Below are 72,089 nucleotides of genomic sequence, written 5' to 3' on the forward strand. Positions count from 1 at the left end.
TGACATAATACTTATGCACAACCACTTTTGATACCCATCTCCCATACTCTCTGCTTCTCTAGTATTGCGTTGTCTTACATAATCGTGTTCGACACAATAAATATGCATCGACATGTTAATCATATATGTTTTCTTTCCACTGGAGTCAAGCCTGTGACTACGCTGGTCTCGGTACACCAAGGAAGAAGCAAGTGTTTCCTTTTCTAACTTTTCGATGTGCATGACCCGGTTATTATTTCAATTGTATGGGGCTCATTTTCGAGTCGGAATTTTGAGTTTTCGTGGTGATTTGAATCACCCAGGGCTGGCGTTTTACTCACTGTATATGCAAAGGCATGTTCGAATTTAATTTAATAGATACGAAAGATATATAAGTTCCGAGACATTTGAAACATACTTCCCATCTTATTCCTGAGAATTTTCCACACGTTTTTTAAAATGTTTTTCTAACATTGCCATCAGGTTTCAGCTGGAGCAGTAAATTCACCGAGTGTTTAGTAACCCTCCGGCCCGCCCCATTTTTTACACTTTCCTTTTTGGATGTCCCACCAATTCTTTACATTTGAAAAACACTTACTCAAAACTAGTCAATGGGTCCCATCACTCTTCAACTTTTAGTTTCTTTTCACACTACTTGTTTACTTCCACTATCTCGTTTTTATACATGAAAAATCAATGGGTCCCACCACTTCATCCCTTTTCTTCTTTTCTTTCCAACGACTTTATACATATTTCTTAACTCCGTGCTCAACACAACCATAAGGAAATGGGTAGGGACAGAGGGGAGTACCATTTTTCGGAGTAGTCTCTCAGGTAGACAGCATAGGGATATTTTGCTCGCTCCTGAAGACTTGATCTGTATTTTTTTATTAGACATAGTCTGGTCGGACTTCCGTCGTTATATGCCTTGTTTAAACTAACCTGCTCAAATCAGTTTCCATTGGGTGTTTCGGGACAGTTTTTAACTTTCCTCTAAAGATTAGCGGACATAATTGGAAATATGCAAAATTCACAAATAAGTCCATTACAAATTTAACTAGTATTGCTCTATTAGTCGAAGTGGCCCCTGCGGGGGTTCTCATTCATTATATTAAGGACTTTTTCACCCAGACATTTATAGCCCACGATGTTTAAGAATTCTTTCACTGGAAGGTTGGAAATGAACCACTGAGTTCGCATCAAGTTCCTGGAAGAAAAAGGTCTGATATCTGCCGACACGTCTCAGCGAGAAAGAGAATTTTAAAGCTCGTTTAGACCATGACTTAATATTATTTGGTAAGAGACATGTGGATCCATTAACTCAACCTAAACATCATTGCTGCACCATATAAAAGTGTTAAGCAATGAAATTACCAGAGGTGTTTTATGCCCCTTTTTAAGCTCATTAGGTTGGTTAAATACTTCTTAGAGATGAAAACAATCAGGAAAGTGGATGTGGGAGATTCATCTGTCTATTGTTACGAAATTACAGGATAATGTTTCGTCAAAAGAATCAGAAAACAGATAAGCAGTTCGACGAAGGTAGAGATCCATATCGATGAACACACTTTCTGTCCACAGAGATCATTTTAACTGATTATTTCGTTACAATGCCACGCAAATGATAGTAAACGAAGAAACTTGAAATTCAATAGAAGTTTGGACAATAATAAAACAGAAACTCAAAACTACTAATCTTTTGCTTAGTCTACGATCATTTTAACTCATCTTGAGACTGACAATGACGAAATGAAGAAAAGCACAATAGGCACACTGGTATCGCCAGGCGGTGAAGGTGGAAAACAATACACGACATTGTTCCAGTGATAAATGTCAACTCTTCCAAGCGGAACAAATAATGAGGACAGTTGATGCAGCATTCAGTTTTTTGACACTTGGCAGTGGGATCATCATACTAGTAAAAAATTAAAGAACAAGTTCGAACAACATTGAGTAGCTAAAGCATCTGAGATCATGGTGCCTTAAAAAGCAGTTTGTTCTAGAAAGAAGTACCCAAAACCTTGATCGGTTCTTCCCAACTCTCCTGTAACCTCCTGGCAAAGTAAATCCGCGGTAAAGGTACCGTAGTGTATACGCGCGCGCGGTAAACATGATCTGTGTTGTGGTTCTGTTGACCTTTTTCAAGATCATCTTTACCAGTTAAAAACTCATCTTTCTGTCCTTTTCAATCTCTCCTTCAATAGTATCTCTTAGGGCTTATTTGATAAATGAGGTTCCTTTCCCCTGATTCAAAGGGCACTGGAGCTCGGGTATGTATTGTTAGCAGAATTCAAAACTCTACAAGTAGTAATTATTCACAGCTGGGTTGTATAAATGCCAGTGACATGAAAAAGAAAATAGAGGCAACCCTCCTTAAAATATGGTAGGCTAGTAAAGGTGGCACAAAGGATGGAAGTCAAGATTGCAGCAAGTATAATTTACGTTTAAATACTTGAATTAAGGTTGACGCTGCATGTGAATGAAAATCAGAAAACCAAAAGCTACAGCTGGTGATGAACTGGTAAGTCCAGGAAAGTGTAGGCTGGTTATGAAAAACTCTACTGCTAAGCGGGTGTGAACGGAAGACAAAGCAAATGGGTAGACATCTGCATGTGTGTATGTACTTATGATAAATTGGAGGTCAGGACAACCTGGCTATTAGGTACTGTGCTAGCTCCTCAAATAGGCGGTCCACAGGCAATATTAATAAAGCATATGTAGCAGTGATGCATCTTTTCTATTTGTAGTCTATAAATACGACCTGCTTTGTATTGTAAAAGGGTCCGAGTGAAGTGAAAATAGAAACCCAGCTAGCCAGAGGAAGAAAAAATTTGTAAGGCTCGAAGCTCTAGTTTTTTTAAAGAACGCTGTAGCCTCTTGTGTGTAATAGAAAAAAGCTTAGCTTGTGTTGTATTAAAACAAAACACCAGTTGCATAAACAGTTTTGTGTTGTTTTAAACATTAAGTTTTTTGTTGTATGTTCATAAATGCCCATACACTTTCAAACACAAGGTGGCATCAGAGCGGTTATTTCGGAGAAGACAAAAATGCCAAATATTGATGCGCAACAAAATCCAATGGTTGACGTCAACAAAATACGGAACTGGAGTGCAATCCAAATAAGGTGTTATCGGTTCCTACGGTATAATTGGGATATTGTCGAAAGTGGGTATGAACAAAGCCGAGGGGAATGAAGCCGTTCTTCTTTCTGAAGCGGAAGAAAGGAAAACGGCTCGTTAAAAGATTTCCAAGAAAAAGACCAAGGGCGTTAGATACAATTGTCACGGAGTTGATGAATCAACCTTTGAAAAAAGTCAATGAGGAAAAACGGCGAAAGACGCGTGGGAGCTTCTGAGAAATCATTCATGGGGTGTCGGACTATAAAAAGGTGGGTGGCGGCCTCCAGTTCTAGTGGGGGAGTTCGAAAATTTCAAAATGGAGTTCCGAAAATATTGGTGAGTTGTTACGCGTTTGAAAACCTGGTGAACATGAGAGAAAAGAAATGGAGGAACGAGTCTCGATGATGTTCGGTCCATGGAAGTTGCTCCGTCATATAACAAGAAAATTTGATTGTTGTGACATCATTCGGGAGTCAAAAGGACTTGTTCCACCAATTTCTATGATGAGCTCTAGGTAGGTTCTCTGTCAAGCCCACGAGCACGAAATGAACCAGTATGATGATGCAAGACCATTTGTAAAGTCGTTGCAAAGTAAGGTGTCCATTGGTGACACAAGTAGCAGTTCACGTGTGCAGAGTGGCGTGATGAGGGTGGCTACGTGGTGGCAGGACGAGGAAGGCCAGTCCTTATAATAGAGGCCAGAATCTGAAGGCTATCAGCATCTGTCGTTGGTCAATAATTTAGAGGCCGAGGAAGGCGGATTTTCAACGAAGAGATAAGTCTCATATCAGTGCTTAATTTATAAACAATGGTCATTTCCGTTATGAGTGTAGAGCCCCCAAGGTGAAGAGTGATAGAAGAAGTCATTTTGCTGAAGCACAAAGAAGATAAAGATGTTGCTTGCTAGTTTCTCACTTACAAAGGGATGAAGAGGCAGAAAAATACATGGACTTGACTCGGGAGCAAGGCATCACATGACTGGTCATAGGAATTAATTCATCCGGAAACGACGACACCATACAAGCGGGGAAGAGTACTTTGGTGACTCGTCAACGATTCCGGTCTCAAGGAAAGGTACGTCACAATCATGACAAAGAAAGTGGTGATGAAAAGAAAAGGTAGAAATTAAATGATGTTATTAATTCCATGCCTTTGAAAAATAATATATCAGTCTTGGCCAATCTTGTGGGAGAAGGATCTAATATACAGTGCAGGACCATTCCCCTCATTATCAAAAATAATAGCTCAGGAATTGATTGCAAATGTGGAGATGTAAATAATCGGTTGTTTCCGCGTGAATATGCAAACCGAAGGTGGCAAAAAGTGCTTAAAAGTCGGTCATGATAAAAATGACTCGTGGTTTGTGGACTGAGATATGGTCCTCTTGGATTTTCTGGTTGAACTATGTCAAAGACAAAGATGGTGGACGGCTTCGCCAAAATCACGAATCACAAGAAAATCTGTGTGAAAGCGTGTGTAAAGGGGAAGCAACATCGCAAAGTTTTTCCCGTTGGAAAATCAGGAGAGCCAGGAGGGCCATTGGAGATTGTTATACAGATATTGGCCGGTCCATTATGATATCCATCACTGTAGGGTAAATATAGTACCTAACATTTATTGATGATTTCTGTCAGGCAAAAGTTGGGGTAATCATCAACGACAAAGTCGGAGCTCTTGATAAATTCAGGAGTTCAAAGCACGGCAAAAAGTCAAAGTGGTCATTTTTAAGGTACTCGATCAGACAGAGGAGTCGATATATTCTAATCTGTTCAGAAATGTTTTTTTGCGAGCACGGAATCATCATCAGGTGACAACGGGCTATCCCTCAACAAAATTGGCGTTGCAGAAAGAAAGATCGCATGATTCTTGACATGGCAAGGAAAGCATTGGTGAAACAAAGCATGTGCCGAGAACCTTTTGGGCCGAAGGCCGTTTTGTTTTATGTGCGTTTATTTGTGAATCGTTTGTCCAACAAAAAGCGTCAGAAACAAAACTCCAATGAAGCATGGGAGTGGTAGCAAACCATCAGTGGACATCTCAGAATGTTTGGGGTATTGATTAGTGCCGCATGTTCCTGAACAAAAAGAAGAAGTTGGATGATAAAGAGGCCGATAAGCCTCTTTAACCGGCATATGCTAAAGAGGCAAGGCGTACAGAGACTCTATAATCCCTGGACGAAGAAAATGAAATAATCATTTCGCGGATGTGAGTTCGATGAATCAGAGTTGTTTACTGGAGAATGGAGAGGGAGGAAAGAAAGTTGCTGTGTTATTTTTTCAATGAGTGATATTGAGGCATGAAGATCCCAATATCAGAAGGTGACGAGGATGATGATCAAAACCTCGCCCAAAAGTCCCGAATCACAACAAACTCCCCGCACAACACCATCTGCTTTCAAGTGGAAGCAAGACAGTCAGGGGGAGCAACTAGCAAAAGGGCGTCTGGATGATATCTACGCAGCTTACAAGTCCGGTCACAAACAACCGTTTGATACTTCGTGTTTTGTTAATAATGGTGAATTGATCCAGTTACAATTTGCAGGAAGCTTATGAAGAAGCAAATGAACAAGCCATGGAGCGAAATTGGTGTGCACTAAAGAAAAAATGATACTTGGGAGCTCACGATCTTCCGAAGGGCCACAAAGCCAATTGGTGTCAATGGGTCTTATAAGACAAAGACAATCCAGGATGGAGAAGTGTAAAAAATACAAGGCGAGGTTGGTTGGCTAACTAAAGGCTACAAGCAAAAGATACGGGATGGACTATGATGAGGTGTTGTGCTCAGTTAGCACACGAGTTTGCACACATCAGACTTTCTTCACAGCAATTCGCTCGGCAAGATCAATTGGTGATTTTTCAGAATGGACGGAAGTCAGCAATTTTAAATGTTTCTCGAGAATAGAGTCTACATCGAGCAACCTCCAGGATATGTTCAGAAAGGTCAAAGTAAGAATAAAGTTCTACCGGTTAAGACGCAATTGTACGGTTCTAAACAGGCACGAGAGCATGAACACAGCGGTTGATGAGTACTCCAGAAAAAGTTTTGTGAAGAGTTCCATATGAGCATGCACTCTACCGAAAACAAATTCAGGGCGAGATTATTATGACGTTTGCTTATACGTGGACGCATATATTACCGGAAACATCCTGGTAATGTTGTGATATTTACGGAAAGTTTATGGACTAATGACATTGAGTGCAGATATTGGTTCAAATGTCAACTTTCTTGGAGATGAGGTAAGCAAGCGAAGAACGGAATTTTTTATTGTGTCAAGAAAAATATGCCGTAGCAGATTTTGAAGCAGTTCAGAATGGGGATGTAAGTCATGGAGCACGCCAGCGAAAGCAAGCATAAAGCTCAGAATTGATTTAACAAGGGCGTCGGTAATTCCGACGTTGTTCAAGAGTTTGGTGGAAAGTTTAAGGTAACCCTCAATTTCATCTCGTCCGGATATTATGTATGCAGTGGATGGGGGGTTAGTGGTACATGGAGAAACCGAAGCAAGATCATTCATGGGCGGCTAAAAGAATTTTGAGATATTAAAGATACCTTAATTATGGCGTTGTTTATAATCATTCTCAAAAATTCAAAATGTTAGTTGGCTATCAGATAGTGAATTATGGTGGAGATGGCTTGAACGGGAAAAGCAACATCGGGCATATGCTTTACTATGGCTCGGCGATATTCTCATGGTCATCAAAAGAAGCAACAGACAGTTGCTCTCTCAACATGTGAGGCAAATACTACGCAGCAGCAAGCGTCGCATGTCAGCTATTGGCATAGGCTATGATGTTTGGGCGAGTCTAAATCTTGCAAGGAAGACCCAGTACAATTACGTGGATAATTAAATCTGCATTTCACTTGCGAAAATCCGGTGTCACCTAGTCGAAGCAGCAGCACATCAATATTAATATCATTTCTTCGAGAAACGGTGAACGACAAACTGTTGAACTGGTGCACTTGCAGACGGAAGGACAATACTAGCATCGATATTTTCACGAAACCATTGAGCCGGATTGTTTGAATAAAATGATACAAAGCTCGGAATGCAGAGTCGAGTTTGAGGGAGGGGAGTGTTAGAAATTCAAACTATCAATAGTAATTACTTACGCTGGGTTTATAAATGCAGTGTACATGAAAAGAAAAATACGGCAACCACCTTAAATATGGTAGGTCTAGTAAACGGTGGCACAAAGGCTGGAGTCAAGATTGCTGCAAGTATTAGGCTGTACACGGTTTAAATACGTTAATTAGGTACGCTGCATGTGTGAAATCGAAAACCACAAATCAGTACAGCTGGTGATGAAAATGTTCAATCAGGAAGATGTAAGGTGTTAGAAAAATACTCCGGCACGAGGTGTGGAAAGGAATGACAAAGCAATGTGAAATTCTGCATGTGTTCGTAATTATGATAAATGAGAGTCAAGGAAACCTGGTTATGTACTGCTGCGAGCCTCCACAAATAGGGCGGTCACAGGCTAATCTTATTTTAACGCATCTGAAGCAGATTGATGCATCTATTTCTAGTTGGTAGTCTATACTAAGACTCTTTTGTAATTGTAAAGGTTACCGAGTGAGTGCAAAATAAACCCAGCGCAAGAGACATTCGTCAAGACTGGAAGCTCTAGTGTTTTTTAAAGAGAAGGCTGAGCCTGTGGTTGTAATAGAACAAAACTGTAGCTTTGTGTGTATTAAAAACAAACCCAGTTGCTATTAAACGTTGTGTGTTTATAACTATTAAAGGTTTTGGTGTTTATTGTCATAAAGCCCATAACTGTTTCCAAAGCAGTAATTTGCTGCTTCTGGTCGCAAAAATTTCCACTTGTGTTTAGCTTGGATTATCGATTCTCATTCTAATCTACCTATAAGTGATCAGGAGTAGGGGATTAATTAGATGACTTAACTAACTTGCCTATATAAAATATCTCCAGTGTGATATCAGTTACTAGAGAAAAGTATCAACTCAAATAAAAAATTTTACTATATTTGCAAATTTGACTAGTGATGAACGTACCTGGTCGTCCGTGACGTTCTTACTGAAATATATACCATGTCTACAGGAGTCCACCCATCATTTTTGTTGCACTTTTTTATCAATGCTGACACTTGTATGAATTCAGGTACATAACAACCTCACGGATAATTAGTAATGAAGAGGTTGTATTTCTGGATGTCTTTCTGATTCATATATCGATATTTCACGGAGCTAGTTTCACAGAACCTCAATATCTACTTTACTTCATTGTTTGTTTTTCCAGACGCCATCCCATAAGTGCACTATATTTTGACCATTAAAATTAAATCTGCGCTGACCGATTTTGGACCTATTACAGGCTGACATATCATAGTTGTACCTAGAAAGATGTCCTTGTTCTACTGCCACAAAAAAGGTGGAGGTATGTTTCTCTGGGCACAAAAATGGTATCCTGCTACCTCGTCTTGCTTATCTAGCATCTCAAGGATTATTCTCAATTCCGTAATAAGCGGCGTGTAATGAAGTGGTGGTCCACCCTCTGTGGTCTTCCCATGTTACTAGATGGGGTTACGGCGAGTAAAAGAACAAGTGCAGTGTCTATGAAAAGAAAACACAACGATGAATTGCATATCTTATGTCCCTGATATCCAACAGGTATTCAAGCACATGCATATATACCTGATCCCACGCCTAAATAGCCGCATGCAAAGTGGTCTGACCCCAATGACCAATTTCATTTTGGCTTCATACGTTCACAGACAGTTTGACAATTATTTAACCTCTTTTCGGCCGCTATGTAAGCTAAGACTTGAGATCACTGTTTTTTTGAAACGCTTGTGGTGATATTCGGGATCTTCCTCAGTATCACGCCTCCCCGCATCCTTGTATTTCCCATCACTGCCAGTTGCAGACATTGTGGCCATCCTGGTCAGTGTATAAAACAAGGCTTCAAAGCGTTATAGGGTGATCCTCATGACAAGCTGAACGTTTGGCTGCTTTCCAAGTTCTTGGCAGTGCGAAATGCTTATATTTTTCTGCACATGATTACACAAACTAAAACTAAAACATCTTAACTATTTTATACTATCTATATGTATATAATTATAGTCAATTTCCTAATTTGTAAGAATATAACTTCTGTAAAATATGAATTTCAATCTTCTTAAATTATATTTATTGTTTTCTGATTAAAGAAAAAATTCATCCTAATTAATGTTAGCAATAAATGTAATTATTGTTATATTAGCGGCGAAGATTTACTTAATAATATGTATGCGCTTTTGAATCTGTTTTAAAAAATTTAAGTACTATAAACCTAATATTTTGTTGTAATATCTCAATAAATAAAATACTATTGAACTTGATTTTGTATTATAACTACGACGGAGTACTTAATTTACGATCCGTACAGTTGGATCGCCTAAAAAACAAAATTTATTTTTTTATAAAATAACTCCTACGTCTATATTTCTTGAACATACTATTTCGTTATAATATCTAAAAAATAAAAATCCTATTAACTGCTTTTTGGTATATAACTACGATGAGTACTTATTTACGATCGTACGGTTCGATCACCTAAAAAGCAAATGAATTTGGAAGTATAAACCTAGGATAATTTCTAATAAAATCCAAACCCTGAATCTGACATCACTGCCAATGCATGATTCGTAATAGAATATCCTCTTTATAATTTTTTTTTATTTTCTTCTTTTGCTCTATCCATGAATTAGTACCTTAAATTAGACCATAGCAAAAATATTCTACATTTTTTCTATTGTTTGAATATTTATTTGAATTAGTTAGTTTGTATTTATATTTTGTTATGGAAATAAAATAAATTTAAAAATCAAATATTAAGTGATGAATAATTTTTAAATTTATTAACTAACTAAGCTAGTTTCAATGTTTTAATTTTTTTTACTAGTTTACTTAGCTGAATAATTTTTTTGTTTTTTCTCACAGGTCAACAAACCGACCCAAGGGTTTTAAATGGTCGAAAATGACAGAACGAAATGGTCGGTTTTCTGCACTGAGTATGTGGTCGGAAATAAGTTAAATTTGGTCAGTTTTCTTGTTCGTTAAAATTATGAGTTTGGTCGGAAATGTGTTGCATCTGGTCGGTTTCTGTGTTAAATTTGAGTTTGGTCAGAAATATCTGAATGTGGTCTGGTTTTCTGGATGTACAATGGTTTTCGTTTTTTTTATTGTTTACTTAGTCGATAGAATTTATTGTTTTCAAGATGAGTCAAAACCGACCCGCCCGGGTTTAATTCGGCGGGGAAACGAAAGGTCTTTCCGACCGTCGTGGTCGGAAATATAGCAGGGCTCCACCGCGTCCCCACTCAGCAAAATCACAAGCCGACACAAGTTTAAAGCTGACCAATTATTTTAAACCAGTGTAGGCGATCAGAAATGACCTAGGCGGTCGGAAATGTGGCGGTCGCGTTTTAGCAGACGTGGCGTCCATGTCAGCTGAAGAACGTTGGTGAGCGGGACCCACGCCCCTTATAAACGACCGATTTTGTGCGGTCGTAATGGCGGTCGTAAACTGAATATGGGGTGTAGCCCAGTTTTGCTGCAATGTAGATTGGGTAGTTTCATAGTACAGTTTGAATATGCTCTCCCTCGGATCTGGCTCACTAGCAGCTTAACAATACCCATGTGATGATTGCTCGACTGCAGGTGCAAAGCAGTGCTCATCTTCTCATCAGCTCGCCTAATAAAATCTTCAACTGGATCATGTATATCATCCTCACCAAGCGGGAAGACAAGATCTGGCTGCATCAATCAGGGAGCTCGGACCACTTCAGGTGTCCATGATCTGCGGCCAGGTGAAAGCGCAGTGTGTTTAAACGTATCCAGCTTGACCCAAAAAAAAAAAATATGTTCAACATTTTCCTATGATGCGCACGCGTTCTGGTGACCATACATGGATTCGATGAAGGTAGTTCTATCGTGTTGTTTGCTGAGGTGGGTGTATCAGTTTCTTCTCTAATTCGGCTATGGCGTCGGCACTCCAGCAAGGCCTCGGCATACAAGTATCAAGATCCATAACAATATGATTCTCCTCGGGAACGTTAATGCAAGCAAACAATGCGGCAGCTATTGCTAACTCGAGATACTCTTTTTGTAGTCTGTCTGTGAGGTTTGCTACTCAAGGGACAACACGGCAGGGCTACTAAAAATATATCAGATCCCTTAATACGGTAGTCCGATTGTAAAGTGCAATAGTTTTGGGAGGTTGGGTGAGTTTTTAAATAAGTACTTCTTAATAAAGTAAAAAATTGAAATAGAGTTGGAGCAAGTTAAAAAGATTTAAATTATTTGGAAAAGAAGTGAAAAGAAAGCTAGTATCGTAACTTCAACAATTACTTCTGCTTTTTTTCTTAAGAAAAGTAGCAATATTACCAATGTCGTATATCCAAATGATACTTCTTCTTGTTTTTTTTTTCTGCAAAATGCAAATGGAATTTGATTCAGTTTCACCGTGTACTAGCAGGACCCTCAACACATTAGAGAGAGGATTGTACATGAGGCGGGCGTCGAATAGGATGAAAAATCTTAGCCCCACTTCTCGCAAGCAAGGTCCACTCAAAATCGGAGCTCAAACATGGACTTGCACAATGTAGCGGCTAGTAAAACCACACAATCATAAGTTCCAACACATTAGAGAGGTCCATGCGATATCGGCAGAATTTCATCCCTTTGAGATGTATTGTATCTTCAACCTGCTTATTTTGCTCTGCTTCTTTGAGAAACCAACAAGGACTATATGTTAACGAGTAAGAAACGGCCTATAGCGTCGGTCAAAACATTACTTTAGGTCGAAAGTGGCGCGTAGTCTATGCAGGGACCATAAGGTATGGACCTGTTACCATCGGTTGTGTAGCGACGTTTTTTTAAAATAGTCTATAAGCAATGATGTAGAACATCATTGCGCCTAACAGAACATAATATTGAGCGCAAGTTCTTGATGTTGCATTGAGTTTTGATACTCGGCGTGGATCATCATACATTGCTGCAAATGAAGTAGAAGAAATAATCACAAGTAATTTACCGAAAATGACTAAAATCCATTACGCTAAGACTGACCGCCGATTCCGGTCAAAAATAACTAAATTTGACCGAACCCGGTCAATTTTAACTAAAATTGACCGAAAATGGCAGTCAATTTTACCCGTTTTTCTAGTAGTGTGGGTTGAAATTACGATTATAGAATTTAGATAGCAGGCAAGCTGTCACAAAAAATATAAGGAATCATGTATGTTTGGGTCAAAGCATAGTTTGTATAACGTATTTTTAATTTATTTTTTTAATAAAAATTTAAATGTTAAACTTTTAATTCAGAACTTTTTCTTTAAAAACTATATTATATAAGTACGCAGAAAGTTCAAAATGTGTGCCAAAAAATAATAGAAAAACCTGATGGTGGTGGTGGGACATAGGGAGTAACAATTGCCAGCAACAGCCAACAAGTATATACGGCATACCTTTATTGTTGTTCCAATTCATTATAAGAGGATGCAAAGCACTTGTACCATGCGGACCATCTATAGATGGAGCTGAACAAGCATCACAGATCAACTTGACTATGTGGTGTAGCCCAGTTTTGCTGCAATGTAGATGGGAGTTTCATAGTTACGGTTCTGAATATGTCTATCCCTCGGATCTGCCTCCACTATCAGCTTAACAATACCCATGTGATGATTGCTGACTGCTAGGTGCAAAGCAGTGCTCATCTTCTCATCAGCTCGCCTAATAAAAGCTTCAACTGGATCATGTCATCATCACCAAGCGGAGGAAGACAAAGCTCTGGCTGCATCAATCAGGAGCTCGACCACTTCAGTGTGTCCATGATCTGCGGCCAGGTGAAGCGCAGTTTGTTTAAACGTATCCAGCTTGACCAAAAAAAAAATTTGTTCAAACATTTTCATAATGCTTCGCACGCGTTCTGGATGACCATACATGGATTCGACATGAAGGATAGTTCTATCGTGTTGGCTGAGGCGATCAGCTTTCTTCTCTAATTCGGCTATGGCTTCGGCATCTCCAGCCAAGGCATCGGCATACAAAGTATCAAGATCCATAAACAATATATGATTCTACTCGGGAAACGTAATGCAAGCAAACAATGCGGCAGCTATGCTAACTCGAGATACTTTTTATGTAGTCATGTCTGTGAAGGTTTGCTACTCAAGTGGACAACACGGCAGGGCTACTAAAATAATATCAGATCCCCTTAATACGTAGTCTCGTTGTAACGTGCAAAATAGTTTTGGGAGGTTTGGGTGAGTTTAAAATAAGTACTTAAAAAAAGTGACATAGAAGTTGGAAGCAAGTTAAAAATGACTAAATTATTTGGAAAAGAAATAGAAAAGAAAAGCTAGTATCGTAACTTCTAACAATTACTTCTGCTTTTTATATAAACTGTTTAATAAAAGTAAAAGTCAACTTCTATAAAGAGAAGCATTTCTCCTTGGTTGCCAAACAGTCATTCTGTTAGTTGACTTTAATAGGGTCTAGGGTGGACATCACCTGTTAGAATATAGAAGGCCCCGAAATTAATAATCTCTATATTAAAATATCTTTAAAAGTTGTTAGAGATGATAATTTCTTGTACAATAAATAGTTCAAAATCTTTTCGCACCATATGATAGTATAAAACAAAAAGATGTCAACAAAAGTACTTATAAATTATACGAGGTAAAATATGTTCAGCAGAGTCCTAACACATGTTCCCTAAATATATAATAAAATATTCATTTTTTCAGGGATTACTACATTTTATTGAATGGGAACTCCAACAACATTCTCTATTTCTATTCCCTATTATTATTATAATATCATATCCAACTTGTAAGTAGGATAGAGAAAGGAGGGAAAGAGAGGGGAAAAGGTGAGAAGTGAATATTTTATTCTTCAAAATAGTACGAGGAATGGTTTCACAATCCTTAAAAATGAAGAACGAAGTGGGCATCTTAACTTTTTAAGGGATAGCTAGGACTCTGCTGGAGTTGTGTTTTATGTCGTATTCCTTATATTAATAGCTTAGGACACAAAGCTGCGGGAGATGCTCTAACAACCATATATTAGTTAACTATAGCGTAACAATGTAACACACATATATTACTTAAATATTAATGCACGATCCCATGTTGCTCAAAATTAATTAATAGTTTATTTGGTCACTATATTCTCAGCAATGACATGGTGTTTGATGATGTATTTTGAAACAACTTGTAATACAAGAAATATTACCATGTCGGTATAGCAAATGATACATTCTTCTTGTTTTTTTTTTCTGCAAAATGCAAATGGAATATTGATCAGTTTCACCGTTTACTAGCAGACCCTCAACACCTTAGAGAGAGGATGTACATGAGGGCGGGGTCGAATAGGATGAAAATCTTAGCCCAACTTCTCGCAAGCAAGGTCCACTCAAATCGGAGCTCAAAATGACTTGCCAATGTAGCGCTAGCTAAAACCCACAATATAATATTCCAACAATTAGAGAGGTCATGAGTTATCGGCAGAATTTCATCCCTTTGCATGTATTGGTACTCTTCACCCTGCTTATTTTGCTGCTTCTTTTTGAGAAACCAACAAGACTCATATGTTAACCAGTACAAAAACGGCCTATAGCGTCGGTCAAAACATACTTTTAGCGTCGGTCAAGTGGCGCAGTATATGCAGGCGACACTAAAGGTATGGACCTGTTACATCGGTTGTTTAGGCGACGCCTAAAATAGTCATAAGCAATGATGTAGAACATCATTGCGATAACAGAAATAATATTGAGCGCAGTTGATGTGGCATTGAGTTTTGATACTCGGCGTGGATCATCATACATTGCTGCAATGAAGTAGAGAAATAAATAACAAGTTGAGAGCACCAAAGCTAAAGCATCTGATACCATAAATGCAATAAATTAAACGGTCTTTCTAAAACTGCCAATCCTTGTTCCCGTTCTCCGCTTTAATGGTATCCTCCGGGCATTGTAAATCCTACCGTAAAAGTTAATGTGGCGGTGAGCGCGGGTCCCGATTATCTGGATGTTGGTCCTGTGTCTATAAATTTCTTGATCATCAGTCACCAGTTTAAGATCATCTTTCTTCCGTTTGATTATCTGGAATATGAGGCTTGTTCAAAAAGTTATCCATGTAATGTATGCTTTAGCTAGAAATAGACACTATCTTATTGTGTAACTACTTACTAACTAATTCAAATTTCAGCTATTTAAAGTATCTGAAAAATTATTAATTTCTTAAATATCCTCAGGTAGTATTAAAAAAATTAATCGTACATGTACATCATACTAACAAAAATGGTTCATCTCCATCATATAAAAATGATTATTTAGATACATAGTTAAAGATAATGACAAGTTATTTTCTTTAGAAAGTCTGCAATATCCATAAACCAATAAGAGTACAATCATTTTAAAAGCATAACAGAAGTCTCAGAAATAAAACAGCATAAAAAAAACTAGACATCAAAATTGATTTTAGCAATTCATGCAAAAAGAAATTAGTCAGATTCTTTAGCAGGCTCTTCCTTTTCTCTTCAGCAGGATCAGCACCAGAATCAGCAGTTGCAGCTGGAGCAGCAGCTACTACAAATTAACTTACTAAGATCTGCAAGTACTCCTTCACTTTATCAGCCTGTGGGAATAAGTACTCTGTCTCGAGGGCAATTGCCAATATATTCTTCTAGGCATCCTTGTAAGCTCGACTGGAGTGATAATCTCAATAGTAACCTTATTAATCTTAGTTGGGATATTGAGGACCTGGAAGAAGGATGTCCGAGAGGGATCAAGGCCCGTGTTCCCTGGGAGCACAACAACTTCGACAGGAGCAACCAAACCAACATGAGCAGGAGCTCCGACCTTGTACTAATTAGCAACCTCCTCACTCACTTCCTTCAAATCTCCCTTCGTAAAGATCAGCCCAACGTTTTCAACAAGTAGAGGGATGATATTAAGAATTGTAGTAGACGGATAAACTCTTATTGTCAGATTTCCCCAATATCAACTAGTTCATACGATATAATTTCTTGAAGGGCCTCAATTCCATGTATTCACAGTAACTCTGCCAGAAGGATATTTATCGGCAAGATATCTTGTGCAGTTGTGCTCACACCAACTGAGCATCCAACTAGTGGCATCAAACAAATGCTTCAATGACTCTCGTAGGCTGCAGCTCTCATCTTCGCATCTACAAACATCAAAACATTAATCATGTATACACATTCATCACCATATATACAAGGTCATAATTAAACGATGTGTTGACTTATATGTATGAAAAACCTTTGTGTAGGTAGGCGTAGCAGATATCTAAATTCCTCTTAAGATGCTCATGATCTGCTTGAGCCTCTGAGCAAGTGTGGACAGTTCCCATGACAGCTGAAGTTTCTGCCCCGCCCATAAACTAGTGTGGATTACCTGCATAAAAGTAGTTCATGTGAAAACCATGATTTTAAAACATGACACGAGCTCTTCAAGTACTATGTTACAAGATAATGCACATACCTTTAAAAACAGCAGCTCTGTCCTTGGGTTGAAAATGAATATGGCACCATTAATTGGTTTTGCAAATGCCTTAAACAACTAATTTTGAGATTAAACAACCAGCAGTATGAACAAGAGCAATCATCCAGCAAAGGCCATACAAAGAGGTCTAAATACACATGTGCACCCCACAGTGAGTGAGGGACTATGAATAAGAAACTCATATCTCTACGTTATCTAATAACAATCCAGCACAAGTGATATTAATCAACAACACACATACATAAACATTAACCATAAAAACAAATTGACCAACAGTCAACACACAAATTCCATAACATAAACAATCCACAGACATAATTCAAACCAATCCATAAATAGAAAAATCCGAACCAAGATCAAACGACCCATATCAATTTATTCTAACATTGAACCCAAACAATAGTTCAAAAGATAACAAAGCAAACAATCAGCCTAATGGCCGCCATTGTCATCCTCTGAGTCTTCTCCCCCATCCTCGCATCCACATGCACAGTTTGGTTGATTATCATTTAGAAGTTGTCGTCGGAGTGCATCAATTGTCTCCTGAAAAAGTTAAGAGGTTAGCTAAATGCAAGTATCAACTACATAAACAAGAAGCAACATATATAACTATACACTATCTAAGTTATCTTATTAGTACCTAGACTACATATATATACAAATCAAGACACATTGTACACTTGGTAGGAAAAAGTCGGCAGTGTCATAAAGATGTGAGAATTTTAATACCTTCAGTTTAGTGTTCTCATTCTTCAACCAATGGCCCATGACTTGATCAAGCACATCTGTTCCCAGCAGGTCAAATTGCACAAAGTCCTTGAAGGAGCTAAATTCAAATTAAAAAGAAAAAAGTATCGTCAAGAGAAATTAATCATGGAAACAAGAGAAATTACATATGGAAACAAAATAATTAGCCTAAATTTTGATTAAGGCATTCTGCACCTGTCTCTCCATATTTCATCTCGAAATTTCTGTCTTTTAGCTCGAAGCCTGTCGTTTTCGGCTCGGAGAGCAGCTATTTGGGCTTGGAGAGCAACTTTTTCTGCTCGGATAGCAGCGGTTTCCTCCTGAAAAAGTTGAGAGGTTAATTAATTAAATGCAAAGTATCAAATACATAAACAAAGAATAAGCAGCATAACTCCTAAATCATTCCTTCAACGATAACATAAGATGTGGCTTTAGTGAGTTAATACATTGGAAAAGATGAGAACTCCGATGTTATTCTTTGTACTTAACTCTTTATTCATACTTTATATTTATTTTATAAAAGTGAGAGAGAAAAGTTAATAAAGAGAGAGGGAAGATTGGAGGGGATTTTATAATATATTCATAAATAAAAACTTAAGAATTATTAAATGCTCGTTAAATTTTTAAAGAGTTTTTAAGAGCCTATCAGAGCACTAATTCTTGACTTGCTCCATAAATTAGAGCTAAGAGGTTGTTTAAAGAACTCATTGGAGATGATCTAAGTTATCTTTGTTTACGTTTATTATTTGCACGCATTTTGCGACTCTTATAATGTATAGTTCCATAACGTTGTTTTTCATTAATTTTTTTCTAATAAAAGTTTAAAGCCAAACTTTTATTGAGGAAAAAAAATTAAAAAAATATTATGAAACTCTACTTTATAGTAGGAGTCTCAAAATACGTGTTAAAAAGTAACGCACAAAGAGAGTAGAAATCAAGACACATGGTAGATTGTACACATGATAGGAAAAAGTCGGTAAAATCGTAAAGATATGAAAATTTTAACACCTCATCATCGTTCACCCAACCCTCGACTTGAGTAAGCTCATCTATTTCCGAAAGGTCAAACTGCTCAGAGTAGCTAAATTGAAAGACAAAAAAAAAAGTATCGTCAAGAGAATAGTCAATACAAATAATCAATCTAAATTTTGATTAAGGTTAATAAAACTGGTTTGCAGAGATCAAAACATGACAATATATAAATAATGCATGACTTTCATTTGTTTGGTAAGCGACCAATCAATCTTACGCTTCTGATGCATCAATTTGTTTCTCATTGTTGCTACCAGTAGCAGCAATTCCGCTTCGGCCACCATCAGCAGCAACGGCAGCCATATGGTTATTCCCACCTCCGTTCTGGTCAATTTTGCCGACTCCGCTTAGGCCAGCCTGTTGTCCTTTCACAGAGTTGTTGTTTCGCTCCGATCCATTTCTGTAGATACATTAAGATGACATTAGTTACATGGTGTGTCATTTATGTAACTATGTTAGTATACATTTTATATATACATATGTGTATATATAAGTTTGTATAAAAGAAAGAACAAAATGACTAGTAAAGAATTATGATTTTGTTCATATGGAGGAAGTTTCAGATTTCGTTGGAATTTATGAACCCGTAATATTTGATGAAATAGATAGTATTTATGTTATATATTATTTTAAAAAGATTGTGATATCTTATAATATATATTTTATATATTTGTATATTAAAAGTAAAACTATACTTGTTGGAAAATTTCTCAAAATAATTTATTTAATATTATACCACTGATAACAAAAGTATCTTACTTTTAAAACAAATCCACTTCTTATTATCGTATAATATATATATATATATATATATATAGGCGCGTATATTCATATGTTATTGATATATATTATTTTGAAAAATAGAATTTTTTTTATACATTATATATTAAAAAGTAAAAATACTGTTTGTTAGATATTTCTTAAAATATTATATTTATAAATATATTATTGATGATTTCAAAAATACTATCTTATAAAATAAGTCAATATTTAATTACACCAGCATCTAAACTATATTAATTAATTAATTAAGATAGAAAAAATAAGTTGTTTATATTAAGATATTGTATAGGTAATTTTCTTTTAATAATTTTTTAAATACTAAATGTCGGTACATTTGAAAGAATTATAACCATTATTGACTTTCAAATATTTGTTAATAACAAAATTGTAAATTATATACACAAGATTATTTATTCATATATCTATTATTATCTTTGTAAAAATTAATAACTACGTAACAAGTCTTAGCAATAATAAAAAGCAATCATGTATACTCACATCTGTCATTTATACATGATAAAAAAATTGCAAATAATTATTTCTAACGAAGAGGAAAAACTCATAAAAAATCATTTTTCATTTATTATACATACAAGGTGATTCACAAATAATAAATTATTGGGAAAAATATTATGATAAATTATATAAATATCATCATGTGATCCACAAATAAATTCCATTTCTAATTAAGATAAATTGTTTTTCTATTTATACAAAAAATTGAAAAAAACCATAAATTCTTTCACAAACATACAAACCAGCAAAAGAAAAGAACAAGAGTCACTTGCCTTTAAAATCAAAATAATTTATATTTTATCATAAAATTCAACAATATATATATATAATGAATACGATAAAAATTTATACCTTAAAAGGATGAAATAAAATAAAATTGTGAAAGAAAAGTATAGGGTGTGAGAGATAGAGTATATATTGTGAGAGATAGATGAGAGACAGATCGATGAGGAATACAATGAGGGACGAGTCCTATTTATAGGAGCATAGGAACATTCGGGAAGGGGGGATTGACAATATATTTATTTATATTATTTATTGTATATCTGTTAACCGATATTTTTCAATAAATAGGATACGATATTGATATCGTATCTGCATGATTTGTGATATTTTGTATATCCTTTTGATGGACACCAAGATGACACATGTGCTTACATCATTTTCTAGCATCTCATATTTTGTAATTGTAATTGTCATCGGGTAGTTGATTTCCAATTAAGCCCAAACATTTATTTAATAGACAAAAACTAGCCCATTAAATAATAATTTCACTTAGATGCAGAGGGAATGTTGAAAAGTTATCTTGTCTCTCAACTCAATTTTTTTAAAAAAAATTAGACAAGTCAACAAATGTATTTAATTAAATTGAGTTATGTGTGTATGTGACAACATTTAAAAAATTATTTTGAAAAGAGAAATGAGATAAAAATTTTGTAACAAAATTTTACAGAAAAGATATGTAAAAAGAAAGATATGTAAAAAGACACGAAGTAATAAGATAAGACCTACATTCTCTGGAGCTAATATCTACTTGTGCATGAATAACAAGAACTTGTAAAGGTCCTAAAGGAACATATCATTATACAGACTAGACAACTAAAAATCTATTAGAAGTGAGTCTTCGAACTACAAGAGCTGATGGTCCAGCCAGAATAGTTATCCGGTTTAAATTATGCAGAGATTGAATTACTACTCTCAAATGCATTGTAATAGCATACAATTGGATGATTGGACATACCACATAAGCAATGAAACAATGTCAAATGATTGGGAGGAAAATTTTGTGTCTTCCCTGGAATAAATCAGCGCCCTGAGAACTTTCATGTTATCAATGTGAGTGACATCAAACAAATGCTTCAATGACTCATCGGCTGCAGCTCTCATCTTCTCATCTACAAACATCAAAACATTAATCATGTATACAGATTCATCACCATATATACAAGGTCATAATTAAACGATGTGCTGACTTATATGTATAAAAAACCTTTGTGTAGGTAGTAGATATCTAAATTCCTCTTAAGATGTTCATGATCTGCTTGAGCCTCTGAGCAAGTGTGGACAGTTCCCATGACAGCTGAAGTTTCTGCCCCGCCCATACACTACTGTGTTTTACCTGCATAAAAGTAGTTCATGTGAAAACCATGATTTTAAAACACGACACCTTTAAAAACAGCAGCTCTGTCCTTGGGTTGATATTGAATATGCCACCATTAATTGGTTTTGCAAATGTCTTAAACAACTAATCTTGAGATACATAATCAACTTATAATAGCATGAATTAAGCTTTAATGACCCTACTTCCTAGTGGCATATCTCTATAGTAGGGGTTCTACTTTATCCAATAACAATCCAGCACAGGTGATATTAATCAACAACACACATACATAAACATTAACCATAAAAACAAATTGACCAACAGCCAACACACAAATTCCATAACATAAACAATCCACAGACATAATTCAAACCAATCCATATATATAAAAATCCAAACCAAGATCGATCAAACGACCCATATCAATTTATTCTAACATTCAACCCAAACAATAGTTCAAAAGATAACAAAACAAACAATCAGCCTAATGGCCGCCATTGTCATCCTCTGAGTCTTCTCCCCCATCCTCGCATCCACATGCACAGTTTATTCGATTATCATATATAAGTTGTCGGGGAGCATTGTTTTCATCCTGAAAAAGTTGAGAGGTTAATTAAATGCTAGTATCAAATACATAAACAAGAAGCAACATACATATATATACACAAATCAAGGCACGTTGTACACATGGTAGGAAAAAGTCGGCCGTCTCATAAAGATGTGAAAATTTTAATACCTTCAATCTAGTGATCTCATTTTTCAACCAACTCTCCATGAGTTGATCAAGCTCATCTGTTCCCAGCATGTCAAATCCCACACAGTCCTTGAAGTAGCTAAATTCAAATTAAAAGAAAAAAGTATCGTCAAGAGAAATTAATCATGGGAACAAGAGAAATTACATATGGAAACAAAATATTAGCCTAAATTTTGATTAAGGCATTCTGCACCTCCAAAATTCATCTCGAAATTTCTGTCTTTCAGCTCGAAGCCTGTCATTTTCGGCTTGGAGAGCAGCTATTTGGGCTTGGACAGCAACGTTTTCTGCTCGGATAGCAGCGGTTTCCTTCTGAAAAAGTTGGGAGGTTAATTAAATGCAAGTATCAAATACATAAACAAGAATAAGCAGCATAATTGTATACTGTCTTGCACCATTTCCAATCGTGCTCGTAAAGCATTCCTTCAACGATAACATAAAATGTGGCTTTAGTGAGTTAATACATTGGAAAAGATGAGAACTTCGATATTATTCTTTGTACTTAACTCTTTATTCATATTTTATATTTATTTTATAAAAGTGAAAGAGAGAGGGAGATTGGAGGGGATCGATTTTATAATATATTTATAAATAAAAACTTAAGAATTACTAAATGCTAGTTAAACTTTTAAAGAGTTTTTAAGAGCTTATTAGAGCACTGATTCTTGACTTGCTCCATAAATTTAGAGCTAAGAGGTTGTTTAAAGAACTCATTGGAGATGATCTAAGTTATCTTATCGGTACCTAGACTACATATATATACTCCCTTCGTCCCAGCACGTTGTTTACGTTTTTGCACGCATTTTGAGACTCTTATAATGTATAGTTCCATAACATTTTTTTAATTTATTTTTTTTGTAATAGAAGTTTAAAGGCAAACTTTTATTGAGGAAAAAAAATTAAAAAAATATTATGAAACTCTACTTTATAGTAGTAGTCTCAAAATGCGTGTTAAAAAGTAAGGCACAAGAGTACAAATCAAGACACATCGTAGATTGTACACGTGGTAGGAAAAAGTCGGTAAAGTCGTAAAGAAATGAAAATCTTGACACCTCCAATTGAGTGAGCTCATCGTCCCCCCAACCCTCGACTTGAGTAAGCTCATCTATTCCCGAGAGGTCAAACTGCTCAGAGTAGCTAAATTGGAAGGGAAAAAAAATCGTCAAGAGAATAGTTAATACAAATAATTAATCTAAATTTTGATTAAGGTTAATAAAACTGGTTTGCAGAGATCAAAACATGACAATATATAAATAATGCATGACTTTCATTTGTTTGGTAAGCGACGAATCAATCTTACGCTTCTGATGCATTAATTTGGTTCTCGTTATTGCTACCAGTAGCAGCAATTCCGCTTTGGCGACCATCAGCAGCAACGGCAGCCATATGGTTATTCTCACCTCCGTTCTGGTCAATTTTGTCGACTCCGTTTAGGCCAGCCTGCTGTCCTTTCACAGAGTTGTTGTTTTGCTCCATTTCTGTAGATACATTAAGCTGACATTAGTTACATGCATGTAATTTGTTATGTGCATGTGTGTCATCTATGTAACTATGTTAGTATACATTTTACATATACATATGTATAGATATAAGTTTGTATAAAAGAAAGAACAAAAAGACTAGTAAAGATTAATTATGATTTTATTCAGTATCATAATATGGAAGAAGTTTCAGATTTAGTTGGAATTTATGAACCCGTAATATTTGATGAAATAGATAATATTTATGTTATATATTATTTTAAAAAGATTGTGATATCTTATAATATATATTTTATATATTTGTATATTAAAAGTAAAACTATATATATATAGGCGCACGCGCGTATATTCATACATTGTTGATATATATTATTCTGAAAAATAGAATTTTTTTTTATACATTATATATTAAAAAGTAAAAATACTGTTTGTTAGATATTTCTTAAAATATTATATTTATAAATATTTTATTGATGATTTCACAAAAATACTATCTTATAATATAAGTCAATATTTAATTACACCCGCATCTAAACTATATTAATTATTTAATTAAGATAGAAAAAATAAGTTGTTTGTATTAAGATATTGTATAGATAATTTTCTTTTAATAATTTTTTAAATACTAAATGTCGGTACATTTGAAAGAATTATTTGTTTAACAATTGACTTCCAAATATTTGTTCATTCATGACAAAATTGTAAATTATATACAAAAGATTATTTATTCATATATCTATTATTATCTTTGTAAAAATTAATAACTATGTAACAAGTCTTAGCAATAATAAAAAGCAATCATGTATACTCACATCTGTCATTTGTACATGATGAAAAAATTGCAAATAATTATTTTCTTACGACGAGGGAAAACTCCTAAAAAATCATTTTTCATTTATTATACATACAAGATGATTCACAAATAATAAATTGTGGGGAAAATATTATGATAAATTATATAAATATTATCTTGTGATCTACGAATAAATTCCATTTTCTAATTAAGATAAATTGTTTTTCTATTTATACAAAAAATTGAAAAAAATCATAAATTCTTTCACAAACATACAAACCACCAAAAGAAAAGAACAAGAGTCTCTTGCCTTTAAAATCATAATGATTTATATTTTATCATAAAATTCAACAATAAATATATATATAATGAATAAGATTAAAAATTTATACCTTAAAAGGATAAAATAAAATATAATTGTAAAAGAAAAGTATATGGTGTGAGAGATAGAGTATATATTGTGAGAGTATATATTGTGAGAGATAGATGAGAGATAGATCGATGAGGAATACAATGAGGGACTGGTCCTATTTATAGGAGCATAGGAACATTCGGGAAGGGAGAAATTGACAATATATTTATTTATACTATTTATTGTATATTTGTTAACCGATATTTTTCAATAAATAATATATTTATTTATACTATTTATTGTATATCTGTTAACCGATATTTTTCAATAAATAGGATACGATATCTGTTAACCGATATTTTTCAATAAATAGGATACGATATTGATATCGTATCTGCATGATTTGTGATACGATACACGATTTGTGATATTTTGTATATCTTTTTGATGGACACCAAGATGACACATGTGCTTACATCATTTTCTAGCATATCATATTTTGTAATTGTAATCGGGTAGTTGATTTCAAGACAAATGTAACATTAAGCCCAAACATTTATTTAATAGACAAAAACTAGCCTATTAAATAATAATTTCACTTGGATGCAAAGGGAATGTTGAAAAGTTATCTTGTCTCTCAACTCAATCTCTTTTTAAAAAATTAGACAAGTTAACAAATGTATTTAATTAAATTGAGTTATGTGTGCATGTGATAACATTAAAAAAATTGTTTTAAAAACAGAAATAAGATAAAAATATTCGTAACAAATTTTTACAAAAAATTTTGTAACAAATTTTTACAGAAAAAATATGTAAAAGGACACGGAACAATAACTAATAAGATAAGACGTACATTCTCTGGAGCTCCTGTCTAGCATGGATAACAAGAATCTCATATCATTCCATGTCATTCTAAATACACAAATGTATGTTTAAAATTTCTTATAATTAATAATTAATGTCTATATGCTCATAATTTTACTTTAATATTATTAATATCTTTTCTACTTCTTATAAACCTAGAATTTGTGGTTTTATAAATATGATGGTTTTATGAATTTTACATGTAGACAATTTCATAAATTTAATAAAACATAAATTAACTCTAAAGTCTGAAGGGCATATCGTTTAACAAACACGACACATTAATCTTGCATAAACCTAATATAAATTCCCTTAAAAAACTCTTAATTTATGTGTTTAAATAATTTTTTTGATATATACAACTTATATCATGTATAAAAAAATTTAATATTATAATAAATTATTTTTTAAAGTAGCCTTTTACATATTCTTACAAAATCAAATTTAAGAAATAAAAATATGTCATTAAAAAAGTTAAAATGTTTAACTTCTCACAATTTATAAGTCAAAAGTTGATTTATAAACTCTTTACTAGATCATACAAATAAATTACTTTTAACTTATAAATCAAAAAAATTGGATTTAAAAACACAGTCAAAAACACTTTCTGCATCATATCTGCGAGCCTGGTAACCAACCACCCCAGTTCCCAACCCAGATGTAACGTAGGTGATCAAACTTTAGAGCTGGATGGAGCTGAGTCAAGGACCACATTGACATAATCATTATGCACAACCACTTTTATGATACCATCTCCCATACTCTCTGCTTCTCTAGTCATGGCGGTGTCTCTACATAATGGTGTTCGACACAATAAATATGCATCGACATGTTAATCATATATGTTTTCTTTCCACTGGAGTCAAGCCTGTGACATAGCCTGGTCTCGAGTACACCAAGGAAGAAGCAAAGTGTTCCTTTTCTAACTTTTCGATGTGCATGACTCCGGTTATTATTTCAATTTATGCGGGTCATTTTCGAGTCGAATTTTGAGTTTTCGTGGATTTGAATCACCCAGGGACTTTTACTTCACTGTATATGCCATGGCATGTTCGATTTAATTTAATAGATCGAAAGATATATAAGTTCTCGAGCATTTGAAACATACTTTCCCAATCTTATTCTGAGATTTTCCACACTTTTTTAAATGTTTTTCTAACATTAGCCATCAGGTTTCAGCTGGGCAGTAACTTCACGATTGTCTAGTACTCGCTCCGTCCCTCCCATTTTTTTACACTTTCTTTTTTGGGATGTCCCATCCAATTCTTTACATTTCAAAACTTACTCAAAATAGTCAATGGGTCCCATCACTTCTTCACTTTTATTTCCTTTTCACACTACTTTTACTCCACTATCTTCTTTTTATACATTAAAAATCAATGGGTCCCACCACTTCATCCACTTTTCTTTCTCTTTTCCACTACTTTATACATATTTTTTAACCTCCGTGCTCAACACAAACGATAAGAAATGGGAGGGACGGAGGGAGTACATTTTTCGGAGTAGTCTGCTCAGAGTAGCTAGCAGGGAGATATTTGCTCGCTCCTTGAAGACTTTATCTTGTATTTTTTAATAGACATAGTCTGGTCGAGATTCGTCGTTATGCATTGTTTAAACTACCTGCAAATTCAGTTCCATTGGGTTGTCGGGACAAGTTTTAACTTTCTCTAAAGATAGCCCGGACAATAATTGGAAATATTGCAAATTCACAAATAAGTCCATTACAAATTTAAATAGATATATGCCTCTTATTAGTCGAGTGGCCCCTGCGGGTTCTCATTCATATATAAGACTTTTTCACCAGACATTTATAGCCCAGAGTTTAAGAATCTCTTTCCACTGGAAGGTGTAAATGAACACTGAGTGTCGCATCAAGTTCCTTGGGAAGAAAAAGGCTGACTACATTGCCTACACGTCTCAGCGTAGAAGAATTTTAAGCTCGTTAGACCATGACTTAATATTATTTGGTAAGAGACATGTGGATCCATTAACCTCAACCTAAACATCATTGTATGACCATATAAAAGTGTTAAGCAATGAAATTAACCAGAGGTGTTTATGCCTTTTAAGCTTAATTAGGTTGGTTAAACTTCATTATAGATTGAAACAATCAGGTAAAGTGGATGAGGAAGATTCATCTTGTCTGATTGTACGAAATTACAGGATATGTTTCGTCAAAAAGAAGCAGAAAAATAAGCAGTTCGAAGAGTAGAGATCCATTCGATGAACACATCTTCTGTCCACACAGAAATCATTAAACTGATCTATTTCTTACAATGCCACGAAAATATAGTAAACGAGAAACTGAAATTCAATAGAAGTTGGAAATAATAAAAAAGAAACTCAAACTATATGAATCTTTGTTAGTCTACGATCATAAATCATCTTGATCGACTGAACAATGACGAGAATGAAGAAAAAGCAACAGATTAGGCACACGGTAATCGCCAAGGCTGGTGAGTGGAACAATACAACATATGTTCCAGTGATAAATGTCAACATCATTCCAATGACGGAAACAATAATGAGGACAGTTGATGCAGCATTCAGTTTTGACACTTGGAGTGGATCATCATACATAGTAGAAAAATAAAGAACAAGTCGACAACATTAGAGCTAAAGCATCTGAGATCATGAATGCCTTAAAAGCAGTTTTCCTAGAAAGAAGTACCAAACCTTGATCGGGTTCTCCACTCTCATGGTAACCTCCTGGAAAAGTAAATCCGACGGTAAAGGTTACCGTAGTTATAAGCGCGCGGTAACTATGATTTGTGTGTTGGTTCTTTGCCTATACCTTTCAAGATCATCTTTCACCAGTTTAAACTCATCTTTCTTCCTTTTAATCTCTCCTTCAATCAGTAATCTCTTAGCTTTTATAAATTCAGGTTCCTTTCCGAACCTGATTCCAAAGGGCACTGGACTCGGGTTATGTAATTTGATGCTTCTGTGCCAAAATTTCCACTTGTGTTTAGCTTGGATATTATCGATTTCTATTCTAATTCGTACCTATAATGAATCAGGAGGATATAATTAGATACTTAACTAACTTGCATATAAAAATACTCCATGGTGATATCAGTTACTTAAGAGAAAAGTATCAACTTCAAATAAAAATTTTACTATTATTTGCTAAATTTGACTAGTGATAACGTACCTGGTCGTCCGTGACGTTCTTACTGAAATATAACATGTCTACAGGAGTCCACCCATCATTGTTTGTTGCATTTTTATCAATGCTGACACTTTTAATGAATTCAGGTACATAACAACCCTCACGGATAATTAGTATATGAAGAGGTGTATTTCCATGGATGTCTTTCTGATTCAATATATCGATATTTTCCACGGAGCTAGTTTCACAGAACCTCAATATATACTTTATCATTTGTTTGTTTTTTCCAGACGCCATGCCATAAAGTGCAGTATATTTTGACCATTAAAATTAACATCTGCGCTGACCGATTTTGACCCTATTACATGGCTGAACATATATAGTTGTACCGTAGAAAGATGTCCTTGTTCTACTGCCACAAAAAATGGTGGAGGTATGTTTTCTCTGGGCACAAACTGGTATCCTGCTACCTCGTCTTGCTTATCTAGCATCTCAAGGATTATTTCATCAAATCCGTAATAAGCGGCGTAATGAAGTGGTGTCCACCCTCTGTGGTCTTCCCATGTTACTAGATGGCGGTTACGGCGTAAAAGAACAAGTGCAGTGTCTGAAAAAGAAAACAACGATGAATTGCATATCTTATGTCCCTGATAATCCAACAGGTATTCAAGCACATTGCATATATACCTGCATCACGCCCTATAATAGCAGCATGCAAAGTGGTCTGACCCCAATGACCAATTTCATTTCTGGCTTCATAAGTTTCACAGACTAGTTTGACAATGTCTTTATACCTCTTTTCGGCCGCTATGTAAGCTAAAGACTTGAGATCACTGTTTTTATTTGAACGCTTGTGGTGATATTCCGGATCTTCCTTCAGTATCAGCTCCACCGCATCCTTGTTATTTCCCATCACTGCCAGTTGCAAGACATTGTGGCCATCCTGGTCAGTGATATAAAACAAGGCTTCAAAGCTGTTATATGGTGCATCCTCATGACAAGCTGAACGTTTGGCTGCTTTCCAAAGTTCCTTGGCAGTGGACAGATGCTTATATTTTTCTGCACATGATTACACAAACTAAAACTAAAACATCTATAACTATCATTTATATATATATATTGTATATGAATTATATTCATTTCCTAATTTGTAAAGAATATAACTTCTGTAAAATATGAATTTCAATATTCTAAAATTATATTTATTGTTTTATGATTTAAAGACAAAATCTCATCCTAATAAATGTAGCAATAAATGTAATTTATTGTATATTAGCAGGAAGATTTACTTAATAATATGTATATGCGCTTTTAAATCTGTTTTAAAAAATTTAAGTACTATAACCTAATATTTTTGTTGTAATATCTCAATAAATAAAATACTATTGACTTGATTTTTGGTATATAACTACGACGAGTACTTAATTTACGATCCGTACAGTTGGATCGCCTAAAAAACAAATTTATTTTTTTATAAAAAAATAACCCTACGTCTATATTTATGAATAACATAATATTTTCGTTATAATATCTCAAAAAATAAAATCCTATTAACTTGATTTTTGGTATATAACTACGATGAGTACTTAATTTACGATCCGTACGGTTCGATCACCTAAAAAGCAAATTGATATTTCGGAAGTATAAAACCTAGGATAATTTCTAATAAAATCCAAACCCTGAACTCTCACATTCACTGCAATGCATGATTCGTAATAGAATATCATCTTTATAATTTTTTTTTATTTTTCTTCTTTTGCTATCATGATTAGTACCTTAAATTAGACCATAGCAAAAATATTCTACATTTTTTCTATTGTTTGAATAATTAATTTGAAATTAGTTAGTTGGTATTTATATTTTGTTATGGAAATAAAATAAATTTAAAAATCAAATATTAAGTGATGAATAATTTTTTATTAATTTATTAACTAACTAAAGCTAGTTTCAATGTTTTAATTTTTTTTTAATAGTTTACTTAGCTGAATAATTTTTTTTGTTTTTCTCACAGGTCAAAACCGACCGCAAGGGTTTTAAATTGGTCGAAAATGACAGAACGAAATGGTCGGTTTTCTGCACTTGAGTATGTGGTCGGAAATAAGTTAAATTTGGTCAGTTTTCTTTGTTAAAATTATGAGTTTGGTCGGAAATGTGTTGCATCTGGTCGGTTTTCTGTGTTAAAATTATGAGTTTGGTCAGAAATATCTTGAATGTGGTCGATCGGTTTTCTGGATGTACAATGTTTTTCGTTTTTTTTAATAGTTTACTTAGTCGAATAGAATTTATTGTTTTTCTAAGAAGTCAAAACCGACCGCCCGGGTTTTAATTCGGTCGGAAACGAAGCAGGTCATTTCCGACCGTCGTTGGTCGGAAATAAGCAGGGCTCCACCGCGTCCCCACTCAGCAAATCACAAGCCGACAACAAGTTAAAAGCTGACCAATTATTTTAAACCAGTGTAGGCGATCAGAAATGACCATAGGCGGTCGGAAATGTGGCGGTCGGTTTTAGCGACGTGGCGTCCATGTCAGCTGAAGAACGTTGGTGAGCGGGACCCACGCCCCTTATAACCGACCGATTTTGTGCGGTCGGTAATGGCGGTCGTAAATGACTATGTGGGTGTAGCCCAGTTTTGCTGCAATGTAGATGGGAGTTTCATAGTTACAGTTCTGAATATGTCTATCCCTCGGATCTGGCTCCACTATCAGCTTAACAATACCCATGTGATGATTGCTGACTGCTAGGTGCAAAGCAGTGCTCATCTTCTCATCAGCTCGCCTAATAAAATCTTCAACTGGATCATGTATATCATCATCACCAAGCGGAGAAGACAAAGCTCTGGCTGCATCAATCAGGAGCTCGACCACTTCAGTGTGTCCATGATCTGCGGCCAGGTGAAGCGCAGTTTGTTTAAACGTATCCAGCTTGACCAAAAAAAAAATTTGTTCAAACATTTTCATAATGCTTCGCACGCGTTCTGCATGACCATACATGGATTCGACGTGAAGGATAGTTCTATCGTGTTGGCTGAGGCGATCAGCTTTCTTCTCTAATTCGGCTATGGCTTCGGCATCTCCAGCCAAGGCATCGGCATACAAAGTATCAAGATCCATAACAATATATGATTCTACTCGGGAAACGTAATGCAAGCAAACAATGCGGCAGCTATGCTAACTCGAGATACTTTTTATGTAGTCATGTCTGTGAAGGTTTGCTACTCAAGTGGACAACACGGCAGGGCTACTAAAATAATATCAGATCCCCTTAATACGGTAGTCGCGTTGTAACGTTCAAAATAGTTTTGGGAGGTTTGGGTGAGTTTAAAATAAGTACTTCTTAATTAAAGTAAAAAATTGAAATAGAAGTTGGAAGCAAGTTAAAAATGATTAAATTATTTGGAAAAGAAGTAGAAAAGAAAAGCTAGTATCGTAACTTCTAACAATTACTTCTGCTTTTTTTTCTAAGAAAAGTAGCAATATTACCATGTCGGTATAGCAAATGATACATTCTTCTTGTTTTTTTTTTCTGCAAAATGCAAATGGAATATTGATCAGTTTCACCGTTTACTAGCAGAGACCCTCAACACCTTAGAGAGAGGATGTACATGAGGGCGGCGTCGAATAGGATGAAAATCTTAGCCCAACTTCTCGCAAGCAAGGTCCACTCAAATCGGAGCTCAAAATGACTTGCCAATGTAGCGCTAGCTAAAACCCACAATATAATGTTCCAACAATTAGAGAGGTCATGAGATATCGGCAGAATTTCATCCCTTTGCATGTATTGGTACTCTTCACCCTGCTTATTTTGCTGCTTCTTTTTGAGAAACCAACAAGACTCATATGTTAACCAGTACAGAAACGGCCTATAGCGTCGGTCAAAACATACTTTTAGCGTCGGTCAAGTGGCGTAGTATATGCAGGCGACACTAAAGGTATGGACCTGTTACATCGGTTGTTTAGGCGACGCTTAAAATAGTCATAAGCAATGATGTAGAACATCATTGCGATAACAGAAATAATATTGAGCGCAGTTGATGTGGCATTGAGTTTTGATACTCGGCGTGGATCATCATACATTGCTGCAATGAAGTAGAGAAATAAATAACAAGTTGGGAGCACCAAAGCTAAAGCATCTGATACCATAAATGCAATAAAAACGGTCTTTCTAAAAACTGCCAATCCTTGTTCCCGTTCTCCGCTTTAATGGTATCCTCCGGGCATTGTAAATCCTACCGTAAAAGTTAATGTGGCGGTGAGCGCGGTCCCGATTATCTGGATGTTGGTCCTGTGTCTATACATTTCTTGATCATCTGTCACCAGTTTAAGATCATCTTTCTTCCGTTTGATTATCTGGAATATGAGGCTTGTTCAAAAAGTTATCGATGTATTGTATGCTTTAGCTAGAAATAGACACTATCTTATTGTGTAACTACTTACTAAATAATTCAATTTTCAGCTATTTAAAGTATCAGAAAAATTATTAATTTCTTAAATATCCTCAGGTAGTATTAAAAAAATTAATCGTACATGTACATCATACTAACAAAAATGGTTCATCTCCATCATATAAAAATGATTATTTAGATACATAGTTAAAGATAATGACAAATTATTTTCTTTAGAAAGTCTGCAATATCCATAAACCAATAAGAGTACAATCATTTTAAAAGCATAACAGAAGTCTCAGAAATAAAACAGCATTAAAAAAAACTAGACTTCGAAATTGATTTTAGCAATTCATGCAAAAAGAAATTAGTCAGATTCTTTAGCAGGCTCTTCCTTTTTCTCTTCAGCAGGATCAGCACCAGAATCAGCAGTTGCAGCTGGAGCAGCAGCTACTACAAACTTACTAAGATCTGCAAGCACTCCTTCACTTTATCAGCCTGTGGGAATAAGTACTCTGTCTCGAGGGCAATTGCCAATATATTCTTCTAGGCATCCTTGTAAGCTCGACTGGAGTGATAATCTCAATAGTACCCTTATTAATCTTAGTTGGGATATTGAGGACCTGGAAGAAGGATGTCCGAGAGGGATCAAGGCCCGTCTTCCCTGGGAGCACAACAACATCGACAGGAGCAATCAAACCAACATGAGCAGGAGCTCCGACCTTGTACTAATTAGCAACCTCCTCACTCACTTCCTTCAAATCTCCCTTCGTAAAGATCAGCCCAACGTTTTCAACAAGTAGAGGGATGATATTAAGAATTGTAGTAGACGGATAAACTCTTATTGTCAGATTTCCCCAATATCAACTAGTTCATACGATATAATTTCTTGAAGGGCATCAATTCCATGTATTCACAGTAACTCTGCCAGAAGGATATTTATCGGCAAGATATCTTGTGCTCACACCAACTGAGCATCCAACTAGTGGCATCAAACAAATGCTTCAATGACTCTTGTAGGCTGCAGCTCTCATCTTCGCATCTACAAACATCAAAACATTAATCATGTATACACATTCATCACCATATATACAAGGTGATAATTAAACGATGTGTTGACTTATATGTATGAAAAACCTTTGTGTAGGTAGGCGTAGCAGATATCTAAATTCCTCTTAAGATGCTCATGATCTGCTTGAGCCTCTGAGCAAGTGTGGACAGTTCCCATGACAGCTGAAGTTTCTGCCCCGCCCATAAACTAGTGTGGATTACCTGCATAAAAGTAGTTCATGTGAAAACCATGATTTTAAAACACGACACGAGCTCTTCAAGTACTATGTTACAAGATAATGCACATACCTTTAAAAACAGCAGCTCTGTCCTTGGGTTGAAAATGAATATGGCACCATTTATTGGTTTTGCAAATGCCTTAAACAACTAATTTTGAGATTAAACAACCAGCAGTATGAACAAGAGCAATCATCCAGCAAAGGCCATACAAAGAGGTCTAAATACACATGTGCACCCCACAGTGAGTGAGGGACTATGAATAAGAAACTCATATCTCTATAGTAGGGGTTCTACGTTATCCAATAACAATCCAGCACAGGTGACCAACAGCCAACACACAAATTCCATAACATAAACAATCCACAGACATAATTCAAACCGATCCATATTTAGAAAAATCCAAACCAAGATCAAACGACCCATATCAATTTATTCTAGCATTGAACCCAAACAATAGTTCAAAAGATAACAAAACAAACAATCAGCCTAATGGCCGCCATTGTCATCCTCTGGGTCTTCTCCCCCATCCTCGCATCCACATGCACAGTTTGGTCGATTATCATTTATAAGTTGTCGGAGAGCAGCGTGTTCTTCCTGAAAAAGTTGAGAGGTTAATTAAATGCAAGTATCAACTACATTAACAAGAAGCAGCATACATATATATATATACAAATCAAGGCACATTGTACACATGGTAGGAAAAAGTCGGCCGTGTCATAAAGATGTGAGAATTTTGATACCAAGGGCAGAATTGATCAAACTCATCTGTTCCCAGCATGTCAAGTTGCTCACGGTCCTTGAAGTAGCTAAATTTAAATTAAAAAGAAAAAATATCGTCAGAGAAATTAATTATGGAAACAAAATAATTAGTCTAAATTTTGGTCAAGGCATTTTGCACCCCATGCTCCAAGCTTCATCTAAAATTTTTTGTCTTTTAGCTCGAAGCCTGTCGTTTTCGGCTTGGAGAGCAGCTATTTGGGCTTGGAGAGCAACTTTTTCTGCTCGGATAGCAGCGGTTTCCTCCTGAAAAAGTTGAGAGGTTAATTAAATGCAAGTATCAAATACATAAACAAGAATAAGCAGCATAACTGTACGCTGTCTTGCACCATTTCCATTTTCCAATAGTGCTGTGAGTTAATACATTGGAAAAGATGAGAACTCCGATGTTATTCTTTGTACTTAACTCTTTATTCACATTTTATATTTATTTTATAAAAGTGAGAGAAAAGTTAACTAAGAAAGAGGGAAGATTGGAGGGGATTTTATAATATATTCATAAATAAAAAATTAAAATTACTAAATGCTCGTTAAATTTTTAAAGAGTTTTTAAGAGCCTGTTAGATCACTAATTCTTGACTTGCTCCATAAATTTAGAGTTAAGAGGTTGTTTAAAGAACTCATCGGAGATGATCTAAGTTATCTTATCGGTATCTAGACTACATATATATACTCCCTCCGTCCTAGCAAGTTGTTTATGTTCATTGTTTGCACGTATTTTGAGACTCTTATAATGTATAGTTTCATAACGTTTTTTTAATTTATTTTTTTCTAATAAAAGTTTAAAGCCAAACTTTTATTGAGGAAAAAAAATTAAAAAAATATTATGAAACTCTACTTTATAGTAGGAGTCTCAAAATGCGTGTTAAAAAGTAACGCACAAGAGTACAAATCAAGACACATCGTAGATTGTACACGTGGTACAAAATTTTGACACCTCCAATTGAGTGAGCTCATCGTCCACCCAACCCTCGACTTGAGTAAGCTCATCTATTCCCGAAAGGTCAAACTGCTCAGAGTAGCTAAATTGAAGGGAAAAAAAAAAGGGTATCGTCAAGAGAATAGTTAATACAAATAATTAATCTAAATTTTGATTAAGGTTAATAAAACTAGTTTGCAGAGATCAAAACATGACAATATATAAATAATGCATGACTTTCATTTGTTTGGTAAGCGACCAATCAATCTTACGCTTTTGATGCATTAATTTGTTTCTCATTGTTGCTACCAGTAGCAGCAATTCCAATTCGGCCACCATCAGCACCAACGGCAGCCATATGGTTATTCCCACCTCCGTTCTGGTCAATTTTGCCGACTCCTGTTAGGCCAGCCTGCTGTCCTTTCACAGAATTGTTGTTTTGCTCCATTTCTGTAGATACATTAAGGTGACATTAGTTCCATGCATGTAATTTGTTATGTGCATGTGTGTCATCTATATAACTATGTTTGTATACATTTTATATATACATATGTGTATATATAAGTTTGTATAAAAGAAAGAACAAAAAGACTAGTAAAGATTAATTATGATTTTGTTCAGTATCATAATATGGAGGAAGTTTCAGATTTAGTTGGAATTTATGAACCCGTAATATTTGATGAGATAGATAATATTTATGTTATAATTTATTTAATATTATACTATTGATAACAAAAGTATCTTACTTTTAAAACATATCCACTTCTTATTATCGTGTAAACTATATATATATATATGCACGCGCGTATATTCATATGTTATTGATATATATTATTCTGAAAAATAGAATTTTTTTTATACATTATATATTAAAAAGTAAAAATATTGTTTGTTAGATATTTCTTAAAATATTATGTTTATATTTTATTGATGATTTCAAAAATACTACCTGATAAAATAAGTCAATATTTAATTACACCAGCATCTAAACTATATTAATTAATTAATTAAGATAGAAAAAATAAGTTGTTTATATTAAGATATTGTATAGGTAATTTTGTTTTAATAATTTTTTGAATACTAAATGTTGGTACATTTGAAAGAATTATAACCATTATTGACTTCCAAATATTTGTTCATAACAAAATTGTAAATTATATACAGAAGATTATTTATTCATATATCTATTATTATCTTTGTAAAAATTAATAACTATGTAACAAGTCTTAGCAATAATAAAAAATTATCATGTATACTCACATAGTCATTTGTACATGATGAAAAAATTGCAAATAATTATTTTCTTACGACGAGGGAAAACTCAACAAAAATCATTTTTCATTTATTATACATACAAGGTGATTTACAAATAATAAATTGTGGAAAAAAATATTATGATAAATTATATAAATATTATCTTGTGATCCACAAATAAATTCCATTTTCTAATTAAGATAAATTGTTTTCTATTTATACAAAAAATTGAAAAAAACAAAAATTCTTTCACAAACATTCAAACCACCAAAAGAAAAGAGCAAGAGTCTCTTGCCTTTAAAATCAAAATGATTTATATTTTATCATAAAATTCAACAATAAATATATATATATATATATATATATATATATATATAATGAATAAGATTAAAAATTTATACCTTAAAAGGATGAAATAAAATAAAATTGTGAAAGAAAAGTATAGGGTGTGAGAGATGGAGTATATACTGCGAGAGATAGATCATAGATGAGAGATAGATCGATGAAGAATACAATGAGGGACGGGTCCTATTTATAGGAGCATAGGAACATTCGGGAAGGGGGGGGGGGGGGGATTGACAATATATTTATTTATACTATTTATTGTATATCTGTTAACCGATATTTTTCAATAAATAGGATACGATATTGATATCGTATCTGCATGATTTGTGATATCCTTTTGATGGACACCAAAATGACACATGTGCTTACATCATTTTCTAGCATCTCATATTTTGTAATTGTAATCGGGTAGTTGATTTCGAGATAAATGTAACATTAAGCCCACATTTATTTAATAAACAAAATCTAGCCCATTAAATAATAATTTCACTTAGATGCAGAGGGAATGTTGAAAAATTATCTTCTCTCAACTCAATCTCTTTTTAAAAAATTAGACAAGTTAACAAATGTATTTAATTAAATTGAGCTATGTGTGCATGTGACAACATTTAAAAAATTGTTTTGAAAAGAGAAATGAGATAAAAAATTTGTGACAAATTTTTACAGAAAAAATATGTAAAAAGACACGGAACAATAAGTAATAAGATAAGACGTACATTCTCTGGAGCTACTATCTACTTGTGCATGGATAACAAGAATTTCATATCATTCCATGTCATTCTAAATACACAAAGGTATGTTTAAAATTTCTTATAATTAATGTCTATATGCTCATAATTTTACTTTAATATTATTAATATCTTTTCTACTTCTTATAAATCTAGAATTTGTGGTTTTATAAATATGATGGTTTTATAAATTTTACATGTAGACAATTTCATAAATTTTTTTAGTCTCAATGTATAATCATAATATATATTTTGATTTTGAAAAATTAATAATAATGTTTTGATTTAAATAGGCTTTCTAGTAAGAAAACAAATTGTAAAAATATTGAAAGTGATGAATTTTCATGTGTGCCTAAAAATATATGTAAATATTTAAAATGGCTTATAAATTATAATAAGATAAATAATTATAATGTATTATTTCTATTAATTTAATGAATGTTATATATATGAATTAAATTCAATAATATAACTAATATATAATAAGTCATTTGGTATAAAAAATGAATATTATTTTTTGACAAATATTAATTTTCACATCTAAATTAAATATTTAGATATATTTCTAAAAATATAAATTTATCAGCATTACATTTCATTTATATATATTTTTATGATCCCTGAAATTATTAAAAAAATTTAAATCAATTATATATAATAGTATTACTTAGCTCTTTTATACTGACATGAAATTATATCACAATTTGATGATCGCGTAAATTTAATAATTTATTGAAAATTTATTTTTATTTTTACTATCATTTGCATATATGCAATGAAGTTGTAAGATTATAGTCATTTATTCAAATTTCTTGAAAAATATAGCTTTTACAAATTAAAACTAAATATTTCGTAATATTGTAATATAATAAGAGTTTAACTAATAAGATTTTGAAAATGGAAGATGAATATGTGTTTAGTTAAAAAAAATTGAATTATCTAGACACATGGTTATATGTTTATTAAGAATAATGGTTATATGTTTATTAAGAATAATTTTCAAAAACATTTATTTAACAAAACATAAATTAACCCTAAAGGGCGTAACGTTTAACAAACACGACACATTTTTGCCAGTTATTCGGACCGCAAGTCTCTCCCTTTTTGTGAAAACCCATAAAGCACATGTAACATTTACCAAGAGGTAAGCACTCTTGGGCTCATGGATGGTATCACATACCTCAAAGCCCATGAAATAAGTCCTACATATAGCCCCATTTGATGAATAAATCAAAGCCCATTTCGCACTACAAAAAATCCACCCGGCAACATTCCACATCATCCAATAATCTTGCATAAACCTAATATAAATTCCCTCAAAAAACTCTTAATTTCTGTGTTTAAATAATTTTTTTGATATATACAACTTATATCATGTATAAAAAAAATTTAAGATTATAATAAATTATTTTTTAAAGTAGCCTTTTACATTTTTACCAAATCAAATTTCAAAAATATAAATAAGTCATTAAAAAAGTTAAAATGTTTAACTTCTAGCAACTTATAAGTCAGAAGTTGATTTATAAACTCTTTACATAAATCATACAAATAAACTATTTTTAACTTATAAGTCAAAAAACTTGATTTAAAAGCACTGTCAAAAACACTTCTGCTTCATATTTGCGAGCCTGGTAATTAGGGCTGTAATTCGAGCTGGGCCGAGCGAGTTTCGAGCCAAGTTTAATAAGTGCCAAAAAACCCAAGAGTACTGACAACACTTGCTGCACTCAGGTTCTGATTTTGCGTTCTGAAGGAGGTATCATTTTGTTTTTCCCCAAAAAAAATTCAAATGATCATTTTTCATTTTTATTTTGTTGCACATTTACGATCCTTATTATTGCAAGTAGAAACAAGATATCCAGTTAAAGGCTTAAAGAATAGTCTGAGTAAGGTTTTTCCTATATAGAACTTTACACTAGCAAAACAGTGTCGACATAATTAATCATCAAAACTAAAATGTGAAGAAGTTGCATCTCAATTAATCAAAATATCGAAATGTGTTTCACTGATTAAACATGGGAAAAGCTAAAATTGTAGTTCTCTTAGTAAACACTCCTTCAAGAAAAAGAGAAAGTAAAGAATTGCACTAGTAATATAACTAAGTGTCTTTCCATCTACTTTTAGTTAGGGGAAAGATTTTAATTGGTGAAGATTTTTGTGCATACCATCATTATAGTCTCATTAGACCCCATATATTTCACCATCTAACTAAAAAGTGGCTGTTAGCTTTTGCCGAAGAAAATCCGTATAATAAATTATAATATCAGGTACCTTAAGCCCAGCCCACCAGTCACCAAGCCAAACGAATTCAAGCCACAACAGCTCCACAATCACTTTGTTGATCCTTATATACGTTTTCTTGGAAAACGGCCACACTGTTGCGAAGAAAAACGCCTGAAAAACATTGAGTAACATCATTGCTATTTTATCTGTCAAGAACTTGAGAGTCATTAGCAACTAACAAAATCATTAAAAAAAAGAAGACATGCCTGAATGAGATTAACGAGTAATCCTGAGAAAAAGAAGATGGCCCCCAGTGGCACCACATAGGCTGCTGTTGGAATAGCCATGGCTGATTAAGAGCGAGAGTTGAGAGAGAGAGAGAGAGAGAGAGTAAAAAGTGTGTTTTGCAACAAAGATTGTTCTAGTAGTTGCCAGTTGCCACTTCCACCGAATAAGGGCGCATAGGTATGTGTGCAACAATTAAGGTGGCTGCCTGAAACTACTAACAAATTCTGACAGCTGTCCACTTCATCGTTTATACTCGTATGCACTTTTAAGCATACACGTGTGAATGCTCATTACTCTAGTTTCAAATTTCTGCCGTTCAAATAAACAACTTCGTGTGATAGTATTTGGTTAAAATTATAGAAATGTTCTTGATCTATGGTTTGTATTTAATTAAAATTTTGAAATATTATTTTTATTCATAAAATATTAAAATCCCATTTTATTCATATGATATTCATTTAAAATTTAAATAAATTAATATAATATATGAGAGTACGGGGGTATCAGATTAATCTCAGTTAAGGACCATGCCTAAATCAGGTTAAACGACTCCATCTTGTCAAAACAGCCAGGCCCATTTGTACTAAAAACACAAGACTCGATCACATTTCACATTTGAGAAACTTTGTCACTTCTTCACTTCAATACGCTTATTCTGCACTTCTTCGTACTTTTGTATACTGCAGTACCGCTATTATTACAGAACTTAAGATTCCTTGTTAGTATTCTGCAGTACGACTATTATTACAGAACTTAGTTTTAGTGAGGATATAATTACGAACTTAGTTATTCCTTGTTAGTATTCTGCACTTCTTCATACTTTTGTATACTGCAGTACGGCTATACGGAAATGTTGTTCTGCACTCTGCTTATCCATTGTTCTTCACTTTTTATTCAGAGTCGCTTGGTCTATATTCCTTGTTAGCATCCTGCACTTCTTCATACTTTCTAACTTGACGTGATTTCTAATTCTAGTTCTTTATGCATTGGTGAATAATTTTTTTGTGTACTACAGAACTTATATTAGTGACCGTGTTGTAGTACAATAGTAGATATCGTCATGTAAGCTAGAAAGTAAATATTGTTCTGCACTACTTATCCTTTGATCTTTTTTTTTTTAACATTCGCTTTGATCTATATTCCTTGTTAGCATCCTGCACTTCTTCATACTTTCTAACTTAACGTGATTTCTACTCCTAGTTCTTTATGTATTGGTGAATTGTTTTTTGTGTAATGCAGTACGTCTATTAGTGACCATGTTGTAGTACTATAGTGGATTACTTCATGTAATATAGAAAGTAAATATTGTTCTGCAATACTTATCCATCGTTCTTTTTTTTTTTCAGAGTCGCTTTGATCTATATTTAAATTGAAGATTTTATTCTACTTTAAGGCTGCTTGTCGGGAGTATTATCACCGTCCCGTTTGTTGCACTTTACTTGGGTCGCTACTTGAAGCAATAAAGGATCTAAATCAAGGCCCGAATTTAATTTTTTCTATTGGATTGGCTCACTACACCATCATGTGTTACACTTTATCAGACGCTTTCAACCAAATACACGCTCACAAAGGGAGTGTTCTTTCTTTTTTTGTTGCTGCACTTAACAATGCTCAAATGGTATGGACAAGAATACAAAGATCATGTTGCTGTAATCAAGTTTGAATGCTCTACAATTTTAGCTCTTGCAGAACCAAGAAGTATAGTTTAGATGTTACTTATGTAGTGTTGAGATTGTGAATAAAATAGTCTTGGTTTGAATGCTACATCTTTTAAATGATCAAAAACTTCATATTCTGATTATTTCCTATGTCCATTGTTCCGAACAGCTTGGTACAATTGTAACAACTAATACCCAGATCAAAACTTCATCGATTGCAGGACACACCACTAAACAGTAGTATAGAACACTACCTTACTAAGCATCAATGACTATTTGAATTGAAGTACAAATCTTAAACTTAGAACACCCAACAGATAATCAGAATCAAGAATTTTTAAATTGTCATTAAATTGTCAGGTAAAGAACATACAATACAATCACTAGTCAACTTTTTTGCAAGTACTCCTATAGTGCCCTGTTTGACCACACAAATTGCAATTTTTTTTTTGTTTTAAATCTTGAGCTTCTTGCATCCCAGTAGGAATACGTGATGCAATTTTTGGTCTGCCTTTAGTCTTGCACTTGGCCGGATCACGGATAGTAAAATTTAACTGTGTTGCTTGAGAACCTTCTGCCGTGCTTGATTCCACATTGTTGGTCAACAATGGCAACATTTGTATCTTCTCAATTTCGTCAATCCTTTTCAGCGACTCATGTATTTTATTCTTCAGTTCTTCATATAGCTCCATGTGACAGATTACTTTTTCATATACTTTGTTGAGATCATCCCGTAATATCCAAGCTTCCAACGCTGTAACCCCTTTTGAAGTATTAGTCTCATTAGCTTCAGATTCACCATAATTCTGGCAAGATATAGTCTTATATCTTGCGTTTAACGTCCATCTCTGTAAAATATATTCTTCGGGAATAACCTTCACACGTAACTTCTGCTTCATGATATACAATATATGCTTGCAAAGAATCCCCCAGGTCTCAAATCTTGCACATGAACACTTACAAAATATTGTTGAAATATCCACCTTAACAATGTGTGCTTTCTTATGCTCCTTAAAGTCTACCTCATATGTGGTCACAACACCCTCTTTTACTCCCTTACTATGTTGACAATGCAAAATCTGACTAAATTCATTCTGAAATATTTTGAAAATATTTCTACAATAAACTCATCCTGCATGAGCCTCTATAGAGTGCATATTTGTAAAATCGGGAGCTGTGGTCATTGAAATCAAATCTTCTTTCTCTTCTGCGTCACGACGACTTGCAATTGCTTTCTCATATTGCTCAATAAACTCGGATAAAGGAGTGTTGCTATTGACATATCCATCAAAAAATGAATTCATACTCTCACTTTTTTGAGAAGACTTCATGCCTGAGAAATAAGTGAACAAGTTTGTGATCAATTGTGAATTACTCAAATTATACCCAAAAAAAATATTTCTGGCTAAACTAGAATATAACATCCTTGAGTATCATTTAAAAAATTTCAGAAGTATAGATACCTGCAAAAAATGTGTCTTTCAAATATGCTTTCACCCAGTGACGTCGTTTTACATACATATTTTCAACCCACTTCCAAGACTTTGCCATATTCCTTTGAGACTCAGTTAATTCTTCTTTATTTGGCTTGTATTTCTCACATAACAGGATCCAACTTTTCTCGGATTCTTCGATAGTTTTAGACTTCTCACTGTTCTGCACTATTTTTTTGTAACCCTGCATACAAAAGTTCTTCTTATAATAACATCACTATTTCTAGACTTGTAAGTAGAATACCTTCGAATTGCAAATCCGTTTGTCAAAGCAAAAGTATTGTAGAAATCATATGCTTCTTCGTGGGGTTGAAACTGTAAACCCTCTCGAGGTGTAAGTGATGATCCTGTACTGCTGATATCATTATTGAGGGTATCTTCCAAGTGATCTGATAAAAAATGTAAGTCTTCTCGTATAGAACCACAGGATGATTGATGATTTTCTGAGTACAGGATTGTGGTATGTGAATGCTGATATGATGCAAAAGTCACGTATTGTTTTGATAAAACGTGGGTGTGTATTGTTTTTCATAAAACGTGGGTGGTCTAGGGTTTTGTATAAAACTACATGGTTCATGTAGTTTCACCTTATTTAAGAAATATGCTTATATCAGATTTATGATCTCATATCCCTTTTCTCTTTATAATATATAATATATATAATTCATTAAAATCTCAATTAAGTACGTCACAAACTTAATTTGACTGCCAAACAAAATTAACTCAAAAAGAGTATTGCATATGGGTTGATTGTTCTGACTGATTTAAAGTGCATGTTTGCCGTTGAAATTAGTTCTACAAATCCAAGCCAGGATTAATCTCTTTTTTCCGTATTTAATTATTTACTAGTTTGTTATTTCTTTCACTTTATAATTTTAATTTAGACCGACACTTATAATATTTATTTTAATTTAAATAAATAAATTTTTATTAATATCAAGACAATAATTTCTTTTTTCAAAAAAATTATTTTGTCAATTTCTAGAGAATAACTAATTTTTATAATTAAAAAAACCATAGTTAGGATATTAATATAAAGCAAACATATATATTTTTACTATTTATCTTAAGATTCACAATCAAAATATAACATGAATCATGTAATAAGAACTTATTAAGTATGTAATTTTTGCCAGCCTTCGCTGTATAAATGTGTTCAGCTTAAAGATTTAGGATTTGCTGAAGAACTTATTGAGTATGCAGAATGTAGCGGGGCACCAAATGAGGAGGTGTTTACACAATTATCAGGCCACTATACCAAATGAATTCTAACCATTTAAATATTAATTTCATGTTATTACGAAATTACCACTTATTATGAAAGTCAAATAATCATGTATTTTAAACCTAACATATATTACATGTTATTTAGGCTCTTACTTGATCACTAAGAGCCTAGTACTGGGCAATAATCATTTCCAAAATTACCTTTTATTGGGATGGAACCTTGATTTAATTCTCACACCAAAAAAATAGCCATCCCATAGTCAGACCTAAAGATGGCCTGTTTTAATTGTAGGCGGTGGAAATTGGAGTAGTTAACTTTTGCAGATGTTGCTTCTAACCAGCTACACTCAACAGCATAATTCATAGGCTAAAAGAGATGGCGAGTGTATATTTTTATGGATCATGCTTGATGCCTTTGACACTTTTCTTAACCTGTATGTGAAAATTACTATCAACTGCAAGAATCAATACTTAAAGCTGCAAGAATGCACATATATGTGAGCACCGGAGGACCAAACTGCCAAAAAGGTCTTGCAAAAATGATGGCCTTTGGAGAAGAAATTGGCATGCTAATTGAGGTATAATTACATTTTGGATCTCTTTTTTTGGATAAAATTGAAAATGAACCTCGACTCTTTCTATCTTGTCCTCTTGGTCAATGGACCAAAAAAAGGACACAAGGGAGTTCTGGCCATTAATCTAACTTATTTTATCTCAGAATGCAATACCATAATTATTCTTATAGTTGTCTTGTAACACTTCAGTCTCGTCGAAAAATGAAAATTTATAAGAAAAAGCTGGTTTACAAGCAAAAATTCAAACTTAAGTTCCCCATTAACAATATTATAGGAAGCTAGTTGTCCACAAGGAGAGACTATGTACAAGTACAACATTCCACCACTGTAGACAAGATTGTAAGAACAAGGCACAAAATTGGCAACGGTATAAAATTGTTTAGCAGTCCATTCTTTATCACCAATGCAATATGTTAAAACTGCGATCAACATCGACCTTGTCAGCATTGCGCGCGATAAAAATTTCTACTGAAAGAAGAGAACAATAACATATATTTTTGGTGAAAAGCTTGGAATCGGAGAAAAAACTTGTTGATTTTCTGGCATCACACACACCAGTGCATATGTTATCCAATAACAATCAAGCACAGATTAATTAACACACAAATTCCATAAACATAAACAATCCACAGACATAATCCAAAACCAATCCATATATAGAAAAATTCAAACCAAGATCAAACCATATTAATTTATTCCAACATTGAACCCAAACAATAGTTCAAAAGATAATAAAACAAAATATCAGCCTAATTGCCGTCATTGTCACCCATTGAGCTGCCTTCTCCCACCTCCTCGCCACCATTTTCACGTCCTTCAACATGACCATTACCTGCACAGTTTGGGGGATCATGTGCTTCCATTACCGGAGACACCATCACATGAGGAAATCCGGGTTACTGTATTCTACAATTTTTCCCCAAATTTTATTCAGTAATTCTTTTGTTTCAGCTTGAAGCCTGTCATTTTCGGCTTGGATAGCATCATTTTCCTCCTGAAATTAAAAAGTTGAGAGCTAGGTTAATTAAATGCAAGTATCAACTACATAAATAAGAAGCAGCATAACTGTACACTAACTAAGTTATCTTATTAGTACCTAGACTACATATATATACAAAAAAGGCAAAACTCGACAAAGTCATGAAAATTTTAATACCTTGATTTGAGTGAGCTCATTCTCCAAGTTACGTTGGACTTGTTTAAGCTCATCCATTCCCAACATGTTAAACATTCCCGATATGTTAAATTGTCCACCGTCGTTGAAGTAGCTAAATTTAAATTACAAAAAAATATGTCAAGACAAATTAATTATGTAAACAAATAATTAATACAACATGATTAGTACTATATTCTCGATTAAGGATAATAAAACTAGCTAGTTTGCAGAGACGAGAACATGACAATGTATAAATAATGTATAAATAATTTTGATCAATCTTACTCTTCTGATGCATTAATTGGTTGCTCATTGTAGCTACCAGTAGCAGCAATTCCGCTTCCACCATCAACAGCAACGACAACCATATGGGTATTCCCACCTCGGTTCTGATCAATCCTGCCGACTCTGCTTAGGCCACCCTGTTCTGTTACACTGTTGTTAATGTTTTGCTCCATTTCAATCTGTAGATGCCACAACATTATAAGGTGAAATATTAGTTACATCATATAATTTGTTATTTGCATGTGTGTCATGTATATGACTATGTTGGTATATATACATTTTAATCAGATATGTATATATAACTAAGAGGACCATGTATATATAACTAAGAGGACCAGAAAAAATTATATCTATGATTTTGTTAAGTGTATAGGAAGTTTTAGATTTGGTTTATTTGATGAAATAGATTATATTTATCGTATATCACTTTTTTTATAAAAATAGTGCTATTTTATACAACATGTATTAAATTGAAAATATGTCTGTTAATTTTTTTAACTAATTATTTAACATTATTTTAATGACATTAAACTACTATCTTACATGCCGAACAAATTCTCATATCACACATGTGTATAGATAAATATGTATTATGTGTTTTCAAGTATTCCCTTGTAATAACATGATTAAGTTATATATAAAAATTATATATTTTTATACTTATTATTATAAATTGATAATTATGTAAAATGTCTTCACAAATAATAAAAAAATATCATGTATACTCACATATATCATTTGTACATGAAAAAAAATAATTTTTCTCTTTTATGAAGAGAATTCACGAACAATCCTTTTCATTTAGTTCATATAGTTAGTTTGTAAAGAAATATATTATGATAAAATTATATAAAAGTAAATGAAAAAATTTATAAATTTTCTTACAACTTATATAACATCAAAAAACAAGAGTCCGGTGACATTCCTACCTCAAAATTAGTTATAAATATTTACATAGTAATACAAAAAATAATTTATACCTTAAAAGAAAAAAATAAAATGGAGTTGTGAGAGAAAGGTGTATGGAGTTATGAGAGAAAAAAGTGTATCAATAGATGAGATATGCTAAAATAGAAGAGAGAGCTGTGAAGAATACAATGACAAAATGTACCTATATATAGGTGTTTTAGAACATTCTGGAGACGTTTTGTGATTTGTTTTTAATAAATAGGATACGATATTGTATCTGTATCTGATATCTTATCTGGGTGATTTGTAATTATCGTTTTGGTGGACGCAAGGATGACATACAATCTTTCATAATTTTCAAATATTTCATATTTTGTAAGTGGATAGTTTATTTTGAATTCCTAAACTCTTTTGTGATAAATTTAACAAGCCCGAACATTTATCTACAAGTATACAAAAACTAGTCTTTTACTTATAATTTGTGACCTGATACCCACTCTAAACTTAATAGTACAGGGTAAAATGAATTTCTTGAACCTGGTGCATTGGTATGCAGAATTAAATCAACCATCCAATATCAGGACTCCGTATCATTCGAAATACAAGAATATATTTTTTGCAATTTCAATATAATTAATCTTTTTAACAGTACATGTTCATGGTCCTGATTTGTTTTTTTAATATTAATTGATATCTTTTTTACTTCTAATAAATTTAAATTTTGTAGTTTTATAGAAAAAATAGTTTTAAAAATTATTTTCAATTTCATAAATCATACATGAATTATAAAATCTCAAGAAAATGATATTTTTCATAAACTTCTTCTGTCTTAACGTAATAATTATGGGAATATATATATTTAATTTTCATAAATTAGTAATAATATTGAGACTTAAAGAGGCCTTAAAGAGGCCTTATAGTAATAATTTTGATAAATTAGTAATAAAATTTCTTTTTACAAGTATTTAAATATACATATATATATAAATATTTTTCAAATTTAAAATAAATTTTAATCTAGTTTTAATAAATTTAAATAATTTTAATATAATTTATAAGTCAAGTTAATTTAAAATTAATTAATTTTTATATAATGAATTATATTATTATTCAAAAATATAAATAAATATATTATCATAAATATAATTATATTTGAGTTTTTTAAAATTGTATAATATCAAAATCCCAAGTATATAGAGCACTCAGATCAACTTAACTATGTCGTTTTGTAACCCAATCTGGCCGCAAGGTAATCTGGAGTTTCATGGTTATGGTTCTGAGTATGTCTATCACTTGGATCTGCTGTTACTAACAGCTTAGAATATCTGTGTGACCATTGGAAACTGCCAGGTGCAAGGCAGTGTTTGATATAACCGATTGAATTAGGTTGAATACAAACATCTCAACTTGATCATAAAAGTTAATACAAACAATTGCCACCTATTCGAATTTCGAAATGACGTAGATGATGATGATGATTTTCACCACTATACTGGGAAAGTGACGATCACTCTAGAATCCATGTATAACTTGCAACCGGAGATGCTTCTGTTTACTACTTCCATCGAGTAGAAGATAAAACTGAGCAAGTTTTTCCGGTGTCTCTAAAAGACCGTATTAGCTTTGATCCTCATGTTTTTCTAACATTAGCCATGAGGCCGTTTCAGGGCAGTAACTTCACGATTGTCTAGTACATTTTTTCGGAGTAGTCTGCTCAGAGTCGAGAGTGCTCAGCGTAGCTAGAGTCGAGAGTGCTCAGACACGTGGAATCTGAAATGGTAAATGGTAAAATTATTGGGACTAGACTTGTGGAATGTAGCAGCGGGTATTGCCAATGAGAATGAAATTTAATTACCCTCTAGTAAGGTATATCTTTTCCCTGGTTATTGAAATAAACTTTACAATTTCAATCAGATTAGTTGTCGAACCTAAGACCAATACAATAGGATGCGATTCAAGTTCCCCCTAACGGATCCATTAACCTCAACCTAAACATCATTGTATGACCATATTAGAGTTTTAGCAACACTACAAGAAAAACGGGTAAAAATGACCGGCTAAATTCGACAGGAGCAACCAAACCAACATGAGCAGGAGCTCCGACCTTGTACTAATTAGCAACCTCCTCACTCACTTCCTTCAAATCTCCCTTCGTAAAGATCAGCCCAACGTTTTCAACAAGTAGAGGGATGATATTAAGAATTGTAGTAGACGGATAAACTCTTATTGTCAGATTTCCCCAATATCAACTAGTTCATACGATATAATTTCTTGAAGGGCCTCAATTCCATGTATTCACAGTAACTCTGCCAGAAGGATATTTATCGGCAAGATATCTTGTGCAGTTGTGCTCACACCAACTGAGCATCCAACTAGTGGCATCAAACAAATGCTTCAATGACTCTCGTAGGCTGCAGCTCTCATCTTCGCATCTACAAACATCAAAACATTAATCATGTATACACATTCATCACCATATATACAAGGTCATAATTAAACGATGTGTTGACTTATATGTATGAAAAACCTTTGTGTAGGTAGGCGTAGCAGATATCTAAATTCCTCTTAAGATGCTCATGATCTGCTTGAGCCTCTGAGCAAGTGTGGACAGTTCCCATGACAGCTGAAGTTTCTGCCCCGCCCATAAACTAGTGTGGATTACCTGCATAAAAGTAGTTCATGTGAAAACCATGATTTTAAAACATGACACGAGCTCTTCAAGTACTATGTTACAAGATAATGCACATACCTTTAAAAACAGCAGCTCTGTCCTTGGGTTGAAAATGAATATGGCACCATTAATTGGTTTTGCAAATGCCTTAAACAACTAATTTTGAGATTAAACAACCAGCAGTATGAACAAGAGCAATCATCCAGCAAAGGCCATACAAAGAGGTCTAAATACACATGTGCACCCCACAGTGAGTGAGGGACTATGAATAAGAAACTCATATCTCTACGTTATCTAATAACAATCCAGCACAAGTGATATTAATCAACAACACACATACATAAACATTAACCATAAAAACAAATTGACCAACAGTCAACACACAAATTCCATAACATAAACAATCCACAGACATAATTCAAACCAATCCATAAATAGAAAAATCCGAACCAAGATCAAACGACCCATATCAATTTATTCTAACATTGAACCCAAACAATAGTTCAAAAGATAACAAAGCAAACAATCAGCCTAATGGCCGCCATTGTCATCCTCTGAGTCTTCTCCCCCATCCTCGCATCCACATGCACAGTTTGGTTGATTATCATTTAGAAGTTGTCGTCGGAGTGCATCAATTGTCTCCTGAAAAAGTTAAGAGGTTAGCTAAATGCAAGTATCAACTACATAAACAAGAAGCAACATATATAACTATACACTATCTAAGTTATCTTATTAGTACCTAGACTACATATATATACAAATCAAGACACATTGTACACTTGGTAGGAAAAAGTCGGCAGTGTCATAAAGATGTGAGAATTTTAATACCTTCAGTTTAGTGTTCTCATTCTTCAACCAATGGCCCATGACTTGATCAAGCACATCTGTTCCCAGCAGGTCAAATTGCACAAAGTCCTTGAAGGAGCTAAATTCAAATTAAAAAGAAAAAAGTATCGTCAAGAGAAATTAATCATGGAAACAAGAGAAATTACATATGGAAACAAAATAATTAGCCTAAATTTTGATTAAGGCATTCTGCACCTGTCTCTCCATATTTCATCTCGAAATTTCTGTCTTTTAGCTCGAAGCCTGTCGTTTTCGGCTCGGAGAGCAGCTATTTGGGCTTGGAGAGCAACTTTTTCTGCTCGGATAGCAGCGGTTTCCTCCTGAAAAAGTTGAGAGGTTAATTAATTAAATGCAAAGTATCAAATACATAAACAAAGAATAAGCAGCATAACTCCTAAATCATTCCTTCAACGATAACATAAGATGTGGCTTTAGTGAGTTAATACATTGGAAAAGATGAGAACTCCGATGTTATTCTTTGTACTTAACTCTTTATTCATACTTTATATTTATTTTATAAAAGTGAGAGAGAAAAGTTAATAAAGAGAGAGGGAAGATTGGAGGGGATTTTATAATATATTCATAAATAAAAACTTAAGAATTATTAAATGCTCGTTAAATTTTTAAAGAGTTTTTAAGAGCCTATCAGAGCACTAATTCTTGACTTGCTCCATAAATTTAGAGCTAAGAGGTTGTTTAAAGAACTCATTGGAGATGATCTAAGTTATCTTTGTTTACGTTTATTATTTGCACGCATTTTGCGACTCTTATAATGTATAGTTCCATAACGTTGTTTTTCATTAATTTTTTTCTAATAAAAGTTTAAAGCCAAACTTTTATTGAGGAAAAAAAATTAAAAAAATATTATGAAACTCTACTTTATAGTAGGAGTCTCAAAATACGTGTTAAAAAGTAACGCACAAAGAGAGTAGAAATCAAGACACATGGTAGATTGTACACATGATAGGAAAAAGTCGGTAAAATCGTAAAGATATGAAAATTTTAACACCTCATCATCGTTCACCCAACCCTCGACTTGAGTAAGCTCATCTATTTCCGAAAGGTCAAACTGCTCAGAGTAGCTAAATTGAAAGACAAAAAAAAAAGTATCGTCAAGAGAATAGTCAATACAAATAATCAATCTAAATTTTGATTAAGGTTAATAAAACTGGTTTGCAGAGATCAAAACATGACAATATATAAATAATGCATGACTTTCATTTGTTTGGTAAGCGACCAATCAATCTTACGCTTCTGATGCATCAATTTGTTTCTCATTGTTGCTACCAGTAGCAGCAATTCCGCTTCGGCCACCATCAGCAGCAACGGCAGCCATATGGTTATTCCCACCTCCGTTCTGGTCAATTTTGCCGACTCCGCTTAGGCCAGCCTGTTGTCCTTTCACAGAGTTGTTGTTTCGCTCCATTTCTGTAGATACATTAAGATGACATTAGTTACATGGTGTGTCATTTATGTAACTATGTTAGTATACATTTTATATATAACATATGTGTATATATAAGTTTGTATAAAAGAAAGAACAAAATGACTAGTAAAGAATTATGATTTTGTTCATATGGAGGAAGTTTCAGATTTCGTTGGAATTTATGAACCCGTAATATTTGATGAAATAGATAGTATTTATGTTATATATTATTTTAAAAAGATTGTGATATCTTATAATATATATTTTATATATTTGTATATTAAAAGTAAAACTATACTTGTTGGAAAATTTCTCAAAATAATTTATTTAATATTATACCACTGATAACAAAAGTATCTTACTTTTAAAACAAATCCACTTCTTATTATCGTATAATATATATATATATATAGGCGCGTATATTCATATGTTATTGATATATATTATTTTGAAAAATAGAATTTTTTTTATACATTATATATTAAAAAGTAAAAATACTGTTTGTTAGATATTTCTTAAAATATTATATTTATAAATATATTATTGATGATTTCAAAAATACTATCTTATAAAATAAGTCAATATTTAATTACACCAGCATCTAAACTATATTAATTAATTAATTAAGATAGAAAAAATAAGTTGTTTATATTAAGATATTGTATAGGTAATTTTCTTTTAATAATTTTTTAAATACTAAATGTCGGTACATTTGAAAGAATTATAACCATTATTGACTTTCAAATATTTGTTAATAACAAAATTGTAAATTATATACACAAGATTATTTATTCATATATCTATTATTATCTTTGTAAAAATTAATAACTACGTAACAAGTCTTAGCAATAATAAAAAGCAATCATGTATACTCACATCTGTCATTTATACATGATAAAAAAATTGCAAATAATTATTTTCTAACGAAGAGGAAAAACTCATAAAAAATCATTTTTCATTTATTATACATACAAGGTGATTCACAAATAATAAATTATTGGGAAAAATATTATGATAAATTATATAAATATCATCTTGTGATCCACAAATAAATTCCATTTCTAATTAAGATAAATTGTTTTTCTATTTATACAAAAAATTGAAAAAAACCATAAATTCTTTCACAAACATACAAACCAGCAAAAGAAAAGAACAAGAGTCACTTGCCTTTAAAATCAAAATAATTTATATTTTATCATAAAATTCAACAATATATATATATAATGAATACGATAAAAATTTATACCTTAAAAGGATGAAATAAAATAAAATTGTGAAAGAAAAGTATAGGGTGTGAGAGATAGAGTATATATTGTGAGAGATAGATGAGAGACAGATCGATGAGGAATACAATGAGGGACGAGTCCTATTTATAGGAGCATAGGAACATTCGGGAAGGGGGGATTGACAATATATTTATTTATATTATTTATTGTATATCTGTTAACCGATATTTTTCAATAAATAGGATACGATATTGATATCGTATCTGCATGATTTGTGATATTTTGTATATCCTTTTGATGGACACCAAGATGACACATGTGCTTACATCATTTTCTAGCATCTCATATTTTGTAATTGTAATTGTCATCGGGTAGTTGATTTCCAATTAAGCCCAAACATTTATTTAATAGACAAAAACTAGCCCATTAAATAATAATTTCACTTAGATGCAGAGGGAATGTTGAAAAGTTATCTTGTCTCTCAACTCAATTTTTTTAAAAAAAAATTAGACAAGTCAACAAATGTATTTAATTAAATTGAGTTATGTGTGTATGTGACAACATTTAAAAAATTATTTTGAAAAGAGAAATGAGATAAAAATTTTGTAACAAAATTTTACAGAAAAGATATGTAAAAAGAAAGATATGTAAAAAGACACGAAGTAATAAGATAAGACCTACATTCTCTGGAGCTAATATCTACTTGTGCATGAATAACAAGAACTTGTAAAGGTCCTAAAGGAACATATCATTATACAGACTAGACAACTAAAAATCTATTAGAAGTGAGTCTTCGAACTACAAGAGCTGATGGTCCAGCCAGAATAGTTATCCGGTTTAAATTATGCAGAGATTGAATTACTACTCTCAAATGCATTGTAATAGCATACAATTGGATGATTGGACATACCACATAAGCAATGAAACAATGTCAAATGATTGGGAGGAAAATTTTGTGTCTTCCCTGGAATAAATCAGCGCCCTGAGAACTTTCATGTTATCAATGTGAGTGACATCAAACAAATGCTTCAATGACTCATCGGCTGCAGCTCTCATCTTCTCATCTACAAACATCAAAACATTAATCATGTATACAGATTCATCACCATATATACAAGGTCATAATTAAACGATGTGCTGACTTATATGTATAAAAAACCTTTGTGTAGGTAGTAGATATCTAAATTCCTCTTAAGATGTTCATGATCTGCTTGAGCCTCTGAGCAAGTGTGGACAGTTCCCATGACAGCTGAAGTTTCTGCCCCGCCCATACACTACTGTGTTTTACCTGCATAAAAGTAGTTCATGTGAAAACCATGATTTTAAAACACGACACCTTTAAAAACAGCAGCTCTGTCCTTGGGTTGATATTGAATATGCCACCATTAATTGGTTTTGCAAATGTCTTAAACAACTAATCTTGAGATACATAATCAACTTATAATAGCATGAATTAAGCTTTAATGACCCTACTTCCTAGTGGCATATCTCTATAGTAGGGGTTCTACTTTATCCAATAACAATCCAGCACAGGTGATATTAATCAACAACACACATACATAAACATTAACCATAAAAACAAATTGACCAACAGCCAACACACAAATTCCATAACATAAACAATCCACAGACATAATTCAAACCAATCCATATATATAAAAATCCAAACCAAGATCGATCAAACGACCCATATCAATTTATTCTAACATTCAACCCAAACAATAGTTCAAAAGATAACAAAACAAACAATCAGCCTAATGGCCGCCATTGTCATCCTCTGAGTCTTCTCCCCCATCCTCGCATCCACATGCACAGTTTATTCGATTATCATATATAAGTTGTCGGGGAGCATTGTTTTCATCCTGAAAAAGTTGAGAGGTTAATTAAATGCTAGTATCAAATACATAAACAAGAAGCAACATACATATATATACACAAATCAAGGCACGTTGTACACATGGTAGGAAAAAGTCGGCCGTCTCATAAAGATGTGAAAATTTTAATACCTTCAATCTAGTGATCTCATTTTTCAACCAACTCTCCATGAGTTGATCAAGCTCATCTGTTCCCAGCATGTCAAATCCCACACAGTCCTTGAAGTAGCTAAATTCAAATTAAAAAGAAAAAAGTATCGTCAAGAGAAATTAATCATGGGAAGAAGAGAAATTACATATGGAAACAAAATATTAGCCTAAATTTTGATTAAGGCATTCTGCACCTCCAAAATTCATCTCGAAATTTCTGTCTTTCAGCTCGAAGCCTGTCATTTTCGGCTTGGAGAGCAGCTATTTGGGCTTGGACAGCAACGTTTTCTGCTCGGATAGCAGCGGTTTCCTTCTGAAAAAGTTGGGAGGTTAATTAAATGCAAGTATCAAATACATAAACAAGAATAAGCAGCATAATTGTATACTGTCTTGCACCATTTCCAATCGTGCTCGTAAAGCATTCCTTCAACGATAACATAAAATGTGGCTTTAGTGAGTTAATACATTGGAAAAGATGAGAACTTCGATATTATTCTTTGTACTTAACTCTTTATTCATATTTTATATTTATTTTATAAAAGTGAAAGAGAGAGGGAGATTGGAGGGGATTTTATAATATATTTATAAATAAAAACTTAAGAATTACTAAATGCTAGTTAAACTTTTAAAGAGTTTTTAAGAGCTTATTAGAGCACTGATTCTTGACTTGCTCCATAAATTTAGAGCTAAGAGGTTGTTTAAAGAACTCATTGGAGATGATCTAAGTTATCTTATCGGTACCTAGACTACATATATATACTCCCTTCGTCCCAGCACGTTGTTTACGTTTTTGCACGCATTTTGAGACTCTTATAATGTATAGTTCCATAACATTTTTTTAATTTATTTTTTTTGTAATAGAAGTTTAAAGGCAAACTTTTATTGAGGAAAAAAAATTAAAAAAATATTATGAAACTCTACTTTATAGTAGTAGTCTCAAAATGCGTGTTAAAAAGTAAGGCACAAGAGTACAAATCAAGACACATCGTAGATTGTACACGTGGTAGGAAAAAGTCGGTAAAGTCGTAAAGAAATGAAAATCTTGACACCTCCAATTGAGTGAGCTCATCGTCCCCCCAACCCTCGACTTGAGTAAGCTCATCTATTCCCGAGAGGTCAAACTGCTCAGAGTAGCTAAATTGGAAGGGAAAAAAAATCGTCAAGAGAATAGTTAATACAAATAATTAATCTAAATTTTGATTAAGGTTAATAAAACTGGTTTGCAGAGATCAAAACATGACAATATATAAATAATGCATGACTTTCATTTGTTTGGTAAGCGACGAATCAATCTTACGCTTCTGATGCATTAATTTGGTTCTCGTTATTGCTACCAGTAGCAGCAATTCCGCTTTGGCGACCATCAGCAGCAACGGCAGCCATATGGTTATTCTCACCTCCGTTCTGGTCAATTTTGTCGACTCCGTTTAGGCCAGCCTGCTGTCCTTTCACAGAGTTGTTGTTTTGCTCCATTTCTGTAGATACATTAAGCTGACATTAGTTACATGCATGTAATTTGTTATGTGCATGTGTGTCATCTATGTAACTATGTTAGTATACATTTTACATATACATATGTATAGATATAAGTTTGTATAAAAGAAAGAACAAAAAGACTAGTAAAGATTAATTATGATTTTATTCAGTATCATAATATGGAAGAAGTTTCAGATTTAGTTGGAATTTATGAACCCGTAATATTTGATGAAATAGATAATATTTATGTTATATATTATTTTAAAAAGATTGTGATATCTTATAATATATATTTTATATATTTGTATATTAAAAGTAAAACTATATATATATAGGCGCACGCGCGTATATTCATACATTGTTGATATATATTATTCTGAAAAATAGAATTTTTTTTTATACATTATATATTAAAAAGTAAAAATACTGTTTGTTAGATATTTCTTAAAATATTATATTTATAAATATTTTATTGATGATTTCACAAAAATACTATCTTATAATATAAGTCAATATTTAATTACACCAGCATCTAAACTATATTAATTATTTAATTAAGATAGAAAAAATAAGTTGTTTGTATTAAGATATTGTATAGATAATTTTCTTTTAATAATTTTTTAAATACTAAATGTCGGTACATTTGAAAGAATTATTTGTTTAACAATTGACTTCCAAATATTTGTTCATTCATGACAAAATTGTAAATTATATACAAAAGATTATTTAACAAGTCTCCATAGAACTTTACTCTTATTCATATATCTATTATTATCTTTGTAAAAATTAATAACTATGTAACAAGTCTTAGCAATAATAAAAAGCAATCATGTATACTCACATCTGTCATTTGTACATGATGAAAAAATTGCAAATAATTATTTTCTTACGACGAGGGAAAACTCCTAAAAAATCATTTTTCATTTATTATACATACAAGATGATTCACAAATAATAAATTGTGGGGAAAATATTATGATAAATTATATAAATATTATCTTGTGATCTACGAATAAATTCCATTTTCTAATTAAGATAAATTGTTTTTCTATTTATACAAAAAATTGAAAAAAATCATAAATTCTTTCACAAACATACAAACCACCAAAAGAAAAGAACAAGAGTCTCTTGCCTTTAAAATCATAATGATTTATATTTTATCATAAAATTCAACAATAAATATATATATAATGAATAAGATTAAAAATTTATACCTTAAAAGGATAAAATAAAATATAATTGTAAAAGAAAAGTATATGGTGTGAGAGATAGAGTATATATTGTGAGAGTATATATTGTGAGAGATAGATGAGAGATAGATCGATGAGGAATACAATGAGGGACTGGTCCTATTTATAGGAGCATAGGAACATTCGGGAAGGGAGAAATTGACAATATATTTATTTATACTATTTATTGTATATTTGTTAACCGATATTTTTCAATAAATAATATATTTATTTATACTATTTATTGTATATCTGTTAACCGATATTTTTCAATAAATAGGATACGATATCTGTTAACCGATATTTTTCAATAAATAGGATACGATATTGATATCGTATCTGCATGATTTGTGATACGATACACGATTTGTGATATTTTGTATATCTTTTTGATGGACACCAAGATGACACATGTGCTTACATCATTTTCTAGCATATCATATTTTGTAATTGTAATCGGGTAGTTGATTTCAAGACAAATGTAACATTAAGCCCAAACATTTATTTAATAGACAAAAACTAGCCTATTAAATAATAATTTCACTTGGATGCAAAGGGAATGTTGAAAAGTTATCTTGTCTCTCAACTCAATCTCTTTTTAAAAAATTAGACAAGTTAACAAATGTATTTAATTAAATTGAGTTATGTGTGCATGTGATAACATTAAAAAAATTGTTTTAAAAACAGAAATAAGATAAAAATATTCGTAACAAATTTTTACAAAAAATTTTGTAACAAATTTTTACAGAAAAAATATGTAAAAGGACACGGAACAATAACTAATAAGATAAGACGTACATTCTCTGGAGCTCCTGTCTAGCATGGATAACAAGAATCTCATATCATTCCATGTCATTCTAAATACACAAATGTATGTTTAAAATTTCTTATAATTAATAATTAATGTCTATATGCTCATAATTTTACTTTAATATTATTAATATCTTTTCTACTTCTTATAAACCTAGAATTTGTGGTTTTATAAATATGATGGTTTTATGAATTTTACATGTAGACAATTTCATAAATTTAATAAAACATAAATTAACTCTAAAGTCTGAAGGGCATATCGTTTAACAAACACGACACATTAATCTTGCATAAACCTAATATAAATTCCCTTAAAAAACTCTTAATTTATGTGTTTAAATAATTTTTTTGATATATACAACTTATATCATGTATAAAAAAATTTAATATTATAATAAATTATTTTTTAAAGTAGCCTTTTACATATTCTTACAAAATCAAATTTAAGAAATAAAAATATGTCATTAAAAAAGTTAAAATGTTTAACTTCTCACAATTTATAAGTCAAAAGTTGATTTATAAACTCTTTACTAGATCATACAAATAAATTACTTTTAACTTATAAATCAAAAAAATTGGATTTAAAAACACAGTCAAAAACACTTTCTGCATCATATCTGCGAGCCTGGTAACCAACCACCCCAGTTCCCAACCCAGATGTAACGTAGGTGATCAAACTTTAGAGCTGGATGGAGCTGAGTCAAGGACCACATTGACATAATCATTATGCACAACCACTTTTATGATACCATCTCCCATACTCTCTGCTTCTCTAGTCATGGCGGTGTCTCTACATAATGGTGTTCGACACAATAAATATGCATCGACATGTTAATCATATATGTTTTCTTTCCACTGGAGTCAAGCCTGTGACATAGCCTGGTCTCGAGTACACCAAGGAAGAAGCAAAGTGTTCCTTTTCTAACTTTTCGATGTGCATGACTCCGGTTATTATTTCAATTTATGCGGGTCATTTTCGAGTCGAATTTTGAGTTTTCGTGGATTTGAATCACCCAGGGACTTTTACTTCACTGTATATGCCATGGCATGTTCGATTTAATTTAATAGATCGAAAGATATATAAGTTCTCGAGCATTTGAAACATACTTTCCCAATCTTATTCTGAGATTTTCCACACTTTTTTAAATGTTTTTCTAACATTAGCCATCAGGTTTCAGCTGGGCAGTAACTTCAAGATTGTCTAGTACTCGCTCCGTCCCTCCCATTTTTTTACACTTTCTTTTTTGGGATGTCCCATCCAATTCTTTACATTTCAAAACTTACTCAAAATAGTCAATGGGTCCCATCACTTCTTCACTTTTATTTCCTTTTCACACTACTTTTACTCCACTATCTTCTTTTTATACATTAAAAATCAATGGGTCCCACCACTTCATCCACTTTTCTTTCTCTTTTCCACTACTTTATACATATTTTTTAACCTCCGTGCTCAACACAAACGATAAGAAATGGGAGGGACGGAGGGAGTACATTTTTCGGAGTAGTCTGCTCAGAGTAGCTAGCAGGGAGATATTTGCTCGCTCCTTGAAGACTTTATCTTGTATTTTTTAATAGACATAGTCTGGTCGAGATTCGTCGTTATGCATTGTTTAAACTACCTGCAAATTCAGTTCCATTGGGTTGTCGGGACAAGTTTTAACTTTCTCTAAAGATAGCCCGGACAATAATTGGAAATATTGCAAATTCACAAATAAGTCCATTACAAATTTAAATAGATATATGCCTCTTATTAGTCGAGTGGCCCCTGCGGGTTCTCATTCATATATAAGACTTTTTCACCAGACATTTATAGCCCAGAGTTTAAGAATCTCTTTCCACTGGAAGGTGTAAATGAACACTGAGTGTCGCATCAAGTTCCTTGGGAAGAAAAAGGCTGACTACATTGCCTACACGTCTCAGCGTAGAAGAATTTTAAGCTCGTTAGACCATGACTTAATATTATTTGGTAAGAGACATGTGGATCCATTAACCTCAACCTAAACATCATTGTATGACCATATAAAAGTGTTAAGCAATGAAATTAACCAGAGGTGTTTATGCCTTTTAAGCTTAATTAGGTTGGTTAAACTTCATTATAGATTGAAACAATCAGGTAAAGTGGATGAGGAAGATTCATCTTGTCTGATTGTACGAAATTACAGGATATGTTTCGTCAAAAAGAAGCAGAAAAATAAGCAGTTCGAAGAGTAGAGATCCATTCGATGAACACATCTTCTGTCCACACAGAAATCATTAAACTGATCTATTTCTTACAATGCCACGAAAATATAGTAAACGAGAAACTGAAATTCAATAGAAGTTGGAAATAATAAAAAAGAAACTCAAACTATATGAATCTTTGTTAGTCTACGATCATAAATCATCTTGATCGACTGAACAATGACGAGAATGAAGAAAAAGCAACAGATTAGGCACACGGTAATCGCCAAGGCTGGTGAGTGGAACAATACAACATATGTTCCAGTGATAAATGTCAACATCATTCCAATGACGGAAACAATAATGAGGACAGTTGATGCAGCATTCAGTTTTGACACTTGGAGTGGATCATCATACATAGTAGAAAAATAAAGAACAAGTCGACAACATTAGAGCTAAAGCATCTGAGATCATGGATGCCTTAAAAGCAGTTTTCCTAGAAAGAAGTACCAAACCTTGATCGGGTTCTCCACTCTCATGGTAACCTCCTGGCAAAGTAAATCCGACGGTAAAGGTTACCGTAGTTATAAGCGCGCGGTAACTATGATTTGTGTGTTGGTTCTTTGCCTATACCTTTCAAGATCATCTTTCACCAGTTTAAACTCATCTTTCTTCCTTTTAATCTCTCCTTCAATCAGTAATCTCTTAGCTTTTATAAATTCAGGTTCCTTTCCGAACCTGATTCCAAAGGGCACTGGACTCGGGTTATGTAATTTGATGCTTCTGTGCCAAAATTTCCACTTGTGTTTAGCTTGGATATTATCGATTTCTATTCTAATTCGTACCTATAATGAATCAGGAGGATATAATTAGATACTTAACTAACTTGCATATAAAAATACTCCATGGTGATATCAGTTACTTAAGAGAAAAGTATCAACTTCAAATAAAAAAAAATAAAAATTTTACTATTATTTGCTAAATTTGACTAGTGATAACGTACCTGGTCGTCCGTGACGTTCTTACTGAAATATAACATGTCTACAGGAGTCCACCCATCATTGTTTGTTGCATTTTTATCAATGCTGACACTTTTAATGAATTCAGGTACATAACAACCCTCACGGATAATTAGTATATGAAGAGGTGTATTTCCATGGATGTCTTTCTGATTCAATATATCGATATTTTCCACGGAGCTAGTTTCACAGAACCTCAATATATACTTTATCATTTGTTTGTTTTTTCCAGACGCCATGCCATAAAGTGCAGTATATTTTGACCATTAAAATTAACATCTGCGCTGACCGATTTTGACCCTATTACATGGCTGAACATATATAGTTGTACCGTAGAAAGATGTCCTTGTTCTACTGCCACAAAAAATGGTGGAGGTATGTTTTCTCTGGGCACAAACTGGTATCCTGCTACCTCGTCTTGCTTATCTAGCATCTCAAGGATTATTTCATCAAATCCGTAATAAGCGGCGTAATGAAGTGGTGTCCACCCTCTGTGGTCTTCCCATGTTACTAGATGGCGGTTACGGCGTAAAAGAACAAGTGCAGTGTCTGAAAAAGAAAACAACGATGAATTGCATATCTTATGTCCCTGATAATCCAACAGGTATTCAAGCACATTGCATATATACCTGCATCACGCCCTATAATAGCAGCATGCAAAGTGGTCTGACCCCAATGACCAATTTCATTTCTGGCTTCATAAGTTTCACAGACTAGTTTGACAATGTCTTTATACCTCTTTTCGGCCGCTATGTAAGCTAAAGACTTGAGATCACTGTTTTTATTTGAACGCTTGTGGTGATATTCCGGATCTTCCTTCAGTATCAGCTCCACCGCATCCTTGTTATTTCCCATCACTGCCAGTTGCAAGACATTGTGGCCATCCTGGTCAGTGATATAAAACAAGGCTTCAAAGCTGTTATATGGTGCATCCTCATGACAAGCTGAACGTTTGGCTGCTTTCCAAAGTTCCTTGGCAGTGGACAGATGCTTATATTTTTCTGCACATGATTACACAAACTAAAACTAAAACATCTATAACTATCATTTATATATATATATTGTATATGAATTATATTCATTTCCTAATTTGTAAAGAATATAACTTCTGTAAAATATGAATTTCAATATTCTAAAATTATATTTATTGTTTTATGATTTAAAGACAAAATCTCATCCTAATAAATGTAGCAATAAATGTAATTTATTGTATATTAGCAGGAAGATTTACTTAATAATATGTATATGCGCTTTTAAATCTGTTTTAAAAAATTTAAGTACTATAACCTAATATTTTTGTTGTAATATCTCAATAAATAAAATACTATTGACTTGATTTTTGGTATATAACTACGACGAGTACTTAATTTACGATCCGTACAGTTGGATCGCCTAAAAAACAAATTTATTTTTTATAAAAAAATAACCCTACGTCTATATTTATGAATAACATAATATTTTCGTTATAATATCTCAAAAAATAAAATCCTATTAACTTGATTTTGGTATATAACTACGATGAGTACTTAATTTACGATCCGTACGGTTCGATCACCTAAAAAGCAAATTGATATTTCGGAAGTATAAAACCTAGGATAATTTCTAATAAAATCCAAACCCTGAACTCTCACATTCACTGCAATGCATGATTCGTAATAGAATATCATCTTTATAATTTTTTTTTATTTTTCTTCTTTTGCTATCTACCTTAAATTAGACCATAGCAAAAATATTCTACATTTTTTCTATTGTTTGAATAATTAATTTGAAATTAGTTAGTTGGTATTTATATTTTGTTATGGAAATAAAATAAATTTAAAAATCAAATATTAAGTGATGAATAATTTTTTATTAATTTATTAACTAACTAAAGCTAGTTTCAATGTTTTAATTTTTTTTTAATAGTTTACTTAGCTGAATAATTTTTTTGTTTTTCTCACAGGTCAAAACCGACCGCAAGGGTTTTAAATTGGTCGAAAATGACAGAACGAAATGGTCGGTTTTCTGCACTTGAGTATGTGGTCGGAAATAAGTTAAATTTGGTCAGTTTTCTTTGTTAAAATTATGAGTTTGGTCGGAAATGTGTTGCATCTGGTCGGTTTTCTGTGTTAAAATTATGAGTTTGGTCAGAAATATCTTGAATGTGGTCGATCGGTTTTCTGGATGTACAATGTTTTTCGTTTTTTTTAATAGTTTACTTAGTCGAATAGAATTTATTGTTTTTCTAAGAAGTCAAAACCGACCGCCCGGGTTTTAATTCGGTCGGAAACGAAGCAGGTCATTTCCGACCGTCGTTGGTCGGAAATAAGCAGGGCTCCACCGCGTCCCCACTCAGCAAATCACAAGCCGACAACAAGTTAAAAGCTGACCAATTATTTTAAACCAGTGTAGGCGATCAGAAATGACCATAGGCGGTCGGAAATGTGGCGGTCGGTTTTAGCGACGTGGCGTCCATGTCAGCTGAAGAACGTTGGTGAGCGGGACCCACGCCCCTTATAACCGACCGATTTTGTGCGGTCGGTAATGGCGGTCGTAAATGACTATGTGGGTGTAGCCCAGTTTTGCTGCAATGTAGATGGGAGTTTCATAGTTACAGTTCTGAATATGTCTATCCCTCGGATCTGGCTCCACTATCAGCTTAACAATACCCATGTGATGATTGCTGACTGCTAGGTGCAAAGCAGTGCTCATCTTCTCATCAGCTCGCCTAATAAAATCTTCAACTGGATCATGTATATCATCATCACCAAGCGGAGAAGACAAAGCTCTGGCTGCATCAATCAGGAGCTCGACCACTTCAGTGTGTCCATGATCTGCGGCCAGGTGAAGCGCAGTTTGTTTAAACGTATCCAGCTTGACCAAAAAAAAAATTTGTTCAAACATTTTCATAATGCTTCGCACGCGTTCTGCATGACCATACATGGATTCGACGTGAAGGATAGTTCTATCGTGTTGGCTGAGGCGATCAGCTTTCTTCTCTAATTCGGCTATGGCTTCGGCATCTCCAGCCAAGGCATCGGCATACAAAGTATCAAGATCCATAACAATATATGATTCTACTCGGGAAACGTAATGCAAGCAAACAATGCGGCAGCTATGCTAACTCGAGATACTTTTTATGTAGTCATGTCTGTGAAGGTTTGCTACTCAAGTGGACAACACGGCAGGGCTACTAAAATAATATCAGATCCCCTTAATACGGTAGTCGCGTTGTAACGTTCAAAATAGTTTTGGGAGGTTTGGGTGAGTTTAAAATAAGTACTTCTTAATTAAAGTAAAAAATTGAAATAGAAGTTGGAAGCAAGTTAAAAATGATTAAATTATTTGGAAAAGAAGTAGAAAAGAAAAGCTAGTATCGTAACTTCTAACAATTACTTCTGCTTTTTTTTCTAAGAAAAGTAGCAATATTACCATGTCGGTATAGCAAATGATACATTCTTCTTGTTTTTTTTTTTCTGCAAAATGCAAATGGAATATTGATCAGTTTCACCGTTTACTAGCAGAGACCCTCAACACCTTAGAGAGAGGATGTACATGAGGGCGGCGTCGAATAGGATGAAAATCTTAGCCCAACTTCTCGCAAGCAAGGTCCACTCAAATCGGAGCTCAAAATGACTTGCCAATGTAGCGCTAGCTAAAACCCACAATATAATGTTCCAACAATTAGAGAGGTCATGAGATATCGGCAGAATTTCATCCCTTTGCATGTATTGGTACTCTTCACCCTGCTTATTTTGCTGCTTCTTTTTGAGAAACCAACAAGACTCATATGTTAACCAGTACAGAAACGGCCTATAGCGTCGGTCAAAACATACTTTTAGCGTCGGTCAAGTGGCGTAGTATATGCAGGCGACACTAAAGGTATGGACCTGTTACATCGGTTGTTTAGGCGACGCTTAAAATAGTCATAAGCAATGATGTAGAACATCATTGCGATAACAGAAATAATATTGAGCGCAGTTGATGTGGCATTGAGTTTTGATACTCGGCGTGGATCATCATACATTGCTGCAATGAAGTAGAGAAATAAATAACAAGTTGAGAGCACCAAAGCTAAAGCATCTGATACCATAAATGCAATAAAAACGGTCTTTCTAAAAACTGCCAATCCTTGTTCCCGTTCTCCGCTTTAATGGTATCCTCCGGGCATTGTAAATCCTACCGTAAAAGTTAATGTGGCGGTGAGCGCGGTCCCGATTATCTGGATGTTGGTCCTGTGTCTATACATTTCTTGATCATCTGTCACCAGTTTAAGATCATCTTTCTTCCGTTTGATTATCTGGAATATGAGGCTTGTTCAAAAAGTTATCCATGTATTGTATGCTTTAGCTAGAAATAGACACTATCTTATTGTGTAACTACTTACTAAATAATTCAAATTTCAGCTATTTAAAGTATGAGAAAAATTATTAATTTCTTAAATATCCTCAGGTAGTATTAAAAAAATTAATCGTACATGTACATCATACTAACAAAAATGGTTCATCTCCATCATATAAAAATGATTATTTAGATACATAGTTAAAGATAATGACAAATTATTTTCTTTAGAAAGTCTGCAATATCCATAAACCAATAAGAGTACAATCATTTTAAAAGCATAACAGAAGTCTCAGAAATAAAACAGCATTAAAAAAAACTAGACTTCGAAATTGATTTTAGCAATTCATGCAAAAAGAAATTAGTCAGATTCTTTAGCAGGCTCTTCCTTTTTCTCTTCAGCAGGATCAGCACCAGAATCAGCAGTTGCAGCTGGAGCAGCAGCTACTACAAACTTACTAAGATCTGCAAGCACTCCTTCACTTTATCAGCCTGTGGGAATAAGTACTCTGTCTCGAGGGCAATTGCCAATATATTCTTCTAGGCATCCTTGTAAGCTCGACTGGAGTGATAATCTCAATAGTACCCTTATTAATCTTAGTTGGGATATTGAGGACCTGGAAGAAGGATGTCCGAGAGGGATCAAGGCCCGTCTTCCCTGGGAGCACAACAACATCGACAGGAGCAATCAAACCAACATGAGCAGGAGCTCCGACCTTGTACTAATTAGCAACCTCCTCACTCACTTCCTTCAAATCTCCCTTCGTAAAGATCAGCCCAACGTTTTCAACAAGTAGAGGGATGATATTAAGAATTGTAGTAGACGGATAAACTCTTATTGTCAGATTTCCCCAATATCAACTAGTTCATACGATATAATTTCTTGAAGGGCATCAATTCCATGTATTCACAGTAACTCTGCCAGAAGGATATTTATCGGCAAGATATCTTGTGCTCACACCAACTGAGCATCCAACTAGTGGCATCAAACAAATGCTTCAATGACTCTTGTAGGCTGCAGCTCTCATCTTCGCATCTACAAACATCAAAACATTAATCATGTATACACATTCATCACCATATATACAAGGTGATAATTAAACGATGTGTTGACTTATATGTATGAAAACCTTTGTGTAGGTAGGCGTAGCAGATATCTAAATTCCTCTTAAGATGCTCATGATCTGCTTGAGCCTCTGAGCAAGTGTGGACAGTTTCCCATGACAGCTGAAGTTTCTGCCCCGCCCATAAACTAGTGTGGATTACCTGCATAAAAGTAGTTCATGTGAAAACCATGATTTTAAAACACGACACGAGCTCTTCAAGTACTATGTTACAAGATAATGCACATACCTTTAAAAACAGCAGCTCTGTCCTTGGGTTGAAAATGAATATGGCACCATTTATTGGTTTTGCAAATGCCTTAAACAACTAATTTTGAGATTAAACAACCAGCAGTATGAACAAGAGCAATCATCCAGCAAAGGCCATACAAAGAGGTCTAAATACACATGTGCACCCCACAGTGAGTGAGGGACTATGAATAAGAAACTCATATCTCTATACGTAGGGGTTCTACGTTATCCAATAATCCAGCACAGGTGACCAACAGCCAACACACAAATTCCATAACATAAACAATCCACAGACATAATTCAAACCGATCCATATTTAGAAAAATCCAACCAAGATCAAACGACCCATATCAATTTATTCTAGCATTGAACCCAAACAATAGTTCAAAAGATAACAAAACAAACAATCAGCCTAATGGCCGCCATTGTCATCCTCTGGGTCTTCTCCCCCATCCTCGCATCCACATGCACAGTTTGGTCGATTATCATTTATAAGTTGTCGGAGAGCAGCGTGTTCTTCTGAAAAAGTTGAGAAAAAATTGTGAATTATATGCATTGCTAATTTGGAAGAAGATAACTTCTGTAAAATATGAATTTCAATATTCGAAAATTATATTTTTGTTTTATGATTTTAAAGACAAAATTCATCTAATAAATGGGCAATAATGTAATTTATTGTATAGTAGCAGGAAGATTTACGTAATAAGATGTATATTTGCGCTTTTAATTAAATCTGTTTTAAAAAATTTAAGTACTGATAACTAATATTTTTGTGTAATATCTCAATAATAAAATACTATTGCGTGATTGTTGTGGTTATTATAAACTACGACGAGGACTTAATTTACGATCCGTACAGTTGGACGCCTAAAATAACAAATTTAGTGTTGTTTATAAAAAAATAACCTACAAAGACCCTACGTCTAAATAGTGATGGAATAACACGGAGGTGCGTGATAATAGCTCAAAAAATAAAAGGCGCTATTAACTTTGGAGTTTGTTGGTATAGAAGAACTCGAGTGAGTACTTATTGACGATCCGTACGGTTCGACACTCTAAAAAGCAAATTGAGATTTCGAAGTATAAAACCTAGGATAATTTTCTAATAAAATCCAAACCCAACCCTGAACTCTCACATTCACTGCAAGCATGATTCGTAATAGAATATCATCTTTATAATTTTTTTTTATTTTTCTTCGTTTGCTACCATCTACCTTAAAATAGGACCATAGCAAAATATTCTACATTTTTTCTATTGTTTGAATAATTAATTTGAATTAGTTAGTTGTATTTATATTTTGTTAGGAAATAAAATAAATTAAATCAAATATAGTGATGAAATCAATTTTTTTTATTAATTTATTACTAACTAACAGCTAGTTTCAATGTTTTTAATTTTTTTTAATAGTTTACTTGAGCTGAGATAATTTTTTGTGTTTTTCTCAAGGTCAAAACCGACCGCAAGGGTTTAAATTGGTCGAAAATGACAGAACGAATGGGTCGGTTTTTCTGCACTTGAGTATGTGGTCGGAAAATAAGTTAAATTTGGTCAGTTTTCTTTGTTAAAATTATAGTTTGGTCGGAAATGTGTTGCTCTGGTCGGTTTTCTGTGTTAAAAATTATGAGTTTGGTCAGAAATATCTTGAATGTGGTAGATCGGTTTTTCTGGATGTACAATGTTTTTCGTTTTTTTTTTAATAGTTTACTTAGTCGAATAGAATTTATTGTTTTTCTAAGAAGTCAAAACAGACCGCCCGGGTTTTAATTCGGTTCGAAAACGAAGCAGGTCATTTCCGACCCGTCGTTGGTCGGAAATAAGGCAGGGCTCCACCGCGTCCCCACTCAGCAAATCACAAGCCGACAACAAGTTAAAAGCTGACCAATTATTTTAAACCAGTGTAGGCGATCAGGAAATTGACCATAGGCGGTCGGAAACTGTTGGCGGTCGGTTTTAGCGTACGTGGCGTCCATGTCGCTGAAGAACGTTGGTGAGTCGGGACCCCAGCCCCTTATAACCGACCGATTGTGCGGGCGGTAATGGCGGTCGTAATGACTATGTGGTGGTGTAGCCATTTTGCTGCAATGTAGATGGGAGGTTTCATCAGTTACAGTTCTGAATATGTCTATCCTCGGCTCTGGCTCCACTATCAGCTTAACAATACCCATGGTGATTGATGCTGCTGTTGCAAAGCAGTGCTCATCTCTCATCAGCTCGCCTAATAAAATCTTCAAACTGGATCAGTATATCATCATCACCAAGCGGAGAGACAAAGCTCTGGCTGCATCAATCAGGAGCTCGACCACTCAGTGTGTCCATGATCTTGCGGCCAGGTGAAGCGCAGTTTGTTAAACGTATCCAGCTTGACCAAAAACAAAAAATTTGTTTCAAACATTTTCAATAATGCTTCGCACGCTTCTGCATGACCATACATGGATTCGACGTGAAGGATAGTTCTACTCGTGTTGGCTGAGGCGTATCAGCTTTCTTCTATAATCGGCTATGGCTTCGGCATCTCCAGCCAAGGCATCGGCATACAAAAGTTATCAAGATCCATAACATATATGATTCTACTGCGGAAACGTAATGCAAGCAAACAATGCGGCAGCTTGCTAACTCGAGATACTTTTATGTAGTCATGTCGTGAAGGTTTGCTATCAGTGGACAACACGGCAGGCTCTAAAATAATATCAGATTCCCCTTAATACGGTAGTCGCGTTGTAACGTTCAAATAGTTTTGGAGGTTTTGGGTGAGTTTAAAATAAGTACTCTAATTAAAGTAAAAAATGAAATAGAAGTTGGAAGCAAGTTAAAATGATTAAATATTTGGAAAAGAAGTAGAAAAGAAAAAGCTAGTATTCGAACTTCTAACAATTACTTCTGCTTTTTTTTCTAAGAAAAGTAGCAATATTACCATGTCGTATAGCAAATGATACATTCTTCTGTTTTTTTTTTCTTTGCAAATGCAAATGGAATATGATCAGTTTTCACCGTTTTACTAGCAGCGACCTCAACACTTAGAGAGAGGATGTACATGAGGGCGGCGTTCGAATAGGATGAAAATCTTAGCCAACTTCTCGCAAGCAAGGTCCACTCAAATCGGAGCTCAAAATGATTGCCAATGTAGCGCTAGCTAAAACACCACATATAATGTTCCAACAATTAGAGAGGTCATGAGATATGGCAGAATTCATCCCTTTGCATGTATGGTACTCTTCACCCTGCTTATTTGTGCTGCTTCTTTTTGAGAAACCAACAAGAACTCATATGTAACCAGTACAGAAACGGCCTATAGCGGCGGTCAAAAACATACTTTAGCGTCGGTCAAGTGGCGTAGTATATGCAGGCGGACACTAAAG

The 72,089-nt window shown here is 33.6% G+C and overlaps 2 protein-coding genes and 3 long non-coding RNA genes across 5 annotated transcripts; all 5 read right to left on the bottom strand.

Moving 5' to 3' along the window:
- Positions 1 to 20,830: 20,830 nt before the first annotated feature.
- LOC135151087 (uncharacterized) lies at positions 20,831 to 22,403 on the bottom strand. Its single transcript, XR_010289565.1, has 4 exons — positions 22,253 to 22,403; positions 22,042 to 22,138; positions 21,195 to 21,897; positions 20,831 to 21,099 (listed from the first exon to the last, which is right to left on the bottom strand). It is a non-coding gene; the product is annotated as an uncharacterized LOC135151087 (long non-coding RNA).
- Positions 22,404 to 27,877: 5,474 nt separating this feature from the next.
- On the bottom strand, positions 27,878 to 31,772 carry LOC135146780 (uncharacterized). Its single transcript, XM_064089916.1, has 3 exons — positions 31,235 to 31,772; positions 29,349 to 29,720; positions 27,878 to 29,268 (listed from the first exon to the last, which is right to left on the bottom strand). Exons 1-3 carry the CDS (start codon positions 31,770 to 31,772, stop codon positions 28,931 to 28,933), a joined length of 1,248 nt encoding a protein of 415 aa, XP_063945986.1. The 3' UTR covers positions 27,878 to 28,930.
- Positions 31,773 to 33,744: 1,972 nt separating this feature from the next.
- Positions 33,745 to 34,577, bottom strand: LOC135151097 (uncharacterized). The gene is made up of 3 exons (XR_010289606.1): positions 34,403 to 34,577; positions 34,181 to 34,315; positions 33,745 to 34,085 (listed from the first exon to the last, which is right to left on the bottom strand). It is a non-coding gene; the product is annotated as an uncharacterized LOC135151097 (long non-coding RNA).
- A 20,557-nt stretch (positions 34,578 to 55,134) lies between these two features.
- LOC108212076 (uncharacterized) lies at positions 55,135 to 56,708 on the bottom strand. Its single transcript, XR_010289564.1, has 4 exons — positions 56,558 to 56,708; positions 56,346 to 56,442; positions 55,499 to 56,201; positions 55,135 to 55,403 (listed from the first exon to the last, which is right to left on the bottom strand). It is a non-coding gene; the product is annotated as an uncharacterized LOC108212076 (long non-coding RNA).
- Positions 56,709 to 62,205: 5,497 nt separating this feature from the next.
- LOC108213105 (uncharacterized) lies at positions 62,206 to 66,099 on the bottom strand. The gene is made up of 4 exons (XM_064089917.1): positions 65,562 to 66,099; positions 63,687 to 64,058; positions 63,042 to 63,606; positions 62,206 to 62,883 (listed from the first exon to the last, which is right to left on the bottom strand). The coding sequence occupies exons 1-3, from the start codon at positions 66,097 to 66,099 to the stop codon at positions 63,269 to 63,271; spliced, it is 1,248 nt and encodes a 415-aa protein (XP_063945987.1). The 3' UTR covers positions 62,206 to 62,883; positions 63,042 to 63,268.
- Positions 66,100 to 72,089: the final 5,990 nt, after the last annotated feature.

Source organism: Daucus carota, chromosome 3, assembly GCF_001625215.2.
Source record: "Daucus carota subsp. sativus chromosome 3, DH1 v3.0, whole genome shotgun sequence".
In the NCBI taxonomy this organism is placed as follows: domain Eukaryota; kingdom Viridiplantae; phylum Streptophyta; class Magnoliopsida; order Apiales; family Apiaceae; genus Daucus; species Daucus carota.

Excerpts from the sequence above, each read along its gene's own strand:
- LOC135146780 (XM_064089916.1), bottom strand. The coding sequence starts at position 31,772 with ATGGATCTTGATACTTTGTATGCCGATGCCTTGGCTGGAGATGCCGAA. Across the intron at positions 29,721-31,234 it reads TTACCGACCGCACAAAATCG|AAAAATATAAGCATCTGTCC; the intron begins GTCGGTTATAAG and ends AATCATGTGCAG. Across the intron at positions 29,269-29,348 it reads TATTATAGGGCGTGATGCAG|ACACTGCACTTGTTCTTTTA; the intron begins GTATATATGCAA and ends TTTCTTTTTCAG.
- LOC108213105 (XM_064089917.1), bottom strand. The coding sequence starts at position 66,099 with ATGGATCTTGATACTTTGTATGCCGATGCCTTGGCTGGAGATGCCGAA. Across the intron at positions 64,059-65,561 it reads TTACCGACCGCACAAAATCG|AAAAATATAAGCATCTGTCC; the intron begins GTCGGTTATAAG and ends AATCATGTGCAG. Across the intron at positions 63,607-63,686 it reads TATTATAGGGCGTGATGCAG|ACACTGCACTTGTTCTTTTA; the intron begins GTATATATGCAA and ends TTTCTTTTTCAG.